We start from the raw sequence: 72,089 nt of genomic DNA, 5'->3' as shown, positions 1-72,089 counted from the left end.
GTATGGAGTCAGTACACGAATCATGTTTCGTTGATGATTCTGGGACGTAATCATCCTAAGGGGGAGATAATTGTAACGCCCGTAGATCCGGGCTAGTCAATTTAGAGACGATAAACATCAAAAAATGACTTTTTGATGGAATATTATTTAGAAGGATTAATCTTAACTAAGTTATAGTATATGTTACAAGGATTCCGTACATATAAAGAACGCTGAAATCCGAGTTATAACGAATAAGTTATGACCTGTCAAAGTTTCGCGAAAGAACCGGCACGACACAACGCGATGTAAATAGTGAATTTACGTTAGAGTGATATTTGTCCTTAGCAATCTAAATAAAAGTCGTAGAATACATTAAACCGAGAGTGTGCATAAAAAGAACGTCTAAATCTGACTTCGGATGAGGAAGTTATGATTTTTCAAAGTTTCAGCATTAGCAGTATGCAGCCCGAAACTCGAGATTGAGGTCGAGTGATATTTAGCCAAAACCTTCTAAATGAGAATTGAAGATCTCATCAATAGTATTCCAACGATAAAAAGACAGACGAAAACGGAGTTCAGATGAAGGAGTTATGAATTTCGAACGGAGTTTCCTGTCCCGGCCTACTAAAAATAATATATAAGTAATATATTTATAATATATTAAAAATAAAGTCAAAATTAGCCAACGGAGTCTAAACAAGATTTGTAGAGCATAATCTCACCTTCGCAACGATATAAAGAACGTCGAAAACGGACAAAATTATCAATTTCTGAAGTTCGGGGCGCGAACCCCAAAGCTGTGTCAGAGACCACGACGTGGCAAGCAGTGCCACGACGTGGCAAGTCTTCTGACAACTCTGGGAGTCCCCCATATGCAACTTGCGATGACGTATGCAGTGACGACCAAACCCACGACATGGAAAAAGGGTGCCACGACGTGGCAAGGGCCAAATTTGCCCTATAAATAGATTTTAAGGGCCAGCCGTTTAGGGTTGCTATTTTCTCTCCTCTCTCTCCCATTTTACCTCAATTTGCATGCAAGAAATATCCCAAAGCCCGAAGATCCCGAGAAGAAAAGAGTTTCCGAACCGAAGCTCTGCCCGCGAGGAGTCCGTTTTTTGTGAAGATCTTCCAGGTCTACCGAAGAATACTACTTCTACAAGCCGTAGTGTTGTCTGATCATCTTCTGATCAAGTGAGTGTGTAGTTACTTTCTTCTAACGCATAATTATGAAGTATTTTATACGAAATACGTGTTATGTGTATATTTTGTTGTTATATGTGTGAATGTATATTCACATTCTTCTATCTCATGGATATGATTTATTCTCTATGAAATATGTGTTATGTGAGTGTGTAGTTACTTTCTTCTAACACATAAATATTAAGTATTTGTTATGAAATACATGCTATGTGTATAATATAAAGTTGTTTATATGTGTGAGTGTATAGTCCCTTTCATAAACACGATTTTAATACAAGTATTGTTTGAATGTACTAAGTATATGTGTTATGTGAGTGTATCGATGTTATCTTCTAATCTCATAGATATGATTTATTCTCTATGAAATATGTGTTATGTTTATGTGCCTCATCTTTTATCTGGAATGTGTTTTGAATGAACATACTATACAGGTTTTAAACTATGTCTAAAAATGTATATTTTATCTAATAAAATGTTGGGTAGAACATGGGTAGATAGTTGTCTTGTGATAAAAGGATGAGAGGCCTCGATGTCATTGTAATCCAGTCATCTAGCGGAATTTAGATGACGACCACGGACTTATCTAGACAGTCTAGTGGAACGCTAGCAGGCTCATAACTTGTAGGTGTTAATGAACTTGGTTGTTCATTCGTTGTATTCCATCCCCCTCATGGTTTCCTTATTTGACTTATATTGCTGAGGAACCACTGAAGCATGTGTTGTCACCCCGATGAAATATTCTTAAACTAGGTCCCTTGTGTTAGTTGTCTTAGGGACGTAAAGTGAGAATAACGGGAATGGGTAATTGGGTTATTATTGGTTGATGAAATTAAATTAATTATTTATTGTGGGTTGAAAACCCTATATGCTCACCAGGCTCCAAAGCCTGACCCACTCAGTTTAATGGTATCACATGTATCGATACGAAGCTGCTTTGCACTGAGAGATTAAAGGAGATGTAAATCACTAGAGTAAATGAATGTATGTTATGTTTATGCTTATGTGTCTGTATCGGAACATGACATCCCGAGGTTTTATTATTTAATGAAAATACATTCTCTTTGAGAAATCTTTTGATAAGTTTTTAACATATCTTGTTTTGGGAACAAATTCCGCAACCGTTTTCTTTAAACAATCACTCTGATTTATAAAACAAAGCATAAACAAATCGGTCTTTTCTGGCCGTGAAATTGGGGATGTCACAAACGTAGTGACCTACTGTGCTCACGACGTGAACACTTAAAATTCACGACGTGAGTGCAAAAATTTAACCCTATAAATAGAAATCAAGGGTCAGCCGATTTTGGTTGCTCCGACTCTTCTCTCTCACTCCTGATACTCTCTCTAAGCCCTATTTTAACCCCCCCCCCCCCCCCCCCCCCCGAAGCCCCGATATCATCCCGAGACCCGAAGCGAGTCCTGAAGCCTCGAAGATCCCGAGGAGAAAGGAGTTTCCGAGCCAAAGCTCTGCATGCGAGAAGCCAGGTATTTGAATATATTATAGTTTCACCGAAGAATGCTACTTCTACAAGCCATAGTGCTATCTGATCATCTTCTGATCAAGTGAGTGTGTGTTTACTTTCTTCTAACACATAAATATTAAGTATTTGCTATGAAATACGTGTTATGTGTTTATATATTTTTGTTTATATGTGTGAGTGTATAGTCCCTTTCATAAACACGATTTTAATATGAAGTATTCTTTATAAAATACGTGCTATGTGTTTATGTGTAATGGGTTATTTGAAATGAGTATTGATTGAATGTTTTATACATGTTTTATGTTGTATATATATATATATATATATATATATATATATATATATATATATATACACATACTTAATTTACAAAGATGTTGGGTAGAACATGGGTAGATAGTGGATATATGATGAAATAAAATGATGAGGTGCCTGTCGAGTAAACCTTGGTGACGATGTGACTTTGTTCCTCTTAAGTAAACCTTGGTGACGATGTGACTTTGTATCTATTGAGTAAACCCTGGCGACTATGCGACTTAGTTCCTATCGAGTAAACCTTGGTGACGATGTGACTCCGTGCCTATTAAGTAAACCCTGGCGACTATGCGACTTAGTGCCTATTGAGTAAACCCTGGCGACTATGAGACTTAGTGCCTATCGAGTAAACCCTGGCGACTATGTGACTTAGCGCCTATTTTATAAACCTTGGTGACTATGGAGTTAGCGCCTATTGTATAAACCTTGGTGACTATGGAGTTATCGCCCACTGTTAAGTGAACCTTGGTGACTATGGAGTTAGCGCCTGATAGCTATGGATTTAGTACCTGAGAAATAAACGTTGGTAACTATGGATTTAGTACCTAATAGATAAACTTTGGCAGCAATGGACTTCGTGTCGATTCCTTAGGTCAATCCTTAGGAATGAATGAATGAAGGATAATTGATTCTTAGGGTAAAACCTTAAGAGTAAATAAGATAATGGGGATGGGTAATTGGGTTGATTGTTTGATAATTGAATATAATAATTATATTATTGTGGGTTGAAAACCCTATATGCTCACCACGCACCCAAGCCTGACCCACTCAGTTTTCTTTGTATCACAGGTATCAATACGAAGACATATTTTACTGAGAGATTAAAGGGGATGTAAGTCACTAGTGTAAATGAATGTATGTTATGTTTATGCTTATGTGTATGTATCGGAACATGACATCTTGATATTTTGTTATATAATGAAAATACATTTCTTTAAGAAATGCTTTGATAAATTCTTATCATCTTTTATTTTGGGAACAAATTCCGCAACCGTTTTCTTTGAAAGATTACTCTGATTTTTAAAACAAAGCATAAACAAATTGGTCTTTTCGGGCCGTGAAATGGGGGATGTCACACATTGCTATGTAAATTTGACTTTGTTTCCTCCTGCATTTTGTTTATCTTAGATAGGGAATTCTCTTTTTATAAAACCGCCGTTTCAAAAAAGAATAAAAAAAGATAAATAACTTGCTACACATATATTAGGCTCTATTATGAGAATCCAAATAAAAAATGCGGTATTTATGAAAATCCAATATAGGTGTGAGGGGAGCATAGGCGGATCTAGTATATATCTTGGGGTGGCCCGAGATGCCACTCAAAAAATTTCAGTAGTGTAATTTTTTCGGAATTTTTTTTATTGTATATTACGTGAACTTTTGTTGAGGATACCCCTTTAATTTGTCCTTGACTCTGCCACTTTGGGGGAGGCGGGGTGAATACTAAGAGTGTAACGCCTTGTTCTGAATTGAGTCCTAGTATGAGGCTGTGGCCCGAACGTCGATCATTATAAGGATTATGGCTTTTCTGAATTGACTCCTAGTCTGAGGCTGTGGCCCGAACGTCGATCATTATAAGGATTATGGCTTTTGAGAAGGTAAGATCTAGGCCCATTTGGGTGCGGGTGATATATTAGAAGTGATATGGGTGTTCGCTTCGTATTTTGGAGCCTAGGGGTATTTCAGCAAAGTGGCAGTTCGGGCTTTTGTGGAAAAGAAGGGCTCAGATTGATCCCAGTGCACACACCTATGTTTTCCGCATAGAATGATTTTGGGATGGACTCTGATAAATGTTTTAATTAACGATGTTTTGAACTGTTTGAAATAAATGGTATCAATGTTTTAGCTATCTTAAAAATGAAATTTTTACTCTTGATTTTTGGGTTGTTACAAAGAGTGTTAGTGTTGTTTAGTTATGTTTAATCAGGTTTCTAAATTCTAACATCTCTACAATAATTGTAACCGAAAAATAAGGTTCGGTTCAATCGATTTTATGTTATTTGGTTTCAAAAAGGAAAAACGAAAAGAAAAAAGAAAAAAAACTTGGCAAACAAAAAGACAATTACAATATGAAATCTACAAAGGGAATGAGAAACAGACAATCAAATCCATGAGAAAGATGGACACACAATCAATCCCTAATGTTAAAAACCAATCTACTTTGTTTTCGTCCGAATAAGTGGGTAACGGTGCTTAACACAATATTGTTTTGTATTTTTGTGGAATATTTGGCTAATCAGAAACCATGCAGTATTCAAGAACAAGAAAGGTCTTCCTACAAAAATAGTTGTTAACATAATGTCTTTCTCATACACATAAAAATGAATGTGGTAACTGGGCTCAGTGAAGTTGCTCACCATTTGCTCACTTGTTATGATTCTCTCTTCTTTTATTTTGTTATTCTTTTTATGTTTTTACTTCTACCTGCACTTAGCTACTTGCTTGCGTAATGCCTTCTTAATATATATTTTCTGCTTCAAAAAAAAAGTTAAGTGGGTAATGGTCAAACGACTAATTTTGGGATGATTTTTTTTTTTTGGAAACGACAAATATATTAAAAAGGAAATCACCTCACCTAGCAAGTAACTAGATGAGGGACCCAAAGCAACATACAAAAGAGTTCAGGTGATTACAAGCTAATAAAAGGGGACACTAACCACTCGTTGCAATTACAAATTACATTTTTACCCCTATGTTTTAGCCAATAAAAGATCGTAGTCTTAATACATTCAGTCGCTTGTAGCAATGAAATTTCCTGTTGAAATAGTCGTTTGTTTCTGAACCGCCATAAGTTCCATAACATTCCATAACATATCATAGCAAGTTGTTTCCTTTTCTTCGGACAGCCACCCCAAGCGTCTATAGCATGAAGAAGATCACCGATATTCCTTATTAAGTTTTGATCAAGCCTTACTCCACACCAGGTCATGAAATTGTTCCTGATTCTGGACGCAAAAGGGCACTCGATAAGAACATGTTCTGCACTTTCCTATTGTCCAATACACGAGCTACACAGCAATGAATTGACCTTAATACCCCTCGTCTCCAAAGAAATAGTTGGAGGTATTCTACTTTGTGCAGCTCTCCAAACGAAACATAACACCTTGATTGGGACCACCTTAATCCAATGTGTTGTCATAGCTCCCGCAGTAGTGATAACATGTTTGTCAATAATCTTTCTAACTGAGCTAGCATTGTACGTGCCATCACTCGTTATCTTACATCTATAATGGTCAGCTCCATGAACTAGGTGAACATCCCAAATGTAATTAGTGAGCGCTTGGACGGCTGGCCCTAATCCAAAATCAGGGGGGAGAGGGGGGGAGGGAGGGAGAGAGAGAGACTTCCAATTCCATGTGATAGTTGCTCCTGAAATTCTATCAGCAACCGAACACTTTTTCCTGGTTTCCAACTCAAATAGGGAAGGGTATTTGGATTTTAAATTCACTGAATCTAACCATGAGTCGTAGCAAAATAAAGTTTCATTTCCTGCTTCCACCACCAACTTGAATACATCATGAATTCCCAATCCATGCTTCAACAGTTCCTTTTTAATTCCTCCAATTGTACTCCATACCCCACTACCATTTTGTCTAGATAAGTAATCGAATGGATTATTTGACAAGTTGTGAAAACCGTGGATTACCCGAGCCCATAAAGAGCACTTCTTGTTTTTTAAACACCACCACCATTTCATAAGTAGCCCAATGTTTAAGGCTTGTATAGAGGCAACACCCAGTCCCCCGTCACTTTTGGCTGCTAGGACTTTATCCCATGCCACCCAATGTATTTTCTTCCTTTCATCGCACCCACCCCATAAAAGGTTCTTCTAATTTTCTCCATCTCGTATAATGCACCCTTTGGGGCCTTAAATAATGATAAGTAGTATGTGGGTAGATTACCAAGAACTGACTTTATTAAAGTTAATCTATCCCCAAACGAGAGGGTTTTCACCTTCCATAGAGATAGTTTAGAATGGAATTTCTTAAGTATGGGCTTCCAATTTTTTATAAGATTCATGTTGGCTCCTACTAGGACTCGAAGGTAGTCAAAAGGGAGAACTTCAACTTTACACCCCAATAAGCTTGCCCAATTCGATGTTTCTTGCAAGGTGGCGCCAATACCGAAAACTCTTGATTTATGAAAGTTTACCTAGACCGATGATACGTGAAAACACCTTATTATTCGTGCAAGGTTTTTTAGATTAGCTCGAGACCACTCACCAATAAAAAACGCATAATCCGTGTAGAATAAGTGAGATACCCTAGGTCCGTTTCCAAGAATTTGTATCCCTTTAAAGATCTATTTATCACAAGCGGATTTGAGAGCTACGTTTAAGCCCTCCATAAATATAATAAATAAGTATGGTGAAAGATGATTGTGACATCCCCATATTTTTCGGCCAGAAAAGACCGATTTAATTTATGCTTTTAAAAATAAAATCAGAGAAATCTTTTTATAAGATTTTGCGGAATTGGTCCCCAAACAATATATGATAAAAGTTTATCAAAATCCTTCATTAAGAAGGTATATATTTTCCATATATATATATATATCAAAATCTCGGGATGTCATGTTCCGATACAGATCAAAAGCATAAACAAGACATTATAAGCCTTTCAATAGTTATTTACAACTACTGGCCTATAATCCAAAAATCTATCGTCATCCTCCGACTATGCTCAGGGTCCACTACCTGTAATCATAAAACTGAGTGGGTCAGGCTTAGGAGCCTGGTGAGCATATAGGGTTTTCAACCGACAATAATAATATACTTATTAAGTTCACCAATCAACAATAACCCTGATTACCCATTCCCGTTTTCCTCACTTTACGTCCCTAAACACCTATCACAAGGGACCTAGCCTAAGGAATATCATCGGGATGCACACTGCTGCTAAGGGGTTTCCTCAGCCATACATGTCCTTAAGGCAACCATGAGGGGGATGAAGTACACCAATGAACATTTAATTCATCAACACCTACAAGTTGCAAACCTGCTAGTGTTCCACTGGACTATCTAGAAAGTTCGTGGTCGTCATCTATACTTCGCTAGATGACTACAACAACAACATCATCAACATCGAGGCCTCTCACCATATTAACACACATCAACTATTTCATCTACCCATGTTCTACCCAACATATTTTGTTGATAAAAAGCATATACAGTTTAAAACTTGTATAAAACATCAATTCAACAGTCACCTCGAATAAACAATTAGCATATTTACACATAACATGTATTTCAAGGTAAATACTTCATATCTATGTGTAAATTGAAAGTAACTACACACTCACGTATTTTGGTGAAAATCGGGCAGCAATTCGTTTCCTAAAACGATCGTTTCTAATAAAACCGGGAGTTTTATTGAGAAACCGGGCTCTACAAAAGTCGGGCTTCGAAACCGAAAAAATAAATTTTCCGGGCTTCTCGGGCACTTCGTGGGGTATTCCGGGCTTTACAATCGATACCGGGGCTTTGGGGGATTCTAAGATGAAGAAAATATGAAGAGAGGGGCTAAAAATGGCAAAATTCCAAAAGTAACCGGGAACCCTCGTAGGTACCCTTCTATTTATAGGGTCCGAAGTTCTGATCCAATGGCTGAGAAGTCTCCTGATCCGACGGCTAAGAGGCTTTGCAGGGGGGGTGGCTCGCACATGGCTCGCACCTGCGAGGGCTCGCTGGCGGCTTCTAAGTGGACCGCGGCTTACTGGCGCACCTGCGAGGCTCGGAGCTAGGCTATGCGAGGCTCGGACACACGCGGCAGCAGGGCGAAGCTTCGGCTGGGGAGCTGGCTGCTTCGGATTGGGCCTCCTCCTCGGTCGAATCAGAAGAGGACACGTGGCTCGCATGAATTAGCAGCCTGGTGACTCATCAGGACACGTGTCACATTCTAAGCGAGGGTGACGTGGCAATTGTGACTATGCGAAATTTCTCGGTTTTCGTGCCAAAACTTCTAAAATCCATAACTTTCGCATACGAGCTCTGTTTTTGACGTTCTTTATATGCACGCGTAGCTAAAATTACGATCTACAACTTCCTTTTAGACTTCGTCGGCTAATTTTGACTTTAAATTTTATATTATTATTTTTAACAGACCGGGACAGGAAATCCGTTAAAAATTCATAACTTCTTCATCCGACGTCCATTTTCGTCAGACTTTTTACCGTTGTGCTCCGAATGACGAGACCTTCAATTCTCGTTTAGGTTGTGTCGGCTAAAAATTGCTCGATCTAAAATTCGAGTTTTTAGCTGTCTACTGATACGTTGAAACTTCGAAAAATCATAACTTCTCATACGAAGTCAGATTTGGGCGTTCTTTTTATCGAACTTCTCGGTTTAACGAATACTACGACTTTCGTTTAAATTACTAAGGCTAAAAATTAGTTTATCAAAAACTCACTTTTTACGACAGTCAACACCGTGCCAGTTTTGTCGCGAAACTTCGACAGATCATAACTTCTTCGTTATAACTCGGATTTTGGTATTCTTTATGTCCCCGAAATCCTTGTTTCGACCACTACAACTTTATGTAAAGATATCGGGCTTATATCACACTTTAATTTTGATGCTTATTTTTATTCTTAATTAATTAAGCCCTAATAATTAAGCATAAAACACATAATTCACATAATATTCACATAATTCCTTTTCATTTCTTCAAAATGAGTTACAAAGGTTAACCTAGACTATCAACTCAATATAAATGCCTAGGCTAGAAACACGAGTGTTACAATGATCTCCTTGCCTAACTCCTTTAGATATAGAGAATTCTTTCGTTGGAGCATCATTGATGATAACTGGCGCTCTAAACGATTTTAAACAACCCCGAATCCACATTCTCCATTTGTTCCCAAACCCCATCTGTGCAAGAATCGAATCTAACTATTCCCAATTCAACGAGTTGAATGATTTGTCGAAATCTACCTTGAAGAGAAGGACTTTTTCCTAACCTTCTTTGCCCATGAACAAATCTCATTAATCATCAGTGGGCCGTCAAATATACAACGTCCTTCCACAAACATCATTAATTATCCCACCAATGACTGTCTTCATGCGAGTGGATAGTATCTTGCTTATGATCTTACTTAAGCATCCTATAAGACTTATTGGTCGGAACTCATTCAATGACTCAAATGTACAAATTATTTACTCTGAGATCTATTTCAACATTTCCAGAAGAAACCAAAACTCAGATCTAAAAGCAAAGGAAGTGCCTAATTGGATAGGAAATCTGAAAGCTAGTCTTTGATTTTAGGAGCAAGCGTAATGCAAGAAGAATTGCACCCACGAGATAACGAACCAAGCTCTTCTAAATACCTCACACAATTCATCACATCGTATTTAATGATGTCCCACAAAATTTTAAAAAACTTAAAGGAATACCCATTAGGTCCTGGAGCTTTTTCACTTTTGCATTGCCAAATCGCAGCTTTAACCTCCTCTAAACTGAAGGGAGATTCGATTCTAATGGCATCCATCATTTAGATTGTTTTAAACCTTGAGTTGATGAGTTTAGGTCTAGAAACATGGTCTTCCTTGAATTTTCTTTCGTAGAATTTGAATACTACCTCTTTAATCTCGTTGACCTCAGTTGTCCAATGACTATTGATCATGACGCCATGTAGAAGATTCCTCATATTTTTGTTGTTGATGTATCCATGGAAAAATTTAGTATTTTCATCCCCATCAACAGTCCATTTAATTTTGGCTTTCTGTTTTAGGTACATAGTCTTCAATCATTCCAACTATGTAATCTTTTTAATCCTATTCTTCCAATTATTCACCTCCATTGTAGTGAGAGGTCTGAATTCGGCAAGCTTCTCAAGTTCATTGACCATATTTTTTGTATCACTGAACACCTTCGTTTCTTTTTTGCCCTCTTCCTTTCTCCACTTCTTAATCAATTCTTTTAAAAATCTGAGTTTGGCAGCCAGATAAGCATCTGGAGTGCCATAACCCATAAACTGGTTCCATGCATCAATTACCACATGATTGACACCCTCTCTTAATAATCAGGCGTTGAATAGTTTGAACGGGATCGGCCCAAAGTTAGTAACAGCGGACATCAATGTGATGGGCTATGATCGGACAGCTGCCGTGGCTGGGTCGTCACTGCACGAAGGGGAAAAGAATTAAGGTAGCTCTAGCAAACCAAGAATCTGTCAAGCTTACTTAGTTTAGCATCCACCCGAATCATAAATGTATATTTCTCACCACCCATGTTGAAATCCTTTAAGTCTGCTTCTTGGATGAATATGTTGAAGGCAAAAGCACTAGAAGGGCAAAACTATGAATTACATCTCTCTCCTAGATTTCTAAATGCATTGAAGTCCCCAAACACAACCCACATGCCATGCTTTTCGTTTTTGATCCTTAATAGTTCTTTCCATAACTTCTTTTTATCAGCCAAAGATTGCAGGCCATAACTGTTTACCATGTTCAGGTTGCCATCAATGTTCTTGCATTTACCAATTACTACAAGGAAGTGTTGGTTCTTGATCGCCTCTAATTTTTGGAAACACCTAGTATCCCATATGGAGATGAGACCACCAGATCGCCCATTGGATTCAACACCATCAAAATCATATTTGTTTGAATCCCAACATCCTTTTACATTAATTTTTGAGAAATTAGAGATCTGAGTTTCTTGGAGCCCAACAAAAGTTGCTTTATGATGAATTTTCAGCCTTCTTACCCAATTCACTTTCACGTCGTCGCCCACTCCTCTTACATTCAATGATAGGCCATTCATTGGTTAGGAATGCAATCACCCCTACTGCCCACGACCTCAGCCAGGATTTGGTTATCAGCCTACATTCGAAACCCAATTCCTGTCCTGATGTCCACAGTTTGCCTAATTTCATCTAAAATTGTCTCATCTGATTCCTCAATACAATTCTTATCTGATGATGAGGTTATCGGATTCTTATTAAGATCAAGCGATATGAAATTATATGGAGATTGAGAATCGTTACCACAATTAGACGAGAGATTGTTGTTGTTCGTTGATGTTGCAGCAATTGGGGACGAGCGATTTACGATTCTTGCACATTTTCCTTTTTTAATCTTGGCTTCACTACTACTGTGCTCGTTGATGGTTATCGTGTCACATCTTTGGGTTGTGAATATATTATGGGTTGTATTGTTATTATTATGAGTGAGTCCAACTTATCCTTATGGCACCAGGTTTTTATTGGGCCCAATTTCAGTTTGATCGGGTCCCACCTCCAGGCTATCCGCGTTGACTGCAGTTCGATTAGTTAAGTCCCCATTTACCACATCATTCACCATTCTATGTGGAATTCCAAAAGCCACATTTATGTATGTGGTTCAATCATTTCTGTTATCGTTGACAGGTTCCTTGCGTTGGGAAACACCCTTCATGGATTCAATACTCGCCGCAATTATGTTCCCAAGATTCACCGGAGACTTTACAGTTTTCTCATGACTTCTCGACTTCTCCGGTTGCATTTTTGGTGTGGCGTCCAAGCGGAATTCTCCTTCCTCAATTTCATTATCATCTTCCTGCATCCATGTTTCTGATACACCATCATCTTCGTCCTCACCTTCACTGATCTTTGAGTCCCATTCCCCTACCACCTTATCAAATGGGAAGGACTTAAACGGAGACCAATCATCTATGTACTCAACCACTCCGACACTAAATACTTCACTGTTCACTTTGATTTCAACTTCTTCATTGATCCACTTTTTTCTTGATGTAGTTATTCCGAATTTGCCCATGGATAGATCTCTCCTATTATGAATGTTGTCGAATGGGTATATGACATTCCTAAATCGACTGGCAATGCGGAGAAGTTATCTTCATCCCAATATTTGAGGGGAACACTGTTTATTTTTAGCCATGCCAGTCTTTCGTAACTGTTATCCATTTGCTCACCTAGTATCATCCACTTAAACCATTCTTGCTATCTGCCTTTATCTTCTAGAAATTCACAGGCATCCTTCGTTGATAAAAAATTAATTGCATCTCTCAGACCACCAAGATATTTTGTTCCTTCGGTCATGAGAGTAGGTGCAGGTAAATTGGTGATATGGTCAAGGCTATGAGCCTCTCCAATCAATGTGTTTTTCCTTATCCATTTGCTCATGGTTGTTTCAGGGTTAAGAATAATATGGAGAGTTTTGTTAAGTTGAGTTTCATTCGTACCTGATGTCACTTGCGCAAAAGTTCTTTAATCTCTAATATCAGTTGTAACACCAGCAAAAATTAGGTCAAAAATAAATTTGTTCAATAACCATAATTGAGTATACTAAGTGGTAGATATCGTAACAAGGTTTCCAAAAATATAAAGAACACTAAAATCCGAGTTATAACAAAGAAGTTATGACCAATCGAAGATCCGCGACAATACCGGTAAAACACTGTTAAGCAGAAAACGCGAAATTCCAATAAAATGCTTTTTAACCTTAGGTATCTAAATGAAAGTCGTAGATATCCCAAAACTTTAAACATACATAAAAAGAACGCCCAAATTTGACTTCATATGAGGAAGTTATGATTTTTCGAAGTTTCGGACATAGCGGTAGACAGCTAAAAACTCGAAATATAGATCGAGCAACTTTTATCCAACACGAACTAAACGAGAATCGAATATCTCGTCAATGGTAATACAACGGTAAAAAGACTGACGAAAACGGGCATCGGATGAAGAAGTTATGGATTTTTAACGAACTTTTCTAGTCCCGGCTTGTTAAAAATATATTATTAAAAATAAAGTCAGAATTAGCCGATGGAGTTTGTAGAGCATTTTCTCACTTACGCGTGGATATAAAGAACATCGAAATCGGAGCTCGTACGCGAAAGTTATGGATTTTACAAGTTCGGGGCACAAAATCTGAGGTTGGTCCAAGAAGGAACGCCCTGCGTTCTTCGACCAGAACCATCCCATCGTCCATCAGATGAAAATATGTAAGCGCTGACCTCACAGGGGGAATGTGTTGTGTTCCCTAAAGGAACGCACTGCATTCGTGAGTACCCCCAACACTATAAAAAGGAGGCTAGGGCTCTGGGTTTTGTTGCTTCTCTCTCAACTCCTTCACCCTTAAATTCCTCTCTAGCCCCTCTAAGCTACCTTAAATCCCCAGTATTACCACTAGCTCACGACGCAAGTCCCGACGCCCCCGAGATTTCCGAGAAATCGACTTTCTCCAGTTGAAGTACTGCTAGAGTTTAGTCTCGCCTTCTTCAAGCTACCACTTCTACCAAGTGAGTTCATACCCCTATCACTACGTTTTTAAATACCTTTTTAAATGCTTTTAGGGGGGGGGGGGGGAAATATAAGTAAACATATGACTAAAATCATGTGAAACAAAATTCTCTTGCTGTACTTTTCATGCTATTGTTATAACTATCATAGGAAATTATTAACATACAAAACATCTCACAATGCAACTCTACTCTATTAAGATACATTATGTTTTATAAATAGAAATATGTTTTATTTGTAAACATGCATATTACATCAGATCGAGGGTAACCATTTCAACTATAACACTATGTATTTTACAAGTAAATACAACTCATTATTATGCCTTTATTCATACTATAGAAAGGGTAATCATTTCAGACAAAAGCACATTTTCATGAATACGTGACTTAATTGAGAATCTGTGAGTCATTCATCTTCATTATACCTATCAAGGTATCGCTAGAAAGCCCTGTTTTATAACCAGAGTCTCTCGTCTGGAGAACGTGATAAATGTTTATAGATCTATACGGAACTGATGATCCCACACCCTGACTGTTAGCTACAGTCCTTGGGGTGACAAGTGTCATATTATTTCGACGCCTGAAGAACATCGCTCAGGCAAACCCATCATAGTACGATTATGAAAACTCACTGGATAGAAAATTATTATGGTATTATGTTTTCACGGGAAAAATGATATTACAGTTATTATCACATACAAATACAAGCTTCGTATAGTTTTGTTTTATAATAAGACTATACATCATTATTTTAAGCATGACATATTTGCTCATAAGTTACGGTCTTGGACATTTAACACTGCTCCTCACTTTTAGGAAAATATAGGATTTTCCTAGTTCAAATACATACAATTTATACAACAATCAATCATACTCATTTCATACACTCATAAGAAAATATCGGATTTTCTAGAAAACAAACGTGAACTTTCGAGTGGCATACATTTTTCTCAAAACACTACTTATGAACTCACTAACTTTATTGTTGACACTTTTTCATTGAAATAACTTATATTCTGAGGAAAATGCTAAACCAGGTAGCAACTACTTTTGAAGACTAACCCACTGGCGTTAGTAACATATTTTGGATTACCATATTGTATTTGATATTCAAACATGTAACACATACAATCATGTAAACTTTTCAAATATATTTATATTATGGTGGTGTGTACTTTCTTTACTATTCAATTGTTATGATACTGAATATGATGTCCTCCGCCCCCGAATGTTTCCGCCGTTCAGGTTTGGGGGTGTGACACCAGTCCCCGAGATGAATGTTGCCTGGTTTAACTTGTTGGCTTGTTAAGTGTCTCCTGATGTGCGTGTTGCCCCTCTGGTATTTTGCCAAGTTCGTAGAGAGTTGCATTCCCCTTATTCTAACCCCCTGCATTACTGCCACCCCAACGTATCTAATGAACGCAAAGTTTTGCTTTCGTTGGTTCTTATTTCCGCCAATATAGATGTCTGCTACAAGGCCAAATCTATCGAAGGATCTGTGCAGCTCCATTTTACTTGTTCCATCCTGAAATCCTACTACGTAGAAGGTGGTCACGTCGTCTTTACCGCCCCTTTTGTTTGTGTACTTACTGCGCCAGACCTCCGCCCACCTTTCACCAGTATTCTCCATCTTTTGCCTCATAGCCAAACCATTCATCAAATAAATTTACTAATCAAGTATTTTGGGATGATATATGGCCGGGTGATATTGCATTTAAGTTTCGTTTTCCAAGGGTTCATACTTGAGAGCTGAATAAAAATTGTCTTGTTAATGAGTGCATTTCGAATAATTTTTTACCCAACTCTCAAGGGGAGGTGAGAGCTCGAGCATTGGACAAAATAATTGACATTCGAATACACTATCAAATATTAAAACAAAGTACTCCAAAATTATGATATTCGAAAATTCCGATATCCGATTTTGACCACCCCGATCTTGAATATATTCTTGAACACATTGCAGATAAGCAAGAGGGTCCCAACAGTTTTATATGGCTTTATCAATCCTTTTCCCTCTTTTTAATCCCCTTTCAATATGGTTTATGGCCTTAAAAGTGATCCAGATCCTGCTATTTTGAATTTCCTTTTGGTTGTATGAATCAAGGATGTTAGTAACATCTTTCATAAAGCAGATATTGTCGACACTGGTTGTTTACTACAAACTTCTTGACCCCAATCAACTAGCGCCTCAAATATGACCTAATCAATTAGAGTTCAAATGACAATTTGCCAATTTAAATATCGAGTTATTTTGTCCTTGTCTTTTTGGACATGTATGGGTAACTGTTCATAAAGTATCGTCACAATCTCATCTGTATATCGTTTATTTCATATGAATTTGACATTGATGAGCCGGCATCACAACAAATCTCTTTAAAAATTCCAAGAAAATGACAGCGATGAGATTGAGACATGAACTATTCTTGGTCAAATATTGTGTTCCTCTACCGTTGAAGCCATTATCACTGTCTCTTATAGTTTTCTGTATTATTTTGTTAAATCAAGTCAATATTTGTTTTTAATAATATAATCTCAAAGCAAACATATATTTTTATAGTTTATACTTATTGTCAACTGCTACGATAATCCATTTGTATAAAACCTTGAGTCACATCCACATCTTGGTCAACTCCCAATTGGCATTACAATTTTGACTTTGGAATAAACTGGATTTACAAATATGGTTGACAATTTATTTCAGATGCATTTATAATTCAAGTCTTTCAATTTATAGAATTCATTAATAAGATACACTTGTCATGCAGTAACGCCAAACTCCTACCAAATAATGAATAATCTCCATGCTTGATTGATCGAGTTAGTGGTCCTGTAAAAATCATAAATTTAGGAGTTGGAAGTTGGAACGACCAATAAAAACAAAATGCAACTTTAAGGACTTATTTATTATTGGATAATAATAAACTTATTTTATGATATTGATGAAACATTGAGACACAGTTTTTTATCGATGAATTTTTATGTTAAGGAGATGTTTTGAATTGTGATAATTATAATTAATTGATAGTCAACGGTTTACGTCATTTTTAATAAACTTATTAATACATGCAAATTAAATTTTATACGACACTCTCTGTTATTTTATTTATTTATTGTCAACCGCCGGAATCAACAAGCCATCGAGGGGGGCGGGAAACGTGTTTTAGTTTTAGTTCAAGGCTATCGTAACATACAGATTTAGAAAATAATAAATTAGGCAATTCTTCTTAAGGGTATTGCAACAATCATCTTTGTAAATTTAACCAAAAATGTTGATCGTTTCTTTAAAAAAAAAAGTCCATTCGCGATTAGGTGCAATTTCTTGATCATTACTTTCTTTAGATATACCTCCTTAATAAATGTGATGTCATTGATAAATTTCTCCATTTCTTTGCTTTTTTTCAAAATCAATTCAAATGTGACATTAAATTTTTTCAAGGCGATAACATGGGCAAATTTGACAACCGTGAGTTAAACTATTTATTTGAAAAAAAAATTGTATCACCTTTGGTTTTTCATGCCCCAGCACGGCAGCACATCCCAACAAAATAAGATATCCGAACACATGATCCGGACCATAAGACCATTAATAACATTATAGGACCATTTTGTTAAAGCTCATATCCCTCCAACATATTGGGTCGAAGCCTTACATGTGACTACTCATTTCCATAACCTCACCCCGTCCTCTTCCATAACCAAATAAAATACCATATACCAAACTTTTCAAGAAAAATCCGTCCTCACACACCTTCGCATGTTTAATTGTCGTTGTCTTGATCTTTGCTCACGAACATGATATCTCCTGATCATCCACAATCATACACTTTTCTAGACAATTTGATCTCATCTTCCCCTTATCGCAACAATACCTAGAGACAATCAACATCACCACTGTCAAATCCGCCCATACCCCCACTCTCGGGTCTCGCTCTCCTGACATCCGACACGTCTCCCTGGGCCGACTTGTGATCTCGCCACATTATTTTCGATAAGTCACTTTCTCCTTTCACTCCATGTCTCCTAATCAACCTCAATCATACACTTTTCTAAACTATTTGATCCAATATTCCCCTTATCTCAACAATACCTAAAGTCAATCCCCGCTATTGTACCACTACCACATTTGCCACCGCCATCGCTACCACCACCACCTTCTCCGTCACCAAGCACCATAACCATATATGATTAATCACTTTATGAACAAAAATATGTGAATAATCATTTTTGATTAGTCATATATGTATAAACGTGTAGAATTATATATGATTATAACTCTTTTTCATATAATCAGTTATGATTAGACATATGTCGTTACGCTGGTACACTGGATACTTAGAACGATAAATAAGAAATATGTGGATGACGTTGAATCTTAAGATCTTTATTTATTTATTTTTTTTAGAATCTAAATGAAATTGTCTTCTCTCTCTCTCTCTCTCTCTCTCTCTCTCTCTATATATATATATATATATATATATATATATATATATATATATATATATATATATATATATGGTCAGGTTAAAATACGGATGACATCTATTGTGCGAACATGTATGGACAATGTTATTCTATGATAATGACTAAGAGAATATGTTGTTTGGTAATATGAATACATTAAAACTCACATAAATATCGTCATACTCATGCATTCTCACTAAATCTTATTCATTTTTGTTCTCACACATCATTTTTCATCCATTCTCATTTTTTAGTGAATACGATTATCAAGGACACATTCTGACAGAATGAGAATCATTAAAAAAAATCTAGAATACACTTATAGACGATTTAGTTAGTAAAAATTCATGATAATGATAATTGTTATGTGAGGTTGAACTTATTCATATTATCAAACAACGGGTTCTCTTAGTCATTTTCACAGAATAACATTTTCCACAAGTTCGTATAATAGATGCTCATCCACATATGAAGCTAACTATATATATATATATATATATATATATATATATATATATATATATATATATATATATATATATATATATATATATATATATATGGAGTGGTTAAATGAGAACTCCAAAAAGATTAAGAACCATTTTTTTTAAATGTTTTCATTAAGGACATTTTAGAAAAATCAAGCATTAATACTATATTAAACAAATTTTTCTCTTCCCAAGTTTACAACTAGTTATCACTTGTTGTTGGACAACCGTGGGACCATATTTTGACCGATGTTTGGACACCGTTAGACTAAGACTAAATTAATTGACATATTCTGGTCATATTCACAGTTTAATAGAACAAACATTATAGGTTTCATTTCTTTGGTAATACTTTCTAATACAAACCATTTTATTTTTACAGTCAAATATACAAAATTTTAATAAAAAAAAAATAGTTTTCTGCTTTGACAAATTCAATTTTCTCTTATTTCTAAATTGTAGATCTTTAAAACAATATACCGTGTATAAGACATATTTATAGTTTAGAATACCATATTCTCAGTATAATAAACATATTAATACACTAATACACAATTTAATTTTTTAATGCATACACTCATTAATATTTTAACACAATATATACATACATATATATATATATATATATATATATATATATATATATATATATATATATATATATATAATAAACATATTAATACACTAATCCACAATTTAATTTTTTAATGCATACACTCATTAATATTTTAACACAATATATATATATATATATATATATATATATATATATATATATATATATATATATATATATATATATATATATAGTACATTTTTAGTTTAATACATAAATTGACAACATAATACAATCTATTATACACTAATAATTCACATATTCAAATAAGTCAAACTCAAACTCTACCATCACCATTCATATTGCCATATTTATACATATTTTTAGGTAATATTTTAATGCATTTTAATTAATATTTTGGTTATTTTCAAAGATTTATGGTACTTATGAGATTGAATTATATTTTGCAACCAAAAGGAACACTCTTGAAGATAAAGGAACAAAAGCGACAAGAATTGGAACTTTGGGGGGTTGGAGCTTAAAATGAGAAGATTCTAGCTAAAGAGTGAATCTCACAACGTGAGGAATCACTTATCACGACGTGAGCCTCAAGATTTTAGAAGAATGACATTCGGAAGGTAAGAGTCCGTGTTCGATACGGATGACAACCAAGCTCACAACGTGAGATGCCTTATCTCACGACGTGAGAAGCATAATTACCAAAACTATATATCTATTCCTTTGCACTTACGAATTGAAAAGACTTGGAGGGTTTAGAAAGAGATTTCTAGAGGAAATTTAATCAAAGAAACCAAGTCTAAAGCATTCAAAGAAGGAGAGTTGATTAAAGATCGAGAGATTGAAGAACATAATTGTTACTTTGATTTGGTACACTTTGATTATGTCTTTATTTATTTGATATGAGTTTGCAATTTCGGCCATGAGTAGCTGAATTTAGCTGCTTCTGTTTAGCTAGATAAAGCTTTACCTCTATGGATTAGTTTAATTAATTATGGATTTTAATAGTTGGTTATGTGCTTATGTTTTATTATTACCACCTAGCATGTTAGTATTTGATACTTTAATTCGCTATCTCAAAAGGTATTCACCAGGGTGATCCCCTCTCCCACTTCCTGTTCATTATAGCAATGGAGGGGCTGAACATTGCTGTCCGGAACGCATTAGATAAATCTCTATTGTGTGGTCTTGCAAAGACTAACAATGGTCCTACCTTGTCCCATCTATTTTACGCAGATGATGCCATTTTATTGGGTACATGGGATAGAAGTTGCATCAAAAACTTTGGCGCGAATATTAAATTGTTTTCACATTTGTTCCGGGCTTAAAGTGAATTTCCATAAATCTAGACTTTTTGGAATTGGAATCCCAGTCTCAAAATAACAAAGCCAAGCTAGAATGATTGGATGTCTAACAAGTTCCCTTCCGTTCATGTATCTAGGAGTACTGGTGGAGCAAACATGGCGCTAAAAAAGAACTAGAAACCGATAATTGATAAATCCAATCGCGTCTCTCAAGTTGGAAAGCCAAGACACTATCGTTTGGTGGTAAACTCACTTTGATCAAATCAGTGCTCAACAGCCTTCGAAAATAATACTTTTCACTTTTCAGGGCTCCATGTAGAGGTTTAGATGAACTTGAAAAAATTAGACGAAAATTCTTGTGGGGTGGTAATGCTGAGAAATCCAAATTACAATGGGTGTCGTGGTTTAAAGTCATTGCATCCAAGAAAGACGGTGGACTCGGTGTGGGATCGTTAAATGCACAAAACCTTGCTCTACTCACCAAATGGTGGTGGAGGCTCAAAGAGACACAAGGTGGATTATGGATAGATTGTATTATCAGCATCCATAATTTACGTAGGAAACCGATCACTTATAATGCTACTTCATCGATGGGGGGTGTTTGGTGTAACATAGATAAAGCAATCAAGAGTATCCTTGAATGCGACATTCACTACTTGGACCTGTTTTCTTTAAGCCCTAGCCCGAACATTAATCTCTTATTTTGGAAGGACAGATGGTGTGGTTCTTTGACGTTACAAGAAAGATTTCGCAAGCTATATGATCTTGAGAAGGTAAAGCTCTGTTATGTTTCAAAAAGAATTTTATCATCCGGTTTTGAATGGAAATGGAAAGCTCAAAGCATGGAGGAAGAAACCCGTCTGGACTTGGAAAACTTACAATCTCTGCTGCAAGGTGGAGTCGTCAACCAGGCACAAATTGGTTTTCGTTTCAAGTTTAATTTTGATGGCAGATTCTCGGTCAAACCTTTCACAAGATGATTGATTCCATACCCACCACGTATAACGGTTCAAGCATTACTTGGTTGAAAGCAATCCCATTAAAATTCCTTTGTTTCGTATGGAAAGCTTCTTTAGGCAGAATTTCGGTGTCAACCAATCTTGCAGGCAGGGGTATTTTGGTAAAATTAACTGTTTGTCCCTTATGTGATTCATCTCAGGAAACGATTGATCATCTTCAGGTGGTGTGCCCAGCCGTGAAGGAGGCTATGGATCAGATTCTAAAATGGTGTGGATTACAACACACAAAAATCACATGTATGAATGCCTTTCTTAACTTCGTTTCTTCATAGCACAATTGTCCAAAGAAAAACGAGAAGGTCACAGCGGCATTTTATGCTCTTCTCTGGTTCATATAGAAGGCTAGATACAACAAGATATTCAAAGGGCTAAATACCAATTCGGCTAGGATCACAGACGAGGTTATCACCCACACTTATTTGTGGTTTAAGCATAGAACTTCAAAAGTGGGATGTAGTTTAATTGATTGGAGTATCTCTCCTTTTAGCTATCTCTATGTACTTGTTTTGTTTTTTTAGTTTTTGTACTCTGCCCGTGATTTAGTCACTTGCTAATCTCGTGGCTTTTTAATGATATTTGACGTTTCCAAAAAAAATTTGTGTTGCGCGACATTTATTCTAGATTTGTCCATATTCTTCTGTAAATATATAATAAGTTCCATAGTTATACATAACACTATTAAAATATAAAACTAACTGGAAAATTTCAATAAGTCATCTAACGATAAATAGAAGTTAAAAAGCATTAGCCCAAAATCATACATACTTATAAAGCTAGCATTTGTTCTTAAATCTCATGCATTTAAGACCCCCATTTTTTTTCCTTTCACCACATTTATTTGAAACTCCCATGACTTTTCAATTTCCTTATAATAATAATTAAATTTTGGTAATTAGGTTAAATAAATATCAAATCTAAAGTGTATTCATATATAAACTAAGTTTCAATATTAAAATAATATCTTTAATTCTACTTATAAAATTATGTTTCTTAACTTTTAACATATAATACTTAATTTATTAGTTTTAATATATTGTTGGATGTAAACCATTATCATTTTAAATGTATAATTTTTGAATAATTGGTATAAAATACTTAAATTATTAATTAAAATATAACATTATAGGCTCAACTTAAATATAAATTTTATTTAACTTAAACAACCCAAAGATTATTTTATAAATAGTTAAAAAGTGATAAATTATAGCGTCTTTCTAATAATGATTGTAAGTTGGTTAATAAGGTTAAATAGATATCAAATCTAAAGTGTAATCATAAATAGACTAAATTTCAATTTTAAAATAATATCTTTACTTCTATTTATAAAGTTATGTCTTTAAATTTGAACATATTATACTTAATTTATTAGATTAAAATGTTGTTGTATGTAAACCATTATCAGTTTAAAGCTACAATTTTAGAACAGTTTTGATAAAATACTTAAATTGTTAATTTAAATATAACATTACAGTGTCAACTTAAATATAAATTTCAGTTCCACTAAAAAAACCAAATAATATTTTGTGAATAGTTAAAAGTGATAAATTATAGTGATAAATGCAAAAACTAAATTGTAATATCAGTTTAACTAAAATATTTCCTAAATATATATATATATATATATATATATATATATATATATATATATATATATATATATATATATATATATATATATATATATATATATATAATCGATAAATATTTTCAAATAAGTAGCTTAAAATAACTTATAATAACAACAGTTAAAAATAATTCTATATAAATGATTATATTGTTACCTTTAAAATCAAAAAATAATTTTGATGTTTTAAGTAATTATAATGATAGAAATTAAAACATTAAACAATTAAAATTTAGAAATTTAGTTAAAAATAACAACTATAAATAATATTAAACCATATATAATATTTAATTTTATTGATGCGTAACTCGCGAGTAGAAGTCATTCAAATAATTGAGATTATGACGTTATAATAGATTTATATATTATCGTATAATTCAAAATAATCAATATATTATATCAAATTAATATACGAATTATTATATCAAATTTAACAACAACGTTAGTTTTATATTTTAAAAAATATATATTTGTAAAGACTTCAACTATATAGGTGTTTCTGCGCATTACAATGTCAACTAAAATATAAATTTCAGTTTCATTTAAAAAAACTAAAGAATATTTTGTAAATAGTTAAAAGTGATAAATTGTAGTGATAAAAGCAAAAACTAAATTTTAATTTCAATTTAACTAAAATATTTCTTAAATATATTTTTATAATCGTTAAAAGTTTCCAAATAAGTAGCTTAAAATAATTTACAATAACAATAGTTAAAAACAACTCTATATAAATGATTATATTGTTAGCTTTAAAAGAAAAGAAACAATGTTTGATGTTTTAAATAATTATAATGATAGAATTAAAACATTAAGCAAATAAATTTTAAAAAATTAATTAATAATAAAAACAACTATATATAACATCAAATCATATATTATATTTAATTTTATTCATGTGTAACTCGCGGGTAGAAGTCATTCAAACGATTAAGATTATGAAGTTATAATAAATGTATATATTATCATATAATTCAAAATAATCAATATATTATATCAATTTAGTATATATAAATTATTATATCAAACTTAACAACAACGTTATTGTTATATTTAAAAATATATATATATATATATATATATATATATATATATATATATATATATTTGTAAAGACTTCAACTATATAAGTGTTTCTGTGCAACGCGCGGGCATTCGGCTAGTTATATTGTAAAAGGATGTAAGCATTTACAAGGATGAGTGAAAAGAGTGAAAAGAATTGGTCAATTAAGAGAAATTTTTTTGCCTATTTTTTAATCAGATTGAACTCGGTGGTACCATAAAACCAGTTGAAATGTTGACTCAAAACCACCACAAAAATCCAATTTAACATAAAAACTAAATTTCAAAAAAGAAAAATAATAAAAATAAAAATCTAAAATAAGCTCACAATTAAACCTAAAAATATCTCCAATTCTTTTTGGCAATGACATAATTTTATTATTAAAACCACTACCAATCAAGCAAAAACAATGCAAAAGAAACAAAATGACAATTACAAGATATAAAACGGGGAGCAAATCAAATTTGACCAATTACAACCACCAAAATGACCCCTATATTTAACCCAATTAAAAGTCGTTGTGATGACGTTGTCCACCTTTTTCGAAGAGGAGACTCTTAGTTTGTTAGAGATCAATTCGTTCCTGACTTTCCGAACGCACTATAAGAAGCCATAGAAGATGACAAGTAATAATTGACGCTTCTTTGGGCAATGCCCTCAAGCCGCTGCAAAGCACACAAACTCACTAACTGTTTCAAAATTTTGAAAGGGAACGTTACACCAGTTGAGAATCCACTTCAAACATCTTTGGCAAAAGGACAACCCACAAAAATATGGTATGTATCATCCAACCCAGTCAAACCAAATTGACAATTTGAAAAGGAAATCGAAACTCCACGGCGAGACAACGTCGCAGCCGAAGGAATCCAATCCAAACATGCACGCCAAATGAAACCACTAACTTTAATAGGAGCAAGATGGACCCAAATAGTTAGATTAGCCACCTGAGCAGTGAACCTGGAGTCAATAAGGTTTCTTAAGTGGTTGACATAAAAATTGCTATCAGAAGATAATTTGCAACTCCACTTATCCCTGCCATGGACTAACTTCACATGTGAAAGAGCACTAGAAAGAGCATTTAATTTTGTAATCTCCAACTGATTACTAGGAATTTGTTTCCAATTCCAAGAGAAGATTCGATTGGACCGAATCCTATCTGAAATGAAACATGATTTTTTCCTGTCAAGATTGAAAATATTTGGGAAGCGCTCAACAAAAGCTCCATCACCGGCCCAATCTTCCAACCAGAAAAGCGTATTTTCTCCGGATCTGACTTGGATCTTAAAGACACCAGGAGAAAAATAACCCCATATCTTTTAAATAATAAAATGCTCTAACGATGCGTAAGGCGACCACCAAATTAGAGGGTTCTAGCCTTCAAGGAGGAGAGTCTGGATCGAACCCGATCAAGGATGGGTTGCCAATGTCTTTGTAGAGCCATATTGGCTCCCGCGGGGATACCCAAATATTTGAAAGGCAGAGAAGTGACACAACATCCCAAAATATGCGCACCTCCGGTTATTTCCCCTATCGAGACCCCAATCCCAAAAACTTGGGATTTATTGAAGTTTACCTTAAGCCTCAGATTAGCTTGAAAACATCTTAAAATCCTCGCCAAATTGTCAAAGTTAGAACTTAATCATTCACCAATGAATAAAATGTCATATGCGTAAAAAAGATGAGAGATAGAAGGTCCACGATTGGAAATTTTTACACCCCCAAAACAAAACACTTTGACAACCGTATTTCATGACAACATTGAGGCCTTCCATGACGATAATAATAATAAAAAAGAATGTGATAGGGGTCACCATGTCACACTCCCTTGGAAATGGAGAATTCCTTAGTCGTCAAACCATTGATAAGAACCAAGGCCCTAGAAGATGAAAAACATCATTTAATCCAAAAACGTCATTTCGCACCAAAACTAATTTGAGCCATCATCGAATCAAAGATAATTTCAATTTATAGAATTGAAGGCTTTATCAAAATCAACTTTAAACATGAATAGTTTTTGTTTTGCCTTCTTTGCCTAATTACAAACTTCATCAATTATCATTGGGCTATCTAAAATCTTTTATGTCTTCAATGAAAGCCGACTGAGTCTCACCAATCACCAATAACTGAACCAATAACTCAAAGGCAAAAGATTTAGGGATAATTTTATACATGCATCCAATGAGCCCACTTAATTTTATACATGCATCCCAATGAGCACACAATTAATAGAAAACTGTTAAAGAATAAGTCCACACCCACACCGTATATAATCCGGTTAAAAACTAAAACCTCGACCGTATTCATGAAATTGAAAATCGTCGCTACACTTCATCACCGCTAGTAATACGAATCTAGTAGACCCTTTAAGTTAGCAGGAGAATAACCCTGGAAATTAGTTTCCAATGAATCTACTCGTATTATTCCATGTTGTATAATGTTGGATCGACAACAAACAAAACAATGCACCTCAAAAGATTATCGTACACCGGAAGAAAACGTACATATATTCCCGCAAGTTACACAAACGTCAAAACTCAACATCAAAAACGAAACAAAAAAAAAATCATCTCTTCTCGAATCACACAAGTTGTTCCTGGCATAATCATCAAGAATGAAGACGAATCCATACCATAATCAGCGAAGCAAATCTTTAAATAAATTAGGATTTTGCGTTGTTGGGGTTACACCCATTTGCCTAACAAGTGCATCCTTTCCCAAAGCTTCTTTCAGATTCGGACCCTTTGTTGGTAAGGGACCCACTCTGTTATTCAAGTTACTCGACCCATCAGAGCTTCCATCATGATTCTGATTCTGATTACAAGTATCTGAATTGATACACATAAAATCAGGACCTTTCTGGCTTGTATCCAGAAGAAGACCTTCAAGCTGTTTAAACGGATCCACCATTGAAGAAGAGCTACTCGCCATACTTGACCCTGAATCAAGCAAGTCAGGAGCCGGTTTGACTTGACCCGTTTGGTCAACCACATGACGGGGTACTTTCGAACCCTTGGTTTGACCACCCGATTGTGATTGTTTCTTTTCACCCCGTGAACTTATCCCACCAAACAGTAAACCTGCAAGTTTTTGCTTTTCTTCAGAAACCTCAACTTCCGAACTACCATTAACCAAATACGACTCCGGTTCAGAGGTTGATGGACCGGTGGTTGATGGTTGGCCCCACTTCTTTTGCACCCCATCAAGCCGTAGCCGGAGTTGTTGGGTGTCAGATATGGATCCAACCGATGGGCTACGGTGGACCTCCCGTTGATAAAATGGGTCAGGTTCGGGTAGAAGTTCCGCTGAAGAAAGTACTTTCGGGGGCATTCTTGGAATTACAGGTTTTGGAACCTCATACGCAACAAATTTAAGAGAATGCGGACAAGCATCCTGGTTTTTAAAGTTGTTGATATTTAAAGTTCCGGATCTTTCTTGCTCGGGTATATAAGGTTGTGCTCCATCTTTTAATGACTTTTCGATGTAACCATTTACAAGGGAAAGGCTTTTATCAATCTGTGCATGGAATAAACAAAAAAAAAACAGTTTTTTTTTTTTTTTTAATTAAAAAAAAAAGTACATGATGACAATAATGCGCCTAACAGTTTTTTCACCTCGATTTCTTCACAACTTGCATCGAATGGCATTATATTGTTTATGGCATCGGGGTCTAGGTTGATAAATGCTTGAAGTTCATATGCACGTTGTTGGAGATCGGTTGAGTGGGATGCTGTTAGTGATTCCATTAAGGACTGGAACTGTAACAAGAGAGAAATTTGAAGGACTGATTGGAACTGAATCTGATAATGTTTTTGTTAGGGTTTAATTTACTATTTACCTACCTCCGGTAGCATGTCTATTTTTCTTCCAGCAGCTTTTTCAAAGGAACATACTTTCATAACTGCTGTCACTGCATATGCCTAACGTCCAAAATAAATAACCAGAAAACAGACTTAAAAACATCTGGAATTCTATATTTACACTTCTTACACCTCAAGTTCTAATAAATAACAATAACAAGCACTACACATTCATGGAGACATCTTCTACCTAGTGCTAATAAGTAAACATACCTTAACAGTATCATCGCTTGGATGTGTTTCTGCCACATCACATAACTTTCCACTGATGTATGAGGCTGAATATTTACCATCTGCAATTCCATATTCCCCCAAAACCCAACATATAACCTGTATACAAAATTATAAATACAACACCAAAAAAAAAGTCAACATATAGAAATGTTGACTTGACTGGATACTATGATACTATCCAACTTACCTGAAGAAATGTAGATGCAAGTTTCGGTTCTCCCATTATTCGCAAGTAAGATTCCACCTACACCCCAAAAAAACACTTCCAGATAAAGATTTTTAAACAATTAAAAAGTGCATGGTCATAAAAGAATTACATACAGCAGAAGATCTAAGCTGACTATCTTCAGTATCATCATCATCATCATCCTCTCCAAATCCCTCAGCTATCAAACGCATCAAATTATGTGCCACCTTAGGGTTCACCAAATCCCCAGCATGCTGGAAAACTTTGTTCATAGTCTGTAAAGCGAAACCAATTATATATTAACTTGCAATTGTAAATGAGCAAATACATACGCATTAGAGAGAAAAAAAAAAAACCTGGATAAACCATTGGTTGGTAGGTGCGTATTGTTCAGCAAGCTCAACACATCTAGATGCTATTTCAGTTTTGTAATGATAATCATTGATGCTTATCATGTACTCTATCATACGCTCTACTATAACTTCAACATTCGAGGACTTTGTCATTTTATAAAGCAGCTCAAAGGTTTTCCTCTTTAAAGTATCATCTGGGTCCTGATGATTCAACAATTGAAAAAGAAGTAAACATATGTTTCAAGTCTATTATAACATAGCAAATATAACTAACTCTCACCTCTAAGCAATCAATTACAGCAAGTTGATGTTGCTCAGCAATTTCTGGGCTTATCCTTATCAATCGACCAAGTGCATCAATCCCCATATACCTTAGATTATGAACATCACTCTACAAGGAACAGATATCTGATAATAAGATTTAGTATTACCAAAACAGAAGGTTAGAATTGTGTGAGTGCAAAAAACATGAAGAAGAGTAGACCTTCAAAAGTTTAGCAATTGCATCAGCTGCAGCTGTGAATAATTTAGGGCTGGGATGTATAGATGAGACACAGCATATACATTCATAAAGAATTGCATTTCCTATATTGCTAGTTGTGTCACTTCTTCTCATTATGTCTCCAATGATAGTATACATCTGCCCACTTGACTGCTTGTCACCATTACCAAGTAAAGCCAGGATTTTTAGCAACTTAATCTGCATAACACAGTTAGCATGTCATTACCCCTCTTACAAGAAAAAAAAATGTTATTACAATTATACTCTATATGATATCTTGTAACTAAATTAATAAAATATTGGAACTCATGAAGGTCTATATACAAAATATATTAAATAAAGTGACATACCTGTATGAATGGTGCAGGTGTCTGATGATAATCATAACTCTTGGGCAATCTGCGTTCAGCAACTTGTTTGAGGATGTTTACAAAGCTGGCAACAAGATCCTTATGTGAATTTACATCTATTAAGATAAGATCAAATAGAGGGCAAAGAGTAGCACCCATTACTCCAGGGTCATTATCACAAAGTTTCTGCAAAAAACCAACATGTAGCAATAAAGGATCAGTTTATGTTGGATTTTTCATTCTCCACGTAATGTGGCCATGAAAGACAACACAAACTAATTGCAATGGCACATGGACATCACAGGAGCCCAAATAATCTTATCACAATGATAGTTATCAGGAGAAGGATTTTTAATGTGTATGGAGATGAAGCTTCAATACTCAAAGTCAAATATCCAGGTCAAAATTATATAATACCCATAATAATATGAAGTCTATATATCTAAAGAGCACCAACCTTTCGGAAATTCGTTACAAGATGAGTCACGGCTGACGGAGACCTTTGATAAAACCGATGCAGGGCCATTATAGCCTTCTTCCTCACCGCCTCTTTTGGGTGACCTAACAACTCAACAACCTGCGGAAGAACAGCCGGTATCGTCTCCTCATTAATCAATTTACAGACCGCATTCAATGCAGCACATACCACCAGGAAATTATCCGACTTCAAGTCCTTCTGGATCGTGTTCACGATCAATATTATCAAATCATGATCCTCATTCAAAAACAGGGTGACGGCCAAATACCCAGTTCGCTTGAGTAGGAGGGAATCGTCATGGGTCATCTTAACGGCATGAATGTACCCAAAAGAGGCGTCATGACCGAGCATCTCAATGTATACAAGACGAATTATGTACTCTTTCATCTTCCGTTTGGGGATATCGGGCTCGGTGATCCGACGTTTTAGGGTTTCGATCTCGTGAAGGACAATACGGTCTTCTTCAGCTTTGGATCGGGATTCGCCAATTGATTTAACAAGCTCCAGAAACTCCTTAGACTGGCCGAAGCCACCCTGGGAGCCCATTGCGAGCTCCCTGCCGATCGTCTTCAACTGCTCCAGCTTTGCAATAACAACAGAATGTTATGGATTACGGGGTTCAGGGTATCGATTTCGTGAAGTGAAGTTAGATCAGGGTTTCTGGAAATTGAGAAAGATTTGATGAGGAGAAAACGAATTATGGCTAACATCGGAAAATAAGGAAGAAGGTGACGAACACGAGTAATCATACGAACGCGTTGTAACTTCCTTCTGAATTTTACCAAATACAGTTTTAAGAAAACGTCAGCTAATATAATTATAACTAAAATCAATAAACCTATGTTGTATATATTAATGGGAAATTGAGTAATCTATAATGTTATTTTAAAAATAGTATTTATTTATTTATTTTGAGAAACGACCACGTCCGGAACGAGTCATTCCGAACCCATATTTTGTATACGGTAAATGAGTATATGATCTGATCCGGAATTATGGTCCAATTATGGTCCGCTATAAATACCATTTCGAACTCATTTCAGATTTCATTTCAAACTCCTTCATTTTGAACTACATTTAAGACATTATTTCAGTCACAAATCCAACTGCAAATGTCTTTATTCTAGTGACGAAGAGTATCATTTCTTATATGTAAGTCTTCATTATCTTTATAATTATACTAGGTTTAAACCCATGGAAATCCACGGTCGATAAATTGAAATAGAATTAAACTTTTGATTGTGTAATAAAAAAATATATCAAAGTTTAGAAAAAATGAAGAATAGTGATATTGTAATTAACATGAATAAATCAAATACAATAAAGTATTATAAATTAATTAATTAATATGATGGATGAAGTGTGATATATGAAAACTAAATAAAAGATGGTAGAAAAACACTGGTTATAAATTCCCAAAAACTTCCTTATAAACGATATTGGAAGTTTTATTTGTGAAACTACCATCCTTATCTAAAATTAACAATTTTAATCTGTACCTGTTTTGAACTCTAGATAAGTCAACATACAATTAGCCATATGAAAACACGGTTTGTTTGAGAAACAAACCAACCTTGGATATTGCAAGTCCCTGACTCTTATTAATGGTTATTGCAAAACATACAGCCAATGGAAACTGTCTTCTTCGGAATTTGAAGGGAATTTTCTTTTTAGATGGAGTTAAAGACATTCGTGGAATAAAAGTGTGGTTTCCAATATTAGTTCCAGATATGATACGTGCCTCAATAACACGGGATGTTTGAGAAACAAACCAACCTTGGAATAAAAGCAAGGTAATACCAACGTATGTTTTGACGTATCCTCTTAACAGTACCAACAATAATTACCGTTTTTCCTGGAAATTAAAATAATGTTCAATGTTAATAAATGTTAGTTTGTGAAAGTGTATGTTAGTTTCGTTATAACAATATACACTGTTTGCGAAAAAACTTTTAAAATCTAAAAATAAAAGTACATTAAACTAACAACTTTAAAAATAACGTAAAGTATCTCCAAAGGTACAAACACATCATCAATGTTAGAAAAAAAATGATTTTTCAGAAAGTCATCGTGTTTCGTATCTTGTTTTGATGCAATAATCTTGATTCTACTTGATGAAAGTTGTTGTCCATTTTCATAGACCAATCTATTCATTTATAACAAAGAAATGAATTAAATTTATATAACAAAGAAATGAAAGTTGTAGAGCATAGTCTCACCTACGCGGGGATATAAAGAACGTCGAAAACGGAGTTCGTATGAGGAAGATATGAATTTTTGAAGTTTATTAAATATTTTCGATATTTAATTTATATATATTCCGATATTATCCGAAGGGGGGGCGGGGGGGGGGGGGGGGGTCAGCGAGCTGATCCTCATTACGCCCAACGTAATTTGAAGTTCCAGCCCCTATAAAAAGGGTGTCGAGGGCAGCCGAGTTCTTTGCTCATTTCTTCCCTTTCTCTTGCGTTTTTGCATCGTTTTTCGTGCAAGAATTATCCCGAAGCTCCGGTATCATTCCCGAGCCCCGAAGCAAGTCCCGAGGTCTCGAAGATCCCGAGAAGTAAGATTCCCGAGCCAAAGCTCTGCCCGCGAGGAGTTCGATTTTTGTGAAGATCTTCCAGATCTGCCGAAGAACACTACTTCTACAAGCCGTAGTGCTGTCCGATCATCTTCTGATCAAGTGAGTGTGTAGTTACCTTCTTCTAACGCATAATTATGAATTATTTTATATAAAATACGTGTTATGTGTATATTTTGTTGTTATATGTGTGAATGTATATTCACTTTCTTCTATCTCATAGATCTGATTTATTCTCTATGAAATACGTGTTATGTGTGTGTGCCTCATCTGTTATGTGAAATATGTATTGATTGAACATGCTTTGTTGGTTTTAAACTATGTATAAAAATATATATTTTTATCTACTAATATGTTGGGTAGAACATGGGTAGATAGTTGACGTGTGATAAACAGATGAGAGGCCTCGATGTTGTTTTTGATTCAGTCATCTAACGGAGTTTAGATGACGACCTCAGACCTTTCTAGACAGTCTTGTGGAACGCTAGCAGGTTCGCCACCTGTAGGTGTTAATGAACTTGGGTGTTCATGATGGGTTTTGGTCATAAGACATCCTATGTGCTCATACAAACCCTAATGCTCGGATCTAGGTTTCTCTATGGTACATACTTTGAATCCAAGACTATAAACCCTAATTCTAGCATATGGAAATCAGAATTCACATGTAATTAGGTTTAAGAACATACCTTGATTGTTATATAGCAATAACAATCCAATTCCTCCTTGAATTGACCTTGGAAAGCTGAGAGTCACAAGTGTCACTCCTCTAATGGCTTACAAACACCATAAGCAAGTGGAGAAGGTATAATGAGAGAGGAGGGAGGTTAGAATTCGTCTCTAAGACTTCTTGGGAAGAGGCACACGAATTCATGACCCTAGGGGTGTTTATATAGGTGTAAAGATAGGGTTTCAGTCAGTATCCTTATCTAGTTGCTTATCCATTAAGCAACCCATAAGATAATCCTTGAATCCTTATCATACTCGAATTCTAAGGCTCTTTATCCTTAAATTCGTTCACCATATATATAAGATAATCCTTACCTTATTTTGTAACTATCACATAATTACAATTCAGCCCCTCTAGTTTAATTAATTACACTTGATCACAAAATTAATTCTTAATTAATTATTGACCAATATTAATTAAACAAATATGATTTCTCCTTTAATATATTATTCTTATAACATATTAATAAATCATAATAACCTCTCTCTCTTTATTTATTTCTCCATTCAAGTTGCTTTGGTGAAGGCAACCCAAAAGGACCATGCACCATCGGGTCAAGTACATACCAAAATAGTTATGGACTTAGACACTAATCCAACAGTCTCCCACTTGGATAAGTCTAACAACTATTCTGCGTATGACTTCGGATCCCGATCTGCAATCGTAGCTTTCCAAAGCCGCTGTCAACTCTGATCATATCAAATACGCGTGTCCTTAGATAAGGGATCATATATTCCTCCATTCTAGATATCATATGAGATATGATTTCAAATCATTCTCTTTGTACTACTTCTCGATTTCTGATTTATGACGACTGACTAATTGAACAAATCAAATTAGCCCTAGCCCGGCCGAGCATTTACGTTTGTCATCACTAAACCATCGAGGGGCCCAAAGATATCGCTTTTATCCTACTTTGAATAAAAGGAACGGATAAACTTTGATACAATGCTCGCTTGCACTCACGCACCGAATCACACACAACAATATGTTTTATAACACCAAGTTACTAGTGCGTTTACATATTATCAATGTGCAACCGATTCGCAAGATACAACTCACACATCTCGGTTTCAAGAATATAAGATGTTATCGTCTCACCAACAACTCGTGATACATTTCATGGAGTGAACTAAGTGAGCGTGGGTTTAATCCAATGCTCAAATCATATTCATAAGCACTCATGAACGTTGCAGCAAACATTTGCTTATGTCTAATGCTCTTTAGACAATCCACACACCAATTCACGACAGTCTTCATTCATATCTACTTCCAACATATGAACGACTGTGGCCCGTTTGAATAATTCGATTATTCTTAATAAACTCAATTATTCTGGAAGTCAAAACATGCAAATGTGAAACACAAGAATAATACTAATCCCATACGGCCTCAACCCTTTGAGCATAAATAAAACACTTTTATTTATCACCATATTGATTACTCATTATTTGTAGTTTCGGGTAATCAACTTCTTACTTGAATTCCAACACTTGTCCCATGCTCCTAGCATGCACACAATGTTTACCTATGGTTCTTACTTTGTGAAATAGATCACATTGAACACATTTCCAATCCTTCTCATTTCACAACTCCAAATCCATTTTTCATAAGTCAAAGAATATCAAATTCTTGCTACTTATAGAATATGCTAGATTCTAACATTCTATGCAATTATCCTTTCGTAATGTCACTGCACCAAAGTCACAAAGACTATTGCCAATGATATTACAAAGTCCTCTATCGGAGATTGTTACACGACAATTCCTTAGATATGATGTCTCTCACTCAAAGTACATTCTTTGAACATCCTTTTGCATAGAAGTTTCTAATCTAGTCATAGATTTCTCAATATTCAATTCCCAATATGGACACACTTCCATATGTTCCATATGACAACTCATTCTTAATAGAATCTTATCTATTCGTAATGATGTCAATATGGTCCGTCCAATATGGAAACATTTCCATATTTTCCAATACTATACTTCCAACTACTCACAAGCGACCAATCCTCGTCGAACTTGGATTGTCCTTTGATAGTTGTTTAATTATTTTAGTCAAAACCAATTCTAGTCCCTTTTCCCTCTAAATGCACTCGACATTTGGAAAATTTTAGAATGGTCAAATATTAAAGCATTTGCAATCGATCCTATACCCGAAGCGTATGGGACACGACGCATAATGTTTTATTTGCAATGTTCTCAAAATTCGAATTGTGAAGAGGGATGCCGTAATCATAATCGAAATTTTAAGAACACACTATGTACCTTTGACTAAATTTATTAACATTTCTCAACCTAATCCTTTAGATTTGAAATGAAGCATAATATTCTCTCCCTTAATTATAGCAAAACAACCTTTCAACTCTTAGAACTTTGCAAAGTATGACTCTTGTTTTCTATAATTAATATTGCTAACCTTGCAATACTTTTCTTAATAATCATACAATCATAACTTTTATGCTCCCACTATCTTGATGATTATTATAAAACATAACACTTATGCTCCCACTAGCTTCGACATGTATTTATAAACATCTTAACTTTCAGAAAACAATACTTATTGAATTTCTTAAGTTCATGTTTCTAATACTTAGTGCTTTGATAATCCTTTATCAATGCTTCTTGAACTTATACACCTTTGCCTTCGATAGTTCATATGTGTGTCTAAACAATTAAGACTAATTGCCAAACCTCACAATTCAAATTATGGAAAGGGATGCCATAACCATGATTGAATTTGAGAATGCAATTTTACAATCACTATCTTCTTAAAATCTCTCTTAGTGAAAGAATTTATTCACAATCATTTTCATGAAGGAGGAAATCTTATGACACTTAGATTTGAGCGGTGTATGTGTTCCTATCCATGTGAATTTGTTAAAACTAAAGTTTACGACAAATTCAAACTCATATGGACCGAACTTTCTTAATCTTGATTTCTTGCTTTATGGTAGCACAGCTGCCCACCATGTCTTCCAAGTAGTTAAGCAGCTCACCTTTTCTTATCAATGTACCTTTCATTGATTAAGGTGCTTTGCCTTTTATGCATTCAAAATGAGAACTCATAGAACTCACATGCATAATTAACTCGATTAGATTGGCACAGAACCAAAATAATGTCAACACGATAGGTTGTAAACCTCAACTCGTGTGCTAGTGATGATCGATAAGGTTTATTTGATTTGTTCTTGAAACCTTTCAAGACCATTAAGAGTCCCACTGACTCCTTGACATATAAGATTCTCTTGTCAATAAACATTTCTTGACAAATAAATATTCAAGAGTTAGTGTAGTTTTTATCAAAACACTTCATAAATTGGTCCTAGTTGGTCTTTGTCTTATCCAAGACATCACAACTTTCCACATTTAATGAATGTTATAAACGTTCTTAATACTTTTTCACTCAATTTCACAATCTTAACTTTAAGACTTGTTATTGGAATGAAGTATGATTGACTTGTTGATTTAACCATTTCTTCAATTCTTGATTCCTCTTCTTAGACATACAATTGTACTAAGACTCACTTAGAGGATCAATTGAGATATGGTTCTTAATCATTAAGACCTATCATAAAGCATAAAAGGTACTCTCCCTTCTTCTTAGAATGGAGAAACTTTTATCTCTCTGCCTACTTGATTCTTGTTATTCGTTCTGCTATTGATCTAAACCCTTTAATCAATTCAAAATTACACTTAATCTTGTAAGTATAATCATATTTACTAAACCTTTAGTAAATCATGACGAATATCATTGTTACTCTTATGGTTGACTTGATCAACACGCAACATTGTGTGCTCGATCTCTTAGTCCCTTACTTGACACTTTGTCAATGAATTTGTCTAATTCCCAAATATGAAATTTCTCATTCATCGTGCAACCAAGTTGCGTGATTCCAAATTTCTGTCCAATTGAAACTTTGGGCGATGAGAAACTCTCCCTATTTGGTAAATCCTCAACTTTCCATAAATAACACAATAAGAACCAAATCCATTATTGCTAATAATAGAAACACTTTAACATCAATTTTTCATACACGCCATTGCAAGGATAAATAAATAAAATTTAAAATCAAAATTTATTTTATTGCGGAAAAATTTGTCCTTACAATGCAATTCATTGAAAAACTTATGCTAATACATCTTTCCTAGCAATCTAATTCTAACTCTAAGTAGTAGCTCAAGAATCTAATCTTCGAGAAACGCGATCGAAATCCATTCCTTCACGGTTAGATTCTGCTTACTTCTTCCCTTAACCCTTCCTTTTCTTTGATCCTACAAAACATCAATTGTAATCTTATTACATTATGTATTAAGAATCTAGAATAGAAGCTTAAAAGAGTTAGTAAATGGATTTTACCTATATTAGAGCCATACGTTTCGACTCTCCCATCTCTTAGATCTCTTAGGTAAATGGGGCAGCTTCGTCTCCAATGCCCCTTCTCTTGGCAATAAAAGCAAATCGACTCTTTTGGAACAGCACATGAAACTACTTCAGACATTGCCTTTCTCATATGATCAAACTTTTCGATCATAGCATGTCTTTCGTTGCCATTGTCTATATCCATAGAGGTCTCGAAGGCAGATTCACCAATCAACATTGCTTTTCTATTGCGCCAAATCATTTCTGATTCAGCAGCAATAAGCATATAGGTGAGATCTATAAGGGTCACGTCGTAGTTCATCATATAGTACTCTCTTACGAACTCACTATATGAGTTAGGAAGTGACTGAAGAACCCAATCAACAGCTATTTCCTCACAAACAACGGATCCCAACATTCTTAACCTATCAATGTGTGACTTCATCCCTAGGATGTGTGCACACACCGGCTTTCCTTCTTTATGTTTACTTGCCAAAAGGGCTTGAGTGATCTTGAACTTTTCAAGCCTTTGAACTTGTGGGTTAGGGAGAATAATTGGAGGAGGAGGAGGAAGTGAAGCATGATCTCTTGTTCCTCGATCGAATCGTGGAATATCATCTTCATGTGGAATGCTTGTTCCACGGGATTTGGGAAGACCATAGTTGTCGAACTTTGACATCTACAAAACGGGAGAAAAATCAAATTCAAGTTAGTTGATTGATTGAGTCCTTAGTAAATCACCCAAATGAAATACTAAGGCTAGGAGCCAACACAATATTCTACAACTCGGGAGAGGGATGCCGTAACCCAAATTGTAGAACATTTGAAGTTAAGTGAATGACGATTCACTAATTTCCATCATGAAAAACGAAAAGAAATATAAGTTTTAAATCTATGAAAACTCCTAGATCCTTTGAGATACATTGAACTTTCAATGGCATGTTTATACCTCGATATGCCCCTCTTGTTTGTGACTGGGATGCCGAGGATCACAAAGCGGGTGTGAATAACCATGCAAACTACATGGTGCCCTCACATGTTACAGTCACCTATTCGATGTGCCGGTAAACCACACACGCTCCACCGAACTATGACAAACATTGAGTCACCCTTTGCTACCTTTGCTTAGAACCAATTAGTGTGCCGGTAAACCACACACGCTCCACTAACGTCTTCGCAAGGGCACAAAGTGTAATTTCATGGAATTGCATCAATTCACTTTTGCCAAAGTAACTAAGATTGGGAATTTTATGAAAACATTTAGTTACTTTAGTAATTCATTATACTTATAATGGAAGGTTTTGTCCTATCCTACCCGTTCGGCTAACGACCCTCCACTAGTCAAGAGTGCGGTGGGTAAGAGTGGATACCCATTCAATCGCCATTTTATAGGCAATTTCCTTAAACACCCCTTATAGACTAGCTTCATGAATGAGGCCTACTAACGGTAAGACTAACTTTTACTCATACATATATATAATGTTAGACTTTTAATGTTATATATAGTATAGGGTGTATTTTATACTTTCAAAATACTAGGTGGTCTAATTTAACAATTATACTTTTAATTCAATTAAATTGTAAACCTAAACTTTTATGGATTTACTAAACCTCTTTTAATTATACACCTTAATTAATTAATAAAACCATAAGGGTGTGATGTGAACTTTTTCAAAACAATACTAGAGTTTTAGAATTTAACATTCCTAATTAAACTTTTAATCAACTTTTAAATTCCAAAACTTGAGGGCAAGTTTTTAAACATTTCAACACATTAGGGTTTAGAATTTTAATATGCATCAAAATTAAACTATTTAATCAAAATTTAAATTCCAAAACTTGAGGGCAAGTTTTGAAACCTTTTTCAAAACATTAGGGTTTCAACTATTTAAATTTCAAAACAACAAAACTTTTGGGGTTCAAATTTAAACTATAAAACCTAAGTGCCAAATATGAAACTTTTCACAACAACAAGGATCAAATAACAAATAATTCAAATTAACATTTAATCACATAATTATCCATATTTGATGATTTCTTGCAAAATAATTTATCAATTTACTTAAAATAATTAATCAATTATCTTATAAGGAAACAATTATCTTATTAATTGATAAATATCTTCAATTAGATTAAAAATATAGTCAAATATATCATATAATCGGATTAATATTAATCTAACATGATAAGGTAATTATCCCAATGCAAAAACAGCAAGAAATCCCGAGATAAGCACTATCTGACGCACCGACTCGCCGAGTCACCCTCTGGAACTCGCCGAGTAAGGCTGACTCGCCGAGTCCAAGAGTGACTCGCCGAGTCAGGTCGAACAGTGAGGCCAAAACACGATTTTCAGTTACATCAAGCATCAATACAATAGAAACCAATCATGGCTCTGATACCACTGATGGGTTTTGGTCATAAGACATCCTATGTGCTCATACAAACCCTAATGCTCGGATCTAGGTTTCTCTATTGTACATACTTTGAATCCAAGACTATAAACCCTAATTCTAGCATATGGAAATCAGAATTCACATGTAATTAGGTTTAAGAACATACCTTGATTGTTATATAGCAATAACAATCCAATTCCTCCTTGAATTGACCTTGGAAAGCTGAGAGTCACAAGTGTCACTCCTCTAATGGCTTACAAACACCATAAGCAAGTGGAGAAGGTATAAAGAGAGAGGAGGGAGGTTAGAATTCGTCTCTAAGACTTCTTGGGAAGAGACACACGAATTCATGACCCTAGGGGTGTTTATATAGGTGTAGAGATAGGGTTTCAGTCATTATCCTTATCTAGTTGCTTATCCATTAAGCAACCCATAAGATAATCCTTGAATCCTTATCATACTCGAATTCTAAGGCTCTTTATCCTTAAATTCGTTCACCATATATATAAGATAATCCTTACCTTATTTTGTAACTATCACATAATTACAATTCAGCCCCTCTAGTTTAATTAATTACACTTGATCACAAAATTAATTTTTTATTAATTATTGACCAATATTAATTAAACAAATATGATTTCTCCTTTAATATATTATTCTTATAACATATTAATAAATCATAATAACCTCTCTCTCTTTATTTATTTCTCCATTCAAGTTGCTTTGGTGAAGGCAACCCAAAAGGACCATGCACCATCGGGTCAAGTACATACCAAAATAGTTATGGACTTAGACACTAATCCAACAGTTCATTCGATGTACTCCATCCCCCTCATGGTTGCCTTATTTGACTTATATTGTTGAGGAACCCCCGAAGCATGTGTTGTCGCCCCGATGAAATATTCTTAGACTAAGTCCCTTATGTTAGTTGTCTTAGGGACGTAAAGTGAGAATAACGGGAATGGGTAATTGGGTTATTGTTGGTTGGTGGTAATTAAATAAAATTATTTATTGTAGGTTGAAAACCCTATATGCTCACCAGGCTCCCAAGCATGACCCACTCAGTTTATTTGTATTACAAGAAGTGGTGCAAGGGCATAGGATGGATGAACCATCAAGTTATTTTGTTTACAAGTCTGTATATGTATATATTTGTTGAATGACTTGTAATGTTGTCGTTTATGCTTTATGGTCTGTATCGGAACATAACATCCCGAGTTTTGATTATATAATGAAAATACATTTCTTCATGAAATGCTTTGGTAAATATTATTTTATCACGTTTTGTTTTTGGGAACAAATTCCGCAAGTCTTTCAAATCAAAAGGACTTACTCTGAAATTATTTTAAAAGCATAAATGAAAATTCGGTCTTTTCTTGTCGAGATTTTGGGGATGTCACAATTGGTATCAGAGCATTAGTTTAAGCGAACTAGGAATTTGTAGGATTTCTAGACTTAAACTTAGAATGCTAAGTGAAATTTTGAGATGTGTGTCTGTTATGTTTTCGACACGAGCACTAGTTTATTTTAGGAAAGTTGCCTAAAATGCTTTTATGTGCTAAATGTTATATGTTGCCATATATGATATTATTTGTTCGGATCTATGGTATGTTGCCGACATGATCTGGAAACCTTATGCGTGTAAGATTCTAAGCGTACGTCTACGATATTAGAACTAGCATGTAAACGTTTCGGAGTGATAAGGATGATTTGAATATCTATCGTGAATGAGGATATAATTTCACCTTATTCAGTGTGTAGATCAAAATGGTGAGAACAAGAAGTGGAGTAGGAAATGCTGATGAAAACAGGAATCAACCACCAGTGATTGAACAAATACCTGTCGTAGCAGCAGCACCTGAGCCAATAACCATGGCTAGTGTGCAAATGATGATTCAAACAATGTTGGATCGTCAAATGGAGGAGACTAGGCGGTTGCTTCAACAGAATCGTGAAGAACTGTCAATTCGTGTGGAAGAGCCTGAATTAAATGAAGGGCACTCTGAAGGTGGAAACTTCAGTGGGTCTGTTGGTCAAGCCAACCCACCGATAGTTAGGCAAAACAACCATGACGGAAGGAATGATGGAATGGGATGCAAGTACAAGGACTTTCTAACTTGCAAACCATCGACCTTCAATGGAAAGGAGGATCTGATTGGAGTTATGGATTGGATCTCAGAAATGGAGTTGGCCTTCATGACTTGTGGCTGCAGAGGCTAGTTGCACACTATCTATGCAGTGTGTCAGTTCCGAGGTGGAGCCGTTCGTTGGTGGAACACTCTAGGGAAGACTTTAAGCCCTAATGAGCCACTACAACTGACATGGGCATAATTCTTGGTGCAGTTCAAACGCAAGTTCTGTTCGGCCCAAAATTTTTTGGAGTTGGAGAACAAGTTTCTGACGTTGAAAAAAGGCAACATGTCAGTCGACGATTACACAAACGCCTTCACCGATAAGATGGAGTTTGCCTTTCGTATCGTCACAGACGAGCTGACAAAGGTTGACCGATACGCAAAAGGACTCCCATGGGAGTACGAGGTGCCGGTACGTCAGACACATACTCTAGAGGCAGCTATCTGGGCTGCCAAGTCTGTTGAGAACATGATCAAGGGGAGAACCACCGACAAGGTTAAGGTTGGTGAGAAGAGAAAGTTTGAGGGAACATCTGGTTCCGGTAAGAAAAGCAAATTTTCGAAATCTGATTCGAAAAAGATTGGTGGAGGAAAAGGAGGCGAAGCGAAGTGGTGTGATAAGTGTAAGAAAAAGCATTTTGGGAAATATAGTGAGGATGTAACCTGCTACAAGAGCAGAAAAATTGGGCATTTTGCCAATGAGTGTCCGTACAACAAAAGGATGTGTTTTGGTTGTAATGAAGAGGGGCAGATTTTGAAAGACTGTCCGAAGAAGAAGGAGGCAGCAAAGCCCAACATTCCACCAAAGCCGAAGGCGAGAGCCTTCCAGATGACACTTGAAGCTGCGAAAGATGAAGTTGATGTCGCTTCAGGTACCTTTCTCGTAAACGAATTACCTGCTCAAATTTTGTTTGATTCTGGAGCCAACTACTCCTTTATCTCGCATGAGTTTGGTAGAAAACTAGTTTTGCCTGTTGATAGACTAGATAATGCTTTATTAGTCGAAGTTGCTAGTGGCAAGTTTGTACCTGTTAGCCATCATATGAAAAACATCTTAATCAACCTTAATGGGAATAAGTTTCGCGAGGAATTATTGCCTATCGAACTTAATGGTTTCGACATCGTGTTGGGAATGGATTGGCTTAGTGCCAATGATGCCGAAATTTTATGCAAGAAGAAGATAGTACAAGTAAACCCGCCAGGGAAAGATTCGTTTATGGTGTATGGGGCAAACGCAGAGTAAATTCTGGAATCATTTCTCTAATGAAAGCCAGAAAGTGTTTGACCAAGGGATGTACATCATATTTAGCATTCGTGATTGATGCTAAGAAGGAAAAGAAGGTGATGCAGAGTATTCCAGTGGTGTGTGATTATCTGGAAGTATTTCCCGAAGATCTTCTTGGATTACCACCTGATAGACAAGTGGAGTTCAGAATAGACTTGTTACCAGGGACCACGCCAATAGCAAAAGCACCTTATCGATTAGCACCGACGGAGATGAAGGAGCTGATGATGCAACTTCAGGAGTTATTGCACAAAGCTTTCATTAGACCTAGTTCATCACCCTAGGGAGCTCCGGTGTTATTCGTGAAGAAGAAAAATGGAAGTATGAGAATGTGCATCAATTATAGAGAGCTGAACAATGCAACAATAAAGAATAGATACCCGTTTCCAAGGATTGATGACCTATTTGATCAATTGCAAGGTTCGAGCTATTTCTCGAAGATCGATCTTAGGTCAGGATATCATCAGCTAAAAGTAAGAGAGCAAGATATCGAGAAGACTGCATTCAGAACTAGATATGGACACTACGAGTTCTTGGTTATGTCATTTGGACTAACCAATGCTCCGGCAGCATTCATGGATTTAATAAATAGGGTTTGTAATCCGTTCCTTGATAAATAAGTGATAGTGTTCATAGACGACATTCTGATTTATTCGAAAAGCCAAGACGAGCATGGCAAGCACTTGCGAGAAGTGTTAGAAGTCTTGAAGAAGGAGAACTTGTATGCAAAGTTCTCCAAATATGATTTTTGGATTCAAGAAGTCCAATTCTTGGGTCATGTGGTCAACCAAGAAGGGATAATGGTTGATCCAGCAAAGATTGAAGCTGTGATGAAGTGGGAACAACCGAAAAGTCCCACAGAGATCCGAAGCTTTTTAGGATTAGCTGGATATTACCGAAGGTTTATCCAAGGCTTTTCTTCGATCGCTAGTCCATTAACAGCCTTGACCCACAAGGGAGCTACTTATGTTTGGAGTGATAAGCATAAAGAAGCATTCGAGAAGCTAAAGAAGAAGCTATGCGAGGCACCGATTCTTTCTCTACCCGATGGAGTTGAAGACTTCGCTGTTTATAGCGATGCGTCTGGGGTTGGATTGGGTTGTGTTTTGACCCAAAGAGAAAATGTGATAGCATATGCGTCTCGACAACTAAAGGAGCATGAAAAGAATTACCCGACTCAAGATTTGGAGTTGGCAGCGGTAGTTTTCGCTCTAAAAATATAGAGGCATTACCTCTATGGCACGAAGTGCAAACTTTTCACTGATCATAAGAGTCTCCAATATCTCTTTAATCAGAAAGAGTTAAATATGAGGCAACGATGCTGGTTAGAGTTACTCAAGGACTACGACTGTGAGATACTTTACCACCCTGGTAAAGCTAATGTTGTTGCTGATGCTCATAGTCGGAAAGTCAATGTTGAGAGGAAAAGGCCAAGAGCGTTGAGAATAGAAGTTGTCTCGACAATTGTGGAAAGTATAAAGAAAGCATGAGAAGAAGCTTCTGAGAAGAATGACCGAAAGGAGGAACATTTGGGAAAAACGTTGGTGTTTGATACAAACGGTCATGGACTGAAGGTATTCCAAGATCGTATTTGGGTACCTAGGTCAGGAGGAATAAGAGATCTTCTGAAGGAAGAAGCTCACAAAACCATGTACTCAATTCATCCTGGCAGCACTAAAATGTATAGGGACCTGAAACCCTACTACTGGTGGCTGACAATGAAGCTTGATGTTGCAAAGTATGTGGCCGAGTATGTGACTTGTGCAAGAGTCAAGACACAACATCAGAAACCATATGGGAGTTTAGAGCTTTTATGCAACGACCCGTCTCCGGTATGATGATTCCATGGTATTTATTTTTGAAGTTGCAAGAGGGACTCGGCGAGTTCATAGCCTGACTCGCCGAGTAGGGACGGGATTTCGAGCACGTGTTAGCCGGCGACTCGGCGAGTCCATATTCTGGACTCGGCGAGTCTGTCTGTCTGAAAGAAACCCTAAATCCCCGGGTTGCTCACTATTTAAGCCACCTTATAGCCCCCAATCTCGCCTCCTCCACCCTCAGAGAGCTGTGAGAAAACCCTAATACGTTCTTGAGTTATTTAAGTGATCTTGTGTGCATTTGTGAAGGCTTGAAGAAGGAGAAGAAGAAAGGAGCAAGGAGAAGAGGTGTAGAGCAAAGATTCAAGGGAAAATCAGAGTTCCTTGAGGTATTCTTCGGATTTCCTTCCCTTTTATGCTTTAAAACCCCATTAGAACTCTTCTAGATCTAGTTTGATGCTTTTATCAAGCCTTATGATGGTATGGATGCCCTATTAGGTCGAGATATCCTTAGATCTGTTCATTTAGGAGTTGTAGAGCCCGGATCTATTGTCTTTTGTTGATTCCTTGTATGAAAACCCTAGATCTAGCCTTCTCTTTATGATTTTGAGCTATTTTATCTTCATGGATGCATATGGGCACGTAAAGATAGAATCTTTATGTGCTAATCGAGTTAAAGGAGTCCAGATCTATCAGTTCTATGCACTGGATTCAAGCAGAATCGAGTTTTGAGTTATTGCATGCAAGCGACTCGGCGAGTCGAGTCGAGAGTCCCCGATTTTCCCTTTTCGAGTAATGTCGAGTAGGACCAGTGAGTGGTAGAGTGGACTCAGCGAGTTTGAGGTTAGACTCAGTAATGGAGGGACTCGGCGAGTTGTTCATACAACTCGGCAAGTCCAAGGCAATCCTCTTAGCTCGAAGAACAACTCGTCGAGTTGTTCATATGACTCGGCCGTCGAATGCAGATTGCATAAGTTTTGATTCAAAAGGGAACTCGTCGAGTTGATGCCATACTCGATGAGTAGCAGCGAGTAGGGTCGAGAAGTGAGAATAGGGACTCGGCGAGTTGGCGGCCCAACTCGGCGAGTCAGGTCAACTGTGGGTTGACTTTGACCAGGAGAGTTGACTTTGACCAAGGGTAAAAGAGTAATTTTACCCCAGTGCAGTGTTTAGCATTGATTGAGTGTGTTTATGGACTTGTAGCCGGGGAGATACCGGAGCAGCAGCAGATATTTTCCAGAGCCATACACACAGCAGCCAGTTCACGAGGTGAGTTTCCTTCCAGTAGGATCAGGGTCTAAGGCCCCAATGCCGGCCCGTTCAGTTAGTAGTAGTTTCAGGACTTCGGTCCAATGCAGTAGTTAGTATGTTTGACGCCTTCGTGGCTCAAACAGGATATATGTGTTTATGCTCGTTGACATGTTATGCTATGTTTAGTCAGTTAGCTTCGGACTTCAGTCCGATGGAGGGGACAAGGTCCCAGTCAGTCAGCTTCGGACTTCGGTCCGATGGAGGGGACAAGGTCCCAGTCAGCCAGCTTCGGACTTCGGTCCGATGGAGGGGACAAGGTCCCAATCAGTCAGCTTCGGACATCGGTCCGATGGAGGGGACAAGGTCCCAGTCAGCCAGCTTCGGACTTCGGTCCGATGGAGGGGGCAAGGCCCCAGTATGTGCTTTATATGTTATTTTATGGTATGTGGTAGTTTGGGGGAGCTCACTAAGCTTCGTGCTTACAGTTTCAGTTTTGTTTTCAGGTGCTTCCGCAAGCAAATGGAAGAGATCGGGATGATGGCATCGCACACACCATAGCTCAGTTTTCATCCTGGTAGTTGATTCAGTTTTTGATTTTGATATGATATAGATATGATACAGTTTTCCTCACAGTGTTTTTATTATGTTGGAGATACATCACGTACGGTTTTATGATATGACACTCAGATTATGGTTTTTGGTTATATTGAAAAATGAAAATTTTTTTTTGGGTCGTATTTTTGGGTCGTTTCAAGTTGGTATCAGAGCCTTGGTTTGAGGGATTCAGATACACTTCCGGGTGTATCTGAACTCAAACTAAGGGGAAGATAGAAAGATTTTTAAAAGGAAAATGTTTTCTAAAGAATTTTGAAAGCACTTAGAAAGAAAGAAATTTTTAAACGAGATAAGGGTGTGGTGCATGCGATCAGTCGAGCTCAAGTAAGTACTCCCAAATTACCCATACAAGTAATTTGTTCATTTTCAGTTTCAGTAGAACAGGATGCTAGTATAGGACTAAGGATCTAGGAGGATGCCTTATATGTCTGCTTTATGTGTTACAGCTTTATGAGTATTGCATGCTAGTATTGAGTAGACAACAGTAGGATAGCCTGTTTAGGTTATGCCTGATAGTATGAGCTTAGCGTTGTATGCTAGTACAGTTTCCCCGTTATGAGGATAGGATTGCTTGAGTGGTTCTTGTGTTCGAATGCTGCTTGCTTCGTGCTTTGTGGGATTCTGAGTGATGGGAGTTAGCCATTAGGTGAACACGTCACACCACATGTGATCAAGGTTGAATAATCAGTGCTGGAATTGGCCCTATTGCGCAGCTCTTGTTTGAGTCCAACCGTTATAGGGACGAGTCTTTTACTTGAAGGATTATCTGAGCCTCGTCACATGTGATGGTGTTCAGGTGGTGGCTAATTAGCATTATAAGGAGGCCTTCAACAGCTGAGGACTAGTTAAGTTGAGTCTGAGGTTTCCCTAGGGCAAGCCTAGGATGAGAGTAGCAGAGATCAGTAGTAGTAGAAGTGACTTGGTGGAGTCAAGGCAGTACTTGAAGAAAGTACGGATAGATGTGGAAGGTAGTATGGGCCCGTACTACTGAAAGCAGAGGATCCGTACTCGAATCAAGAAAGGCTGAGACAAGACCAGGAAGCTAGTTGTAGTATCAATGATCCCTTGAGATATTTCAGTTTTCTGATGTAGTTGTGATGTGTTTCAGAATGGTGGTTTTGCGTTCGAGACCAGCAGCCGGCAGTGGAGGTGCCGGGGAGGGATCAGGTTCAGGCTTGGGGGACGAGCGCATGGATGAGCAGACCCGAGAGTTTCTTTCTTCGGAGATTACGCGCATCATTATAGAGCAGACTCATGTGATCTTCGGTTCGATCAAGGAGGGAATTCTAGAGCTGATGGATGAGAGATTGGGCACCTTCCGTGCCGAGGTGGCGGCCATGATGGGGTCGTGCACCCTTACATTCAAGGAGTTCAGGGCATGTGGAGCTCCGGACTATCATGGGGCGTGAGACCCCATAGCGAGTACTAGATGGTTGGCGGATGTGGCCAACGCTTTCCGCTCTAGCAGGTGTCCCAAGGGGGACAAGGTCAGATTGGCATCCTGTCTTCTGAAGGACAGGGCACGGGATTGGTGGGAGGAGGTCGGACATACCATTGGAGATGATGCAGCATTGGACGCCATGACCTGGGCTGACTTCTCTACCAGGTTCAGGGCGGAGTTTGCACCGGTTATTGAGGTGCAGCAGTTAGCTAGGGAGTTTCAGGACCTCACCCAGACTACAGAGACAGTGGCGGAGATCACCGCCAAGTTTAGGGAGAGGGCTCTTCTCGTTCCTCAGTACGTAGCCGATGAGGAGATGAAGAAGGCCCGTTATCATGAGATGTTGCGGAGTGATATCCGCCAGTTTGTGAGCCGATCCAGCTGTAAAACGCTGGATGACATGATTGCTAGGGCTCGGGAGAGGGAGATTGATCTCGAGATGGAGAAGAAGAGGAAACCGGAGGCGGTTTCGGGTACAGGTAGTTCGGGCAAAAAGCCCAAGGTTTCAGATCACAGGTCCAGGAGTCAGCCAAGCCACAGTTGATGTGGCAGGTGTAGGAAGATGCACGATGGGGTGTGCAAGGCAGGGAGTTCCGGCTGCTTCAAGTGCGGTCGGATTGGGCATTTGAGTAGGGATTGTACGGCCTCTGCTACTGCCGTTGCAGCATCAGATCTGATTTGCTTTCAGTGCAATCAGAGGGGACATAAAAAGTCCCAGTGTCTGAGTTTAGTCGCAGCAGGGAAGGTGGCTGCACCTGCCCCTGCTACCTTGAGGATTACAGATGGCCGGCAGGGCCGAGCCGAGACGCCAGTGGCGAAGAGCAGGGCGTTTCAGATGACAGCAGAGGAGGCGCGAGCGACTCCTGATGTGGTGACGGGTATGTATCTTCCCTTCATCTCTTTATTATTATTGATTGAATATTGCTTATGATTGTATGTTTTATTTAGGGTCGTTCTCTGTGAACGGCATTTCTGCTATGGTATTATTCGATTCGGGGGCTACCCGATCATTCGTATCGCTTGCGCTTAGCAAGAGATTTAGTAGAGCTCCAGGGGAGCTGGATTGTCCATTAGAGGTTGAGATAGCAGATGATAGGACCGTGAGGGTCGGCAGAGTGCATAGAGGGTGTTCTCTTCAGTTGTTTGATGAGCAGTTTTCAGTGGACCTGGTACCTATTCCCCTACGAGGGAATAAGGTTATTGTGGGCATGGATTGGCTAAGCCCTAATGGGGCGGTGATTGATTGTGAGCTTCAGCTGGTGAGGATTCGCACTCCCAGTGGGGGAGAGTTAGTGATTCAGGGCGAGAGGCCACAGCGTGGACCGACCTTTTGTTCCGCCGCAAGGGCGAGGCGCTATGTTCAGCAGGGTTGCGCCGGTTTTGTAGCTTACGTCTTGGATGCCCGGGAGAAGGGCAAGACGACAGTTGATGATGTTCCTATAGTGCGAGACTACCCGGATGTGTTTCCCGAGGATTTGCCGGGGATACCTCCTGAGAGGCAGGTTGAGTTCAGGATCGACCTAATTCCTGGTGCGGCTCCGATAGCCAAGGCACCATATCGACTAGCTCCCCCTGAGATGCAGGAGTTGTCTACACAGCTGCAGGAGCTGTTAGACAAGGGTTTCATTTGGCCGAGCAGTTCGCCTTGGGGAGCGCCAATCCTGTTTGTGAGGAAGAAGGATGGGTCGCATCGTATGTGTATAGATTATCGGGAGTTGAATAAGGTAACGGTGAAGAACCGTTACCCACTTCCGAGGATAGATGATTTGTTTGATCAACTTCAGGGAGTGTCTTGGTTCTCCAAAATCGATCTACGCTCCGGTTATCATCAGATGCGGGTTAGAGATGAGGATGTACAGAAGACTGCTTTCAGGACCAGGTATGGTCATTATGAGTTTGTGGTGATGCCATTTGGGCTCACCAATGCTCCAGCCGCGTTCATGGATCTCATGAATCGCGTGTGCAGGCCGATGCTGGATCGGTCAGTGATAGTATTTATAGATGATATCTTGGTGTATTCCAAGACGCAGGAGCAGCACGAGGAGCACCTGCGGGAGGTGCTGGAGGTTTTGAGGAGGGAGAGACTTTTCGCAAAGTTCTCCAAATGTGAGTTCTGGTTGCGCGAGGTGCAGTTCCTTGATCACCTCGTCAACCAGAAGGGTATTTTGGTAGATCCGGCCAAGATAGAGGCCGTGATGCAGTGGGAGGTACCGAAGTCTCCATCTGAGATTCGGAGCTTCCTAGGGTTGGCAGGGTATTACCGGAGATTCATTCAGGATTTTCTCCAAGATAGCTGTGCCGCTCACCCGACCGACCAAGAAGTCGGTGGTATTTCGTTGGGGGCCTGAGCAGCAGGCAGCGTTCGAGACCCTCAGGCAGAGATTGTGCGAGGCTCCGATCCTTTCCTTGCCAGAGGGAGTAGAGGACTTCATAGTCTACTGTGATGCCTCGATCACAGGTATGGGAGCAGTGTTGATGCAGCGAGGCCATGTGATAGCTTACGCCTCGAGACAGTTGAAGCCTCATGAGGCTAATTATCCTACCCATGATTTAGAGCTGGGGGCGGTTGTGTTTGCCCTCAAGATTTGGAGGCATTATCTTTATGGGGTCCATTGTACTATCTACACAGATCACAAGAGTTTGAGGTACCTTATGGATCAGCCGAGTCTGAACATGAGGCAGAGGAGATGGTTGGATGTGCTAAAGGATTATGATTGTGAGATCCTTTACCATCCACGGAAGGCCAACGTGGTGGCCGACGCCCTAAGCCACAAAGTGTCGGCAGCCCCTATCAGGGATCTGTGTTTGAGGATGACAGTGATCACTCCATTGTTAGAGCGGATCAAGGAGGCTCAGGTGGAGGGCCTCAAGGAGGAGAGGCAGAAGTGTGAGAGGATAGTGGGCCGAGTAGCCTCGTTTGATTATGACAGTCGGGGATTGCTGACGCTTCACGGGAGGGTGTGGGTACCGTACTGGGGTGGAGTACGGCAGGTGTCGATGGACGAGGCTCATAAGTCTCGATTTTCTATCCACCCAGGGGCGACGAAGATGTATCGAGATCTTCGACCCGATTATTGGTGGCCCTGCATGAAGCGGGACGCCGCCTGGTATGTTGAGAGGTGTCTGACCTGCAGGAAGGTCAAGGCGGAACAACAGAGGCCTCACGGCAAGATGCAGCCGTTAGACATTCCAGTGTGGAAATGGGAGGACATCACAATGGATTTTGTCACCAAGCTTCCCAGGACCGCACGAGGAGTGGATTCGATATGGGTAGTAGTGGATTGGTTGACGAAGAGTGCTCATTTTATCCCAATCCAGGAGAGTATATCAGCAGAGAAGTTAGCCGATATCTATGTGCGAGAGATTGTGGCACGTCATGGAGTGCCGGTATCGGTGGTGTCAGACCGAGATGTCCGTTTTACATCCATGGAAGCGGTTCCACGACGAGATGGGTACTCGTCTCCATTTCAGCACCGCTTTCCACCCTCAGACGGACGGGCAGAGCGAGAGGACGATTCAGACTCTCGAGGACATGCTTAGGGCATGTGTTTTAGATTTCGGCGGCTGTTGGGATACGTATCTTCCGTTAGCGGAATTTTCGTATAACAACAGTTATCATGCGAGCATTGATCGACCTCCCTTTGAGATGCTTTATGGGAGGAAGTGTAGGACCCCGATTTGTTGGGGCGAGGTCGGTCAGCGAGTCATCAGGAGCACAGAGGTGGTGCTCAAGACGACCGAGTTGATCCAGCAGGTCCGTAGTAGACTGCAAACTGCGCAGAGTCGGCAGAAGAGCTACGCCGACAGGAGGCGTTCAGACTTGGAGTTCCGGGTGGGAGATATGGTCCTTCTGAAGGTCTCACCTTGGAAGGGTGTCATCAGGTTCCGGAAGAGGGGCAAGTTGGGTCCCAGGTTTATTGGTCCTTTCAAGGTTTTGGCCCGGGTGGGTCGGGTTGCTTATCGGTTGGATCTTCCTGAGGAGCTTAGTCAGATCCACAACACTTTCCATGTGTCTCAGTTGAGGAAGTGCTTGGTGGATGAGTCAGCAGTCGTTCCCCTAGAGGATATTCAGGTTGATAGCAGCCTGAATTATATAGAGAGGCCGGTCGTGATTCTGGACCGGAAGACCAAGACCTTGAGGAACAAGGAAATTCAGTTAGTGAAGGTGCAGTGGCAGCACCGGAAGGGGTCTGAGTGGACGTGGGAGGCTGAGGAGGAGATGAGAGAGCACTACCCAGAGATATTTGCAAATTCAGCCGTAGCAGACTTCGAGGACGAAGTCTGAGATAAGTGGGGGAGAATTGTAACGACCCGTATCCGGTATGATGATTCCATGGTATTTATTTTTGAATTTGCAAGAGGGACTCGGCGAGTTCATAGCTTGACTCGCCGAGTAGGGATGGGATTTCGAGCACGTGTTAGCCGGCGACTCGGCGAGTCCATATTCTGGACTCGGCGAGTCTGTATGTCTGAAAGAAACCCTAAATCTCCGGGTTGCTCACTATTTAAGCCACCTTATAGCCCCCAATCTCGCCTCCTCCACCCTCAGAGAGCTGTGAGAAAACCCTAATCCGTTCTTGAGTGATTTAAGTGATCTTGTGTGCATTTGTGAAGGATTGAAGAAGGAGAAGAAGAAAAGAGCAAGGAAAAGAGGTGTAGAGCAAAGATTCAAGGGAAAATCAGAGTTCCTTGAGGTATTCTTCAGATTTCCTTCCCTTTTATGCTTTAAAACCCCATTAGAACTCTTCTAGATCTAGTTTGATGCTTTTCTCAAGCCTTATGATGGTATGGATGCCCTATTAGGTCGAGATATCCTTAGATCTGTTCATTTAGGAGTTGTAGAGCCCGGATCTATTGTCTTTTGTTGATTCCTTGTATGAAAACCCTAGATCTAGCCTTCTCTTTATGATTTTGAGCTATTTTATCTTCATGGATGCATATGGGCACGTAAAGATAGAATCTTTATGTGCTAATCGAGTTAAGGGAGTCCAGATCTATAAGTTCTATGCACTGGATTCAAGCATAATTGAGTTTTGAGTTATTGCATGCAAGCGACTCGGCGAGTCTGATGAACGACTCGGCGAGTCGAGTCGAGAGTCCCCAATTTTCCCTTTTCGAGTAATGTCGAGTAGGACCAGTGAGTGGTAGAGTGGACTCAGCGAGTTTGAGGTTAGACTCAGTAATGGAGGGACTCGGCGAGTTGTTCATACAACTCGGCGAGTCCAAGGCAATCTTCTTAGCTCGAAGAACAACTCGTCGAGTTGTTCATATGACTTGGCGAGTCGGATGCAGATTGCCTAAGTTTTGATTCAAAAGGGAACTCGTCGAGTTGATGCCATACTCGACGAGTAGCAGCGAGTAGGGTCGAGAAGTGAGAATAGGGACTCGGCGAGTTGGCGGCCCAACTCGGCGAGTCAGGTCAACTGTGGGTTGACTTTGACCAGGAGAGTTGACTTTGACCAAGGGTAAAAGAGTAATTTTACCCCAGTGCAGTGTTTAGCATTGATTGAGTGTGTTTATGGACTTGTAGCCGGGGAGATACCGGAGCAGCAGCAGATAGCTTCCAGAGCCATACACACAGCAGCTAGTTCACGAGGTGAGTTTCCTTCCAGTAGGATCAGGGTCTAAGGCCCCAATGCCGGCCCGTTCAGTTAGTAGTAGTTTCAGGACTTCGGTCCAATGCAGTAGTTAGTATGTTTGATGCCTTCGTGGCTCAAACAGGATATATGTGTTTATGCTCGTTGACATGTTATGCTATGTTTAGTCAGTTAGCTTCGGATTTCAGTCCGATGGAGGGGACAAGGTCCCAGTCAGTCAGCTTCGGACTTCGGTCCGATGGAGTGGACAAGGTCCCAGTCAGCCAGATTCGGACTTCGGTCCGATGGAGGGGACAAGGTCCCAATCAGTCAGCTTCGGACATCGGTCCGATGGAGGGGACAAGGTCCCAGTCAGCCAGCTTCGGACTTCGGTCCGATGGAGGGGGCAAGGCCCCAGTATGTGCTTTATATGTTATTGTATGGTATGCGGTAGTTTGGGGGAGCTCACTAAGCTTCTTGCTTACAGTTTCAGTTTTTTTTTTTCAGGTGCTTCCGCAAGCAAATGGAAGAGCTCGGGATGATGGCATCGCACACACCACAGCTCAGTTTTCATCCTGGGAGTTGATTCAGTTTTTGATTTTGATATGATATAGATATGATACAGTTTTCCTCACAGTGTTTTTATTATGTTGGAGATACATCACGTACGGTTTTATGATATGACACTCAGATTATGGTTTTTGGTTATATTGAAAAATGAAAAAAAAAATTTGGGTCATATTTTTGGGTCGTTTCACTTTACCTGTGCCTATGGGTAAATGGGAAGACATTGTTATGGATTTTGTCACTAAACTACCCCGAACAAAGAATGGTCACGTCATGATTTGGGTGGTCGTTGATCGATTCACTAAGAGTGTGCATTTCATAGCAGCCAAGGAGAAATGGTCTATGGATAAGCTTGCGAATTCGTATGTGAAGGAAATTGTGAGGCTTCACGGTGTCCTGTTAACGATCGTGTCATATCGTGATAGCCGTTTCACCTCAAGGTTTTGGAAAAGTCTACAAGAGGAATTGGGTACCAAGTTGTGTTTAAGTACAACTTACCATCCGCAGACTGATGGTCAAAGTGAAAGAACAATACAAACACTTAAAGATATGCTGAGAGCATGTACCCTGGAATTCCTAGGTAACTGGGATGAACATTTACCTTTGTTAGAATTTTCCTACAATAATAGTTTCCACTTGAGCATAAAGATGGCACCTTATCAAGTTTTGTATGGACAGAAGTGTCGTACGCCGTCTTGTTGGCTATAGGCTGGGGAAAAGCAGTTTATGGGACTCGAGATGGTCCATTAGACTGCTGAGAAGTTGAAAGTGATCAGGGAAAGAATGTTAGCACCTAAAGATCGTCAAAAGAGCTATGATGACAAGAAGCGAAGGCCGATGACCTTCGAAGTTGGAGATTCGGTTTTGCTTAAAGTCTCGCTGTGGAAGGGACTTATAAGATTTGGTAAAAGGGGAAAGTTGATTCCAAGGTTTATTGGACCGTTTAAAGTTCTTCAGAGAATTGGGAACCAAGCTTACAAGCTCGAATTACCTGAAGAACTGAATGGAATTCACAACACTTTTCATGTGTGTTATTTGAGGAAGTTCACGGGAGAAGTTCCCGATATAATTCAAATTTCTGAATTGAGAATTGATGAAAACAAGAGGTTAATTGAAGAACCAGAGGCAATTGTTGACCGAAAGACTAAGAATCTTCGACGCAAGATGGTCGAATTAGTGCTTGTTCGTTGGAAACATTCGAATGGGCCAAATCGCACCTGGGAAACGGAGAGTGACATGTTGAGTCGCTATCTGCATTTGTTTGTTGATGTGTGATTCCGGGGACGGAATCATCCTAAGGGGGAGAGAATTGTAACACCCGCGTTTCCAGGCTAGGCATTTTCGTTGATGTAATAGTCTAGGTTAACCCTTGTAACTCTTTTTGAAGTATTAATGATGAAATATTTGAGTATTATGTGAATTATGTGTTTATTTTCTTAATTATTATAATTTAATGAATTAAGAATAAAATAAGCGTCAAAATTAAAGTATGAGATAAGCCCGATATCTTTGCATAAAGATGTAGTGGTCGAAACAAGGATTCCGAAGATATAAAGAATGCCGAAATCCGAGTTATAACGAAGAAGTTATGACTTGTCGAAGTTTCGCGACAGAACCGACAACGCTGAATGACGTAAAAAGTGAAATTTACGTTAGAGCAATATTTAGCCTTAGTGATCTAAACTAAAGTCGTAGAGTTCGTTAAACCGAGAGCGTGCATAAAAAGAATGCTCAAATCTGACTTCGTATGAGGAAGTTATGATTTTTCGAAGTTTCGACTTAGCAGTATGCAGCCCGAATACTCGATTTGAGATTGAGCGGTTTTTAGCCGAAACAATCTAAACAAGAATTGAAGATCTCGTTAATTGTAGTGAAACGATGAAAATATAGGCGAAAACGGACGTCGGATGAAGAAGTTATGATTTTATAACGAAGTTTTCCTGTCCCGGCCTACTAAAAATAAATAATAAAAAATAAATTCAAAATTAGCCGACTGAGTCTGAACGAAAGTTGTAGAGCGTAGTCTCACCTACGCGGGGATATAAAGAACGTCGAAAACGGAGTTCGTATGAGGAAGATATGAATTTTTGAAATTTATTAAATATTTTCGATATTTAATTTATATATATATATATATATATATATATATATATATATATATATATATATATATATATATATATATATATATATATATATATTCCGATATTATCCGAAGGGGGGGGGGAGGGAGTCAGTGAGCTGATCCTCATTACGCCCGGCGTAATTTCAGATTACGCCTAGCGTAATTCGAAGTTTCAGCCCCTATAAAAGGGTGTCGAGGGCAGCCGAGTTCTTTGCTCATTTCTTCCCTTTCTCTTGCGTTTTTGCATCGTTTTTCGCGCAAGAATTATCTCGAAGCCCCGGTATCATTCCCGAGCCCCGAAGCAAGTCCCGAGGTCTCGAAGATCCCGAGAAGTAAGATTCCCGAGCCGAAGCTCTGCCCGCGAGGAGTTCGATTTTTGTGAAGATCTTCTAGATCTGCCGAAGAATACTACTTCTACAAGCCGTAGTGCTGTCCGATCATCTTCTGATCAAGTGAGTGTGTAGTTACTTTCTTCTGTATATTTTGTTGTTATATGTGTGAATGCATATCCACTTTCTTCTATCTCATAGATCTAATTTATTCTCTATGAAATACGTGTTATGTGTGTGTGCCTCATCTGTTATGTGAAATACGTATCGATTGAACATGCTATGTTGGTTTTAAACTATGTATACAAATATATATTTTTATCTACTAATATGTTGGGTAGAACATGGGTAGATAGTTGACGTGTGATAAACAGATGAGAGGCCTCGATGTTGTTTTTGATTCAGTCATTTAGCGGAGTTTAGATGACGACCTCAGACCTTTCTAGACAGTCCTGTGGAACGCTAGCAGGTTCGCCACCTGTAGGTGTTAATGAACTTGGGTGTTCATTCGCTGTACTCCATCCCCCTCATGGTTGCCTTATTTGACTTATATTGTTGAGGAACCCCCGAAGCATGTGTTGTCGCCCCGATGAAATATTCTTAGACTAGGTCCCTTATGTTAGTTGTCTTAGGAACGTAAAGTGAGAATAACGGGAATGGGTAATTGGGTTATTGTTGGTTGATGGAAATTAAATATAATTATTTATTGTGGGTTGAAAACCCTATATGCTCACCAGGCTCCCAAGCCTGACCCACTCAGTTTATTTGTATTACAGGAAGTGCCGCAAGGGCATAGGATGGATAAACCATCAAGTTATTTTATTTACAAGTCTGTATATGTATATATTTGTTGAATGACTTGTAATGTTATCGTTTATGCTTTATGGTCTGTATCAGAACATGACATCCCGAGTTTTGATTATATAATGAAAATACATTTCTTCATGAAATGCTTTGGTAAATATTATTTTATCACATTTTGTTTTTGGGAACAAATTCCGCAACTCTTTCAAATCAAAAGGATTTACTCTGAAATTATTTTAAACGCATAAATGAAAAATCGGTATTTTCTGGCCGAGATTTTGGGGATGTCACAGGTAATGGCAACGTTGGTCATTTCAAGAGAGACTGCCCGAAGGCAGGAAATGCTGGCGGAGTGCGAAGAATTCTGGCGATAGGCCACGAGGAAGCCGTAGTTGATCCTACGGAAGTTACGGGTTCGTTTCTCCTCGATAATTCTTATGCTTGCATACTATTTGATAGTGGAGCGGAGAGGAGTTTCATGAACCAAAAGTTTGCTCACTTACTTAAACAAAAACCACGTGCACTAGAGGAATCATTCACTGTAGAAATGGCAAACGGGAAAACGGAAAGTACTAACTACATATACATAGGTTGCACTTTAACTCTAGATGGTCATTCTTTCTAAATAGACCTCATGCCGGTCTCATTTAAAAGTTTCGACGTCATAATTGGCATGGATTGGTTAAGTTATCTTCGCGCCGACATCATGTGCTTTGAGAAAGCAGTTCGTCTTAACCTCCCTAACAACGAAACTCTAGATATCTACGGCGACAAATCTAGTACGAACCTTCGTATCATTTCGTGTATTCAAGCTCAAAAGTGCTTACGAAAGGAATATCATGCATTCCTTACACACATTGTTGATACGATTCAAGAAGTGAAAGACATTCAGAACATTCCAGAAGTATGCAACTTTCCCGACATCTTTCCAGAAGAACTACCGGGGTTACCCCCGCAACGCCATGTCGAGTTTAGAATCGACTTAGTGTCAGGGGCTACACCAGTAGCCAAATCTCCTTATCGTCTGGCACTAGCAGAGATGCAGGAACTTTCTAGTCAGCTTAACAAACTTCTCAAGAAGGGATTCATTAGGCCAAGCTTCTCACCATGGGGAGCACCGATCTTGTTTGTGAAGAAGAAAGACAGATCGTTTCGTATGTGTATCGACTACAGAGAGTTGAACAAACTTACTGTCAAGAATCGCTATCCTCTACCCTGCATTGACGACTTATTTGATCAACTTCAAGGAGTAAACTACTTCTCGAAGATAGATCTAAGATCCGGGTATCACCAGTTACGAGTGTTAGAGAAGGATTTCCCCAAGACAGTCTTCTGAACTCGTTATGGACACTACGAGTTTGTAGTGATGCCGTTCGGATTAACCAACACACCAGATGTATTCATGGATCTAATGAATAGGGTGTGCCATCCTTACTTGGATTAGTTCGTCATTGTCTTCATCAATGGCATACTTATCTACTCTCTAAGTAAGGAGGAGCATAGTCAACACCTACGAAGAGTCTTAGAAACATTACGATCAGAGAAGCTCTATGCGAAGTTCTCTAAGTGCGAGTTTTGGATCCGAAGAGTCGAATTATTGGGCCACGTTGTTAGCGAGAAGGGAATTCATGTGGACCCTTCTAAAATCAAGGCCATTGAGAACTGGTCAGCACCGAAGACACCTACTGAAATGCGTCAATTTCTAGGTCTCGCTGGCTACTATCGCAAGTTCATACAGAACTTCTCTAGCATCGCAAAACCGCTTACTTCATTGACCCAGAAAAATGTGGCCTTTGACTAGGAAGAGAAACAAGAGAAGACGTTCCAAACATTGAAACAAGCCTTGTGCACCGCACGATATTATCCCTCCGAGAAGGGATAGAAGATTTTGTGGTATATTACGATGCATCCAACCAAGGGCTTCGTTGTGTTCTTATGCAAAGAGGAAAGGTCATTGCCTATGCATCCCGTCAGCTGAAGACACACGAGATCAACTACACCACACATGATCTTGAGTTAGGAGTAGTTGTGTTTGCTCTAAAGATCTGGAGACACTATCTGTACGATACGAAGAGCACTATCTTTACAGACCACAAAAGCTTACAACACATATTCGACCAGAAGGAGCTCAACATGAGACAACGACGGTGGGTCGAGCTACTCAATGACTACGAATGCGAAATTCGTTATCACCCCGAAAAGGCCAATGTAGTAGCTGACGCCCTAAAACCTGAAATTGTGGCGAGTGAATCCCTCAGAGGCATGGATAAGAACTTAGAAGTCAATGGTGGCGGAGACTTATACCTCATGGATCGTATCCGGACACCGAAACACGGTGGTTTCCGAGACTTGGTCATGACTGAATCACATAACACTAGATATTCCGTCCACCCAAGTTCAGATAAGATGTATCTGGATCTTAAGAGACTATACTGGTGGCCTAACATGAAAGCAGATATTGCTACCTTCGTGAGTAAATGTCTTACTTGCGCAAAGGTTAAAGTCGAGTACCAGAAATCCTTAGGATTAATACAACAACTGGAAATATTGGAGTGGAAATGGGAGCAGATTACTATGGACTTCATAACCAAGTTGCCCAAGACAACGGGTGGACTTGATACCATTTGGGTCATCGTCGACAGATTGACCAAATCCACGAATTTTCTACCAATCAAATAGACTGACAAGATGGAGAAACTAACAAGAACTTACATTAGATAAATTGTATGACTGCATGGTGTTCCTATATCCATTATCTCGGATAGAGATAGTAGATTCACTTCAAGGTTTTGGCAGTCGCTACAAAGTTCCCTAGGAACTAGGTTGGACATGAGTACAGCCTACCATCCGCAAACCGACGGACAAAGTGAGAGAACGATACAAACTTTGGAAGATATGTTGCGAGCCTATGTGATCGAATTTGGGAAGGCATGGGATACTCATTTACCCCTTATCGAATTTTCCTATAACAATAGTTATCACACGAGCATAAAGGTTGCTCCATTCGAGGCCCTCTATGGCCGGAAGTGCAGATCCCCTCTATGTTGGGCTGATGTGGGTGACACCCAGTTAGCTAAAGGACGAGTTCCTGAAAGCATTCTCACAGGTTTGGAGATCATGCGGGAAACGACAGAGAAGATCATTCAGATTCGTGAACGGTTGAAAGCCACTAGAGACCGACAGAAAAGCTACGCTGACAAAAGGAGGAAACCTTTGGAATTTCAGGTGGGAGACCGCGTTCTTTTGAAAGTATCACCCTTTAATACGCTTCGGAAAGCGTGGAAAGCTAAATCCAAGATACGTAGGGCCTTTTGAGATTCTCGCTAGACTCGACCCTATAGCATACAAACTCAATCTGCCTCGCGAACTTAGTAACGTACATTCTACTTTCCACGTCTCGAACTTGAAAAAGTGTTTGTCTGACGAGACTCTAGCAATCTCACTCGACAAGATTGAGATCAACGAGAGCCTTACCTTCGTGGAAGAACTAGTAGAGACCATGGACCGAGAGGTCAAGAAAACGAAACAAAGTTGTATCCCGATAGTGAAGGTTCTCTGGAATGCCAAGCAAGGACCTGAATTCACTTGGGAGCGCGAGGATCAGATGAAACTGAAATATCCTCATCTTTTTACTTAGTTAATTGTAACTGCTTATTTGCTTAAACTCTAATTTTGGGACGAAATTCTCTCTAACGGGGGGATGATGTGACAACCCGAAATTTCTATCTTGTATAGTCAATTAATTCAATCAAAGTCAGACTAGCTTCTGCTATCTTTTAACACTATTTAGAGTCTATTTGGATGTTTTAATCATATGGCATTCAAGAATCAAGTGTTAGGAAGTATCTTCTAGGGTTTAATGTCCATCAATCAACCCTTAAACCCCATTATGAGGTGTTTACGGCCAAAATTCATGAGTTAGGGCCGTAAACTCATCCTTGGCCGTGAACTCATGCTATATGCATGAGTTTACATCATTTTTCCTCGTTTCCTTCATTTCAAATCAAAGAACTCCCATTCTCTCTGAAGTATCATCAAGTTCATCATCTTGATCTTCCAAAAATTTAAGAATTCCTTCTCTTGATTTGTTGTTACAACAGTTTATCTAGTAAGGATCATTGATTTTATCCATGAAATCACTCCATTTTGATAGATCTTCAAGTGTTCTTCATTTCACCAAGAACACACACTTGTGTTTTTGGACTTTAATCACCCTATCAAGCTTCTATATTGTAAGTACTCTTGCCTTAGCTTGTTATATGCTTGAATCACTTAGTTTACACCTGAAAGCATCAAGAAATCAAGATCAAAAGAGAGTTTACGGCCAAGGCAATCTCCTTGGGCCGTAAACACTAATTAAGGGTGCAAATGAGCCCTAATCTCTTCCTAAGCCTTGGAATCAAGTCTAGAACACTTCATTGTGACTTGTAAGACCTTAAAACACACATAAGTACAAATTACCATGAGTTTACGGTCGTAAACTCATTGGGCCACATACCCATGAGCCGTAAACTCATGGGGATGCTTACACTTGGCTCGTAAACTCCAAAGTGAGGCCCTACACCCTTTATATGCAACCCCATGTGATTTAACACTTCAAAACAAGTGTTTACTAGTCCCTAAGGTTGTTTCATTTCATGATTAGGTGTTATAAACACTAATTAGATACATATATGTGTCATTATATGTTAAATAGGATCCGTGTGTGTGCTCAAGTCTCCACTTGACACTTAGCATCCTATACCACTTGTTCATCCAAACCACTCACTACAGGTGAGTTCATACCCCTTAACTTATCTTTTAAATGATTTTAAATGCTTTTATGGGGGGATACAAGTAGAAAACATGATAGTTATATAATCAATCACATTTGATTTATAACTATGTTTCAAACGAAGGATTTCATATACTTCAAACTGTGTTTCAAACAAAGGATTTTGTATGCTTTCAAACTGTATTATCAATCAAACTGCTTTTAAATCGTTTTATAAACTGACATCAAATCATTAATATTTATAGTTAAACTCTTTAAATGTATTACAAAACCTCTTTAAACTTATATATTGTCAAACGCATGTCTATATATGTATAGTTATATAAATAGTGTTTAAAGGACTTAGGACTGCTAACTCGCCTTATTTCCTTTTCCTTGTTTGGATGTGGACTTAGGGTATCGGTTATTTGTCCAAAGGTCGTCTAAATATTAGATATATATCATCTATACATATGTAGATATAAAAGTACTATCAATCAGTTCAGTACCTTTGAGTAGCAAACGCATACCTTCATTCATTCAAACTATAGAAATTACTAGTAAACTATAATAGGTATAGTTTAGGAGAATACTATCATATACAAATACTATAACAGAGAATACTATAACATAGAATACTATAACAGAGAATACTAGATAGAGAATACTATAACAGAGAATACTATACAAAGGATACTATACAGAAAGTACTATACATAGAATACTGTTGAGTCTCTTTGTGTTGCGTCTTGGGCCATATATTTTGTATCCGGATTGGGCCTGCCCATCCGTGTCTATCTAGATTAGTTTCGTTGTTATCTAGATTAGATGTTAGGTTTATAGTATATATATGCATGCATGTATGCATATATTAAAAACGGTGGTTAATTACGTTGATTCTTGTAACCCTAAACACCTCTACAGATTGAAGTTCTTTATCGAGCTCTTCTGAGGTGTTATCACATTAATCACACGACATATTTAGTGCCATACTTGTGTTCTTTGTTACGTTCTTATTTAATATCCTGCTTAGAATCATATGATCCTAAAAGAACTAACAATTGGTATCAGAGCAGGAGATTGTGTGATCAATACACATTACTTCTGTATTCATAATACTTTAGGGTTTCCGCTTTTATCGTATAAATAGAAGTCGTCGTATTCATATCGACGACAGCTCTGTTTTTGATAAAACCCTAATCTCAAGTTTACAGGTTTGATTCTAGCAACTCACCATGTCTCACGATGATTCGCATACAAACCCCGTAAACATCTCAAACAGCATCGGATCAACAACCAGAGTACCCATACTCTATACTTAAGACTACGAAGTATGGGCTCATCACTTTGAAGATTACGTGGTTGGATCTGAAGACAATGGCTATCTCATCTGGGAAGCTATCACTCGTGGACCGTTTGTACATTCGGGAACAAACACGACTGTTAAGTCGCAAATGGATTACAACAAGCTGGTGACGGATGTTGAGAAAATGCCACATGATGAGAAGGACAAGCTCTTGTGTAACGTTAAAGCCATGCGAATGATAAGATTCGCCCTGCAATCTGACACCTTTCGGCTAGTAGGTTCATGCACAACTGCTAAAGAGATCTAGGATAGGTTAAAGGAACTTTACTCAACTGATGAAGACCTGGAACACTCCATTCAAACTCTGTTGCTGTCAGAATTTGGAGTTTTCGAACAGAAACCTGAAGAGAAGCTTGTACAGTCCTTTGATCGGTTCAATCATCTCCTCAGTAAGATGATCAAGCATGGGATAGAGAGAAAGCTGATCGAGCAGAAAGTAACGTTCATGAACAGGCTGAGACCAGAATGGATGGCTGTGGTTTCCACTGTGAAGGCACATGAAGAATTCAAATCATACTCGCTGGCGAAACTAGTAGGTATACTAAAGTCTCATGAAAGTGTTGTAACCAAGGAAGCGAAAGTGATCTCTGTTGTGGGGTCATTGGCTCTTGTTTCTAAAGGAAAAAGTACTGCAGAAGAAGAAGAAGAGTCAGACATGTCAAAATGCGACCTTACAAGAGAGGAGTATGCCTTGATGGTCACAAATCCAAAGAAATTTGCAAGGAGAAAATTTCCCGTCAGCAAGAACCGAAACTGGCAGGGAAGTTATAGTTCTGAAAAGATGAAGGATGAACCGAAAGTCTCCTCTCAAAAGGATGAAGAGAAAAAGGAGAGCAAGCTTGCGGGAGACTCTGGATACGACTGCAACTATTGTCACGGCAAGAACCATTTTGCCAAAGATTGCATGTTGAGAAAGATGGCTGAGAAAAGAGAGGGTGAAGATGATGAGGAAATTAGAAGAAGCAAAGAAGAAAAAGGCGTCCAATAGCTCGATGAATGCCTTAATCGTACAGGAGAATGCTAGGGAAGATGAGTTCGGTGGCGTAGAAGTCTGGTCAACCGACTCTGAAGACGAAGAGGTTAGAAGACCCACTCATGGAAAGGCATATGTGGCAAAGAATGAAGGTTCGGGTGGAAAGTGCTTTATCGTCACTGCTGGTCCATCAACCGAAAGTGCAGATACAGAACCAAAACTGACAGAAAACAAGTGCTTTGCGGCCAAGCCGGTGAGTGAGAAGATCAACGACTGCGATCGATTGATCAAAAAGGTACATTCTATTCTTGAGTCTCTTAAAATCTCAAAAACTGATTATCAAGAAGAATTAAATGAATTAAACTTTAAATTTTCTAACCTAAGTAGTAGCCTCATGCAAACCCGCTTAGCAAATTCTAACCTGTGACATCCCCAAAATCTCGGCCAGAAAAGACCGATTTTCATTTATGCTTTTAAATATTTTCAGAGTAAATCCTTTTGATTTGAAAGAGTTGCGGAATTTGTTCCCAAAAACAAAACATGATAAAACATTGTTTACCGAAGCATTTCATAAAAGAAATGTATTTTCATTATAATCAAAACTCGGGGTGTCATGTTCCGATACAGACCAATAAGCATAAACGAATACATTACAAGTCATATAACAAATATAAACATATGCAGACTTGTAAAGAAAACAACTTGATGGTTCATCCATCTCATGCCCTTCCGCCACTACCTGTAATACAATTTAAAACTGAGTGGGTCAGGCTTGGGAGCCTGGTGAGCATATAGGGTTTTCAACCCACAATAAATATCATATTTAATTTTCACCAACCAACAATAACCCAATTACCCATTCCCGTTATTCTCACTTTAATGTCCCTAAAACAACTAACATGAGGGACCTAGTCTAAGAATATTTCATCGGGGCGACAACACATGCTTCGGGGGTACCTCAGCAATATAAGTCAAATAAGGCAACCATGAGGGGGATGGAGTACAGCGAATGAACACCCAAGTTCATTAACACCTACAGGTGGCGAACCTGCTAATGTTTCCACAAGACTGTCTAGAATAGCCAGTGGTCGTCATCTAAACTCCGCTAGATGACTCAATCAAACAACAACGAGGCCTCTCATCTGTTTATTACACACCAACGGTCTACCCATGTTCTACCCAACATATTAGTAGATAAAAATATACATTTGTATACATAGTTTACAGAAAACCTGTATAGCATGCTTTAATCAACACATATATCACATAACAGATGAGGCACACACACACATAACACGTATCTCATAAAGAAATAAGCAGATCTATAAGATAGAAGAGAGTGAATACTCATTCACACATAACACAACCAAATATATACACATAGCACGTATTTTTATATAAAATACTTCGTATTATTGTATTAGAAGAAAATAACTACACACTCACTTGATCAGAAGATGATCCGACAGCACTACGGCTTATAGAAGTAGTAATCCACAGCAGATCTGGAAGATCTTCACAAAAATCGAACTTCTCGCGGGCAGAGCTTCGACTCGGGAACCACACTTCTCGGGATCTTCGGGGTCTCGGGACTTGCCTCGGGGCTAGAGTATGATACCGGGACTTCGGGATAGCTTCGGCACGAAAAACGATGCAAAAGACTAGAGAGAAGAGAAGAAATTGAACAACAAAGAAGGTTGTCTTCGGATCCTTTATATAGAGGCTGGAGCCTCGGAGTACGCGGGGCGTACTGCGTTACGCGGGGCGTACTGCCCAAAACGTCATTGCTTACGTATCCGAAGTGCTCGAGTGCGAGTGTCGACATCCCTCGGAGTACGCGGGGCGTACTCGAGTACGCGGGGCGTACCTCGGATCAGATCGGTGACTCCTTCGGATAATGCTTCCGAATTTTGATTTAAATTTAAATACAAAATGATTTATAAACTTCGGAAATTCATAACTTCTTCATACGAACTCCGTTTTCGACGTTCTTTATATCCACGGAAAGGTGAGACCATGCTCTACGACTTTCGTTTAGACTCCGTCGGCTAATTTTGACTTTATTTTTATTAATTATTTTTAATAGGCCGGGACAGAAACTTTCGTTATAAATTCATAACTTCTTCGTTTGACGTCCGTTCTCGCCTAACTTTTTATCGTTTCAATACCAACAATGAGATCTTCGATTCTCATTTAGATTGCTTCGGCTAACAACCGCTCGATCTCAAATCGAGTAAAACAGGCTGTATATCGCTAAGCCGGAACTTCGATAAATCATAACTTCCTCATACGAAGTCAGATTTGGGCGTTCTATATATATTCGGAAACCTCGTGTCAATTACTACAACATTAACCAAAGACATTAAGTTTATTTTACACTTAAATTTTGACGCTTATTTTTATTCTTAATTAATCAAACCACATAATTAAGCAATTAAGCACAAAACACATAATACTCAAATAATACACTTTTATTATTTCAAAACGGGTTACAAAGGTCAACCTAGACTATTACATTGCTACAAATGGCAAGCCCGAAACACAGGCGTTACATAACCTAACTGACCAACTCGGTAGGGTGTCTTCAAAAAGTGAGGAAAGGAGAATGTGGATTGAGCTGAAGGAAGCGGAGTTAGTTAGAACTAGGGATGAATGTATTTATTTGCAAAGAGACAATTTAAAGTTATTAAAACAAAGAAATGTTTTCTGTTTAATTGTGAAGCATCTTTATACTAATATTGCTCAATTACACTTAAGCTGTGAAATTGGCAAGAAAATTCATAAAATGATTTTGCCCTTTCTTGAATTTAAGGAAGATGAAGTTATAGCAAAATGTGAATCAGAGGTGTCCTCTGAAGAGACATCAAGTTCGTATAGGCTAGGTTTGGATAAGATAGAAACCTTCATCGATTCTAAGGAACATAAGAGTATGTTAAAAAATATCTTAGATGCAAATGATAGGCAAAAGATTAAAACTGAAACTATACAAACATTCGATCTGTCAAATGCCAAAATTGTTCAAGATAATAAAATAAACTTAGATAATTCGTCTGAATTTGATGCGGAAAGCGAGATGAGTGAAATCTCAGTAGAGGATGAAGTTGATTGCTTGAAGTTTATGAAACATGAAACCGAGAATGAAAAACCTCTTATATCAGAAAACTCTGTTGAGTTTGCTCGTCTGTCAAAAGAACAGAAACCAAAACTAAAGGAAAAAGTCGTGGTGTATCAAAAGGTTCAGACCGTGCCAAATCAGGTTTATGCTGTGATTGGGGTCACTCAAAGGCAAACGGCAGAATTAAGAATCATAGTTGACGAAGATAACGCTGAAGGATGCGAAGACAATTTCTGGTCTGCTCCTATTGACAACGCAGACAAGACTGTGGGACTATCTGATAAAACCACATGGAGAGTCAAAGGTAGATACATACCAGAGCCCATCAACAAACCCTCCAGTTTTGATATTCCAAGCTCAAGTGGAACCAAAGATGTTCTGAGGAACCAACGGTTGAACCTGATGTTCCAATCAAGGGGGAAGAACCGATAGCTCAAACTAAGAAGAGTACAGAATCTAAAATGAAAGGTAAGGCAACTGCAACTCAGAAGGAGAAACCAAAGGCCAGCTTCAATATTCACAAATCTCAGAAGGAGCTAGCTGAACAGAAACGCTTGAGAAATCAGAGATATGCCACGAATCTGAATGAAAGGAAAAAGCATTGAAATTCTCAAAATCCCAACTATGAGCCTCTCAGGAAAGGATCCGTGGGCAAGGGAAAGGAAAAGTTGAAGGAAAATTTCAGTCCAAATTCCTACTATTCCAAATCCCAGAACCGAAAGTCAAGTCTCGGTCCTGAACCCACTTTTGGTACTCGACCTAGACTCGGTCCTCGACCTAGATTTGGTCCTCAACCCAGATTCGGTCCTAATCCTAGTAATGGATCCTCCAAGTCCCAAGTTGAAACAAATTCTTTAAAGGACATCAAAGGAAAAGGAAAGCTGGTATCAGACTCTGAGAAGGAAAATAAGAAATCCTCTACTAAAACTAGGAATCAAACGAAAAATCCTAAACCATCAAAAACAACCCCAACTGATACACTAAAATTTAAAGAAGATAAAACAAAAATCAAGGTGTATACCATTAAAAGAAAAGATCAAACCACTCTCATTAAATGAACCTTTTTAGTTGATGTTTCTACAGTTATTCCTTTCTCTGTGAAAAACTCACCAAGACCCAAGAAACTTTGGGTTCCTAAATCTGTTTGAATTTGCAGGTAATCAGTGTCGAGCAGTTTGACGACGAATGGTATATAGACAGTGGCTGCTCGCGTCACATGACAGGGAGGAAGGAGGAGCTAAGAGAGTTTCAGTCCCTGAAAGATGGTGGGTCTGTGAAGTTTGGAAACAATTCCTATGGAACAATCAAAGGATACGACATGATAACTAATGGAGACTTCTCGATCAGAAAGGTGGCTTATGTAGAAGGATTGCAACACAATCTGATCAGCGTGTCGCAATTAGTTGTAGGCACGGGTTTGAAGGTATCTTTCGATGATGAGGGGTCTGAGATAGTGGAAAAACAATCCAAGAAGGTACTGCTAAAATTTGCACGAAGGGGAGAGATGTACCCTCTGAATCTTAACCCAATTCGAGGGACACCAGCTATCTGTCTGCTGTCAAAGGCAAACACTGATGAAAGCTGGTTATGGCATCGACGTCTATCACACCTGAATTTCAAAGACATCAACAAATTAGTGATTGGTGATTACGTTCGAGGCCTTCCTCTTCTCATGTTCGAAAAGGAACATTTATGTGCAGCATGCGAGATGGGTAAACTGAGCAGAAGAAGCCACCCTACACGCATCAATACTAAGACAGTGGAAGCACTTGAACTGTTACACATTGATTTATGTGGACCTTCTGCTATAGAGAGTATCAGTAGAAGTAAGTACATTCTTGTTATTGTAGATGATTTTTCACGCTTCACTTGGGGTTTCTTTCTTAAGCAGAAATCAGATGCTACTCCCAAGCAGAAGGCATTCATCAAGCAAATAGAAGTACAACTAAAGAAAACGGTCAGAAACATCAGAAGTGACAATGGTCTGGAATTCAAGAACAAGGATTTTGAGGACTTTCTGGCTGATAAGGGGATAACTCACAATTTTTCGGCCCCTAATACACCACAGAAGAATGGGATTGTTGAAAGATGAAACTGCTCGTTATGTGAAGCAGCCAGAACCATGTTAAGTTTCGCTTCCCTACCTTTAAACTTCTGGGCTGATGCAATTGCCGCTGCATGCTATACTCAGAATCGGTCCTTGCTCAACAAGAGATTCTCCATAACTCCTTATGAGATCATAAACCATAGGAAGCCGAATGTCAAATTTTTCCATATCTTCGGTTCAAGGTGCTTCATTTTTAATTCCAAAGAGAACCGAAATAAGTTTGATGTTAAAGCCGATGAGGGCATATTTTTGGGTTACTCTCTGTCATCAAAAGCATACAGGGTGTTGAATAAGCGTTCCAAAACAATTGAAGAGACTTATTATGTCACCTTTGATGACAATTATATGCAGAAGGTTCAAAGGACTGAATGTGCCTTAGGAGACATATTCCCAGAATCTGGACAGGTCTCGGTTCCAATATCCAACCTGTTTGAGGAATACATTCGTCTATTCAATGAACCAGAAAAAGCAATTCATTCAGAGGCAACCGCAGCAGATAACAAACTCGATAATCTCAAGAAGATCGTAGACGAAGCTACTAAAGAGATGGAAAGCTAACCACCTGGTTTTGTGAATGAAAAATACCCTGATCATTGCTATGTCCTGGATAAAGCTGTCTATGGGCTAAAACAAGCACCGAGAGCCTGGTATGAAACACTAACTCGCTTCTTGAAAATGTCAAAATTTAAACAAGGTTCGGTTGATCCAACCTTCTTTCGTAAGAAGCAAGGCACACATTTGATGATTGTTCAGATTTATGTTGATGATATTATCTTCAGCTCCACGAATCCTAGGTTAACAACTGAATTCAGAAAGTTGATGGAGACTAAATTTGAAATGAGCACAATGGGTCCAATTAACTTTTTCCTTGGTTTGAATATTAGACAGGGACCAGAAGGTATCTTTATAAACCAGGAAGCATACACCAAGAACTTACTGACAAAATTTGGAATGAAGGGTGACTCAAAAGTGAAGGTTCCTATGTCATTTGGCACTAAGCTAACCCCATCTTTGGAGAAACCTGTTGTGGACATAACACTTTATCGTCAAAT

General features: G+C 38.2%; 1 protein-coding gene across 1 annotated transcript; it reads right to left on the bottom strand.

Moving 5' to 3' along the window:
* Window positions 1-27,149: 27,149 nt before the first annotated feature.
* Window positions 27,150-31,315, bottom strand: LOC111898518 (AP-4 complex subunit epsilon; the record flags this gene model as incomplete). Its single annotated transcript, XM_023894426.3, has 11 exons — window positions 27,150-28,264; window positions 28,363-28,506; window positions 28,591-28,668; window positions 28,822-28,938; window positions 29,030-29,086; window positions 29,164-29,304; window positions 29,386-29,583; window positions 29,663-29,773; window positions 29,867-30,082; window positions 30,235-30,420; window positions 30,692-31,315. Coding segments are annotated over 11 exons (2,751 nt in total), but the record flags the coding sequence as incomplete, so codon positions are not given.
* Window positions 31,316-72,089: the final 40,774 nt, after the last annotated feature.

This window comes from Lactuca sativa, chromosome 3, assembly GCF_002870075.4.
Source record: "Lactuca sativa cultivar Salinas chromosome 3, Lsat_Salinas_v11, whole genome shotgun sequence".
NCBI classification, from domain to species: domain Eukaryota; kingdom Viridiplantae; phylum Streptophyta; class Magnoliopsida; order Asterales; family Asteraceae; genus Lactuca; species Lactuca sativa.
This window is presented reverse-complemented; position numbering and strand designations above follow the sequence as displayed.